Consider the following 72,089-nt stretch of genomic DNA (forward strand, 5'->3'; position numbering starts at 1 on the left):
CTGGCGAGACGAGTGTCCCTATTTGCAGGATGATAACTCCCAAACACCTGATTTAACTCCACAGACGCAGAATGAAAGACCAAGAAAGACCCAACCACAGGTAAAAACGATTCAGTTGCCCCGAGCACCAAAGCAAGTATTTAAGGGAAAATCCACGCAGGGTGATGACGTAGAAGTCTGGGGAAGCAATGAGAACAGAAATACAGCAACTTCGCAGTATTTGTTGAGCGACACCTTTTTCTGTGATGACCAGTACTGACGGGGCCTGAGAGGGGAGGACGAGGAGTGCGTACTTGGCGCCTCCTTGCCGGTAGACCAGTCAGGGCCATACATTGAAGGAAAGGTTGACGGAAATGATGTCACTTTTCTGTTGGACACTGGCGCTACCCATTCTACTGTGAGAACAGTGGACGTTCCAAACCTACCCCTCTCGGGAGAAGCAATCCAAGTAGTGGGAGTATCTAATCAATTGATTAGTACACCTGTTACCGAGCCCATGGCGATCTCAATTGGAAACTTTAAAGAAATGCATAGATTTGTCGTTTGTGACACCAGTCCAGTGAACTTACTGGGACGTGATTTGCTGTGCAAAATGAACTGTACCATCTTTTGCACACCAAAGGGTGTTGAAATTCAGACCCCAGATGAAGATGGCATTTATAAATTAATGTTAATCAGACCTGACTCAGAAATTAAACGAATGACTTTGCAGGATTTGCCCAAAGAACTCCAAGAAACAGTGAAGCCAGAGGTATGGGACTTTACCGGAAAAGATGTAGGATTAATGAAAAACGTAGACCCCATACAGATAGCCATCGAGGACAATGCAGTATACCCTAATACTAAACCCTACAGAATGAATGCAGAAGTGAGAGCAGGTGTTGCCCTGGAAATACAAAAATTGCTAGAAGGAAACATCATACAGGAAGTAATGAGTAGCCCATGCAACTCACCGATTATGGGCATCAAAAAGCCTAGTGGCAAGTACAGAGTAGTGCAGGACCTAAGAAAGGTAAACAAAATAGTGGTTCCTTGTTGTCCTATTGTGCCGAACCCAGCCGTGATTCTGTATCAGATTCCCTGGGATGTTGAGTGGTTCACTGTGATAGACCTATGTCATGCATTCTTTTCCATTCCCTTGCATCCAGACAGCAAATTTCTTTTCTCATTTGCTTTCAACAGTCACGTGTATGTCTGGAACAGGGTCCCCCAGGGGTACACAGAGAGCCCCTCTATCTTTAATCAGATCTTGAAAAAATGCTTGGAAACTTTGGTCTTACCTGGAAATTCTGTCTTGGTGCAATACATTGACGACCTCTTGGTGGCGTCCAAAAGTCATAAGGACTGTGTGATTGACACCATTGCCCTACTAAATCACCTGAGTGAGAAGGGACATAAAGTGGCCCCTGAAAAATTACAGTTCTGTGCAAAATCAGTGAAATATCTGGGGCACCAGATAGAGAAAGGCATCCGGAAAGTAACATCAGAAAGAGTGAGAATAATTCAAAAGATGCTGTTACCCCGTACTCAGAAAGAAGTCAGAATGTTCCTCGGAGTAATAGGATACTGCAGGCAATGGATTGTGGGATTTGCAGTCCTAGCTAGGCCCTTGATAAAAATGACCAAGAGAGGAACACCGGATATTGTAGAATGGGATGATGAAAGCTTAACAGCCTTCACAAAATTGCGAGATTGTCTGTGTACAGCCCCTGCGTTGGGAATGCCAGACTATTCCAAGGAATTTGCCCTGTTCTGTGACACTCGCGATAATTGCGCGTTGTCAGTCCTAACCCAAGAACATGGCACAACCAGAAGGCCAGTGGCATATTTCTCTGCCACCCTGGATCCAGTGGCTGCTGGATTACCAGGATGTCTGAAAGCAGTAGCTGCTACTTGCACAAGTTTAGAGCAGAGTGAATCCATTGTCATGGGACATCCTGTAACTGTGTATGTTCCACATGGAGTGGTGATTTTGCTAACGAGAACGAAAACTCAGTATCTCACCCCTAGTCGGCTGACTAAATACGAGAGGATTCTCGTGGGTGCAGCAAATATAACAATTGTCAGGTGCAACATTCTGAACCCCGCCACTCTGCTTCCCAACTCAATGGATATGGAAGATGGGGAGGAAGATGAGCATAACTGCATTGATTTAACAGAATTTTGCACAAAGCCACGCCCAGACATTAAAGAAACACCTTTGCCTAAACATGACATGGAATTGTTTGTGGATGGTTCATGCCTAAGACATGAACAAGGAGGCCTGAGTGCTGCCTATGCAGTAGTCTCCTTAACCAAAATTGTAGAAGCAGGTTATTTATTTAAAATAAAGTCTGCACAAGTAGCCGAATTGATCGCTATGATAAAAGCTTGCAAATTGGGGAAAAACGTACGCCTAACAGTGTATACTGACGGTCAGTACTGTTTTGGAGTTGTGCATGACTTTGGCCAATTATGGCTACAGAGGGAGTTCCTGACTTCATCAGGTAGCCCTATTCGAAATGGAAAAGTTGTTCAAGACCTTTTAGAGGCAATCCAATTACCAAAGGAATTGGCAGTGGTCAAGTGTGTTGCCCATAAGAAGGACTTTGACCCTGTATCTTTGGGAAATGATTTTGCTGATCGAGTGGCACAATTATGCGCCAGGGATCGATTGATCATAAATCCAAAACGGGGGGGGGGCCGGAAACAGCTGCCAACTTCGAGTGTTTGAAGAAGTGCCTACATGGGATGAAGTGAGAGAATGGCAGCAGGCGGCACCCTGGCAAGAGAGAGAGAAGTGGAAGGAAGAAGGGTGTAGACCAAGACGTTAGGATGGTGTCATCTTGGGCCCAAATGGTATGCCTGTGTTACCCAGACACTTGCTTGGCACAATGGCGAGATTGATACATGAGGGATCACACATTGGTAGGGACGCCATGATTCTGGTATTCCAACAGACTTGGTACAGCAAAAAGTTCAGGAAAGTAGCAGAGTCCCTCTGCCAGAGGTGCCTGTCATGTCAACAGATGAATCCAGGCAAGAGAACAATGGTGGAACTGGGGAAAATTGGGAGGTCAGGGGGTCCCTTTGTGAGAATACAGGTTGATTTCATCACCATGCCACGTTGTGAGGGGAAACGATATGTCCTTGTCATTGTCTGCCTATTTTCAAAGTGGGTGGAAGCTTACCCTACTCCCCAAAGTGACGCACTGACAGTAGCAAAGTGTTTACTGAAAGAACTGATACCTAGATTCGGGGTTCCAGTCACTATTGAATCAGATAGAGGCCGACATTTTCAGAATGATGTGATCGACCAACTCTGTAAGGCATTTGGGATCTCGCAAAAACCCCACTGTGCATATCATCCAGAGGCATCTGGAGTAGTGGAACAAATAAACGGGACAATCAAAACAAGACTAGCGAAATTGTGTGATGCATCTGGCATGACCTGGGTAAAGGCCCTGCCTCTGGTTCTGATGGGACTCCGAAGTATTCCAGACCGGAAGACAGGCCTGAGCCCTCATGAAATCCTGATGGGAAGAGTGATGAGACAAGCATGGGTACCAGGAAGCAAATTGTTGAGTATTACTGATGATTTGGTGCTTGAATACTGCAAGAGATTAGGTGACCAAGTGCGTTATATCTCTCGCCAGATCGGAGAAGACGCCGTCGCCAATCCAACGACTCCTCTCCACAAACTGGTTCCCGGGAACTGGGTCAAAATCAAGAAGCATACTCGGTCGAGCTGCCTGGCACCAAGGTGGGGACAGAAGCGCCAAATAATCCTGGTAACAACCACAGCAGTGAAGTGTGCAGGTGTTCCCCATTGGATCCACGCCAGCCACACCCAGAAGGTATTACCAGACGAAGAGCCTGGAGAAGGAGGCCGTCCAGTAGAGGGGCCTGCAGAAGCAAGACCAGAAGTAGCTGACGATGTACAGCCCAGTACCAGTCGAGCTGAGGGGTCCGCAGACGTTGGTCCAGGGGTAGCTGATGACGAGCTACCAAGAGTCAAGCCTGCGGAAGGGTTCCCAGAAGTTGGTCCAGAAGTAGCTGATGACGAGCTGCCAAGCATATGGACAGATGAGTGGATACCCTTGATTGACCTCACCGAAGACCCAATCAGAACAAGAGAGCGAATTTGGGAAGGTAGAGAGTGGAATAGAGAGGAAAAGCAAGGCACAGGCGAAGAACCTCAGACTATTGAGATTCACGTCAAAACTGAGGAAGGAGAAGGTCAGACAGGGACTGAGCAAATAATTGATACACCTCCACTGACTCCTGAAGTCGAAAAGGGACAGACTAGACATAGTGTAATAATTCGAGCAGAAGAAAATCAAGGGATCGAAGTGCTCGAACAGGATCAGATAGGGATAGAAGAACGTGTTCAGGACACAGAAACAGAGACATTTGAAAAGCAAAAACAAAACTCTCCTGAACAAGGCCAGATTAGTAACCAGGCAGAAGAAATAGATGCAAGTCCTGGAACTAGTGAGATAGGAAGGGAAGAAGAAGAAGCAGAATTGCCACAAACGAATGAAATTAAAAGGGCAAGAGAAGAGAACGAAGCCCCAGTGCCAACTAAAAGACTTAAGAAAAGAAAGCATATTGAACCTGGATTCATAAAGAAATTGAGACTGAGGATAAAAACGGTAGAAGAAAAACGTGCAGAAGAAAGGAGAAGTTCTCGCATAGCAGAGCAACCAGAAGACACTTCCAAAAGAAGGAGCGATCGAATAAAAAGACAAAACAAAAAGTACAAGTCTCCTGAATGGACGCTCGTTTTGGAAGAATTTGAAGATCTTGATATAACTGACGAAAGCGACGGAGAACCAGTCGCTGAGTACTCTGCAGAAGAAGAAGACGAGCCACCGTGAAATTGCACAAAGTAAGCTCCTCGTGTAAAGAGACAAAGAGGGGTTGAGAAACTTCTTCTGAGCCAAAATGTCTGATTCAAACGTGAGTGGTAGACCTAGTCGCAGTTGTTGCAAAACATGCTGCAAGGTATGTGTATGTAGTATAATTATAGTGATATTAGTTTGGATAGGACTAACAGTTTTCATTCCTTTTGCGGTGAGCAAAAATACTAATATTGACCCTACTGAGATTGTAAATACTGACATTGAAGAACTGACCACACAGAGTGTAGCAAGACATGAGAGAGCACTCAAACAAACAAAACGAGACCTAGAAGCATCAGATGAGGGAGGACTACATTATCATGGAGTTAAGAATAAGACACATTTAAATGTTTTCGCAAACTTGTTAATACATTATGTAGAGACTATGGAAATTGAGGATTGCTATGTCTGCATGAAGCTACCTACCTCTGTAGCTGAAGGCGTGACATACCATCACCTGCCCCTGACATATTGAATATCCTGTAGCATCTTAGCAAGCTTATTTTACAAAAGAGGACCTTTACAGTACTATTACTCTAACAATGACGTGATCTTTTCTGAACTTCCTATACGTGGGAACCTGAATCCTGTACATACCAAAAGTGACGTTACTCGCTACATGGGCGAATACTTTCTGACTATAGGTAATATAGACATAGGTGACGCACACAGAGATAACTTGACCTGCTCTTTGCGTGAACAGGAAAAGATGTTCCTGAACATGGCGGAGAAGAGGAGAATAAAAATACAAAGAAAGGCAGATGACGAAAGACAGAAAACGCCAAAATGGGCTGAGAACATGGAAGGCACCTCAAATGGTGGGGCGGGACCTGCTCTGTTGCTGGATTTTGAAAGGAAGGGAAAGCTATGTCTTCACCGCGAGAAGACTAGCTACTATAATAACATTTTCATTGGTTCCAGTGAATGTGAACATAATTACAAGGTAATTGGAGGATGGGGTTTCAAAAATGGCTCAGAGCCTGTGTTTCCTGGAATTTATTATATATGTGGAGACAAGGCTTATTTCAAATTGCCGGATCACTGGTATGGAAGCTGCTATTTTGGCATTGTCTTCCCGAAAATATACCACGTGAATGAAGTTGCTGGAAGCAGTGAAAATACTAATGGCTTAGTGCGTAGTAAAAGAGAAAGCGTAGGTGAAATAATGGGTAGTATTTTCAGTGCACTGATACCTGGAGTGGGAGTGGTTCTGAACACTCACAGAATTTGCAAATTGTCCACTATAGTGGATGTGTTGTCTACGGACACAGCTCATGGATTTCTGCTGGTCAATACCGAAATGGTTGCGATCAGATCAATGGTTTTGCAGAACACACTTGCTCTTGACACCTTATTAGCAAAAGAGGGCGGAGTCTGCCGGATGTTGAAGGCGCAACATTGTTGCACTTATATTCCGGACAAAAGTGTGCAGCTCAAAAGATATGTGAAAAAACATTACTAATTTGGAAAAGGAACTCAAACCACTCGAGGTTGACAGTGCCTGGAAGAGACTGGTAGATGGTCTCTCAAATGTAGGTCATTGGTTTGCTAGCTTAGGTAAAAGCTTATTGTTTAAGGTACTGATGCCAATTGGAATTATAGGTCTTATCCTATTTTTCATATTTGTCTGTTGCAAATGCCGTAAGCACACCAGAAAGCATCAAGTGAATGCCAGAGGAGTGAAACGAAGTGTGGATGAACTTGAATTAGAGGAAATGAATAATCAGATATACAAAAAGGTGAAAAATTCTCACCCTACCCAAAATGAGAAAGAGAAGCTGAATCGCTTGTTGGAAGAGATAGAGTTGTATAAGGTGTGAGAAGTTGGCATCTGGTTCCATATATTTTGTGATGATAGTAAATATCATCAAAGAGGGGATTGATAGAGCAAGCTTCGCATCGCGACTTGCTCGAGTCATGAACCTCGCCCGTGTGTAATCAATTAATAAAATTTGTACGTCTTACTAATCTTTTATTTTTATATTCGAACGAGGTAGAGGAAGCTTGCGTACGTGTATTTCTAATACAACTAATCCGTGTTCCTAAACATGGCCGCCGATTGAAAAATTGCTTCTGCGCATGCGTCAGTCACACTCACGTGACCTGACGTAGTTATAAGTTTGGTGGGAAAGGGTGCGCATGCGTAATACGCAGCTTGGCAATAACGTGGTACTGCTCGTGCAGTTGCTCTTGTGGCAGTGTATATTTTGCTAATTACTAATTGCATAGTATATTTTTATAGTGATAAGAATAAAGTACAAGATTATGACATGTAATGCATTCATTTATTTCTATGTATTAATTTGTTCTCGCTTACTTTTCATGTACTGCGGGGAATGGGGGCCCGAACCGGTTGGGAGCCATATTGAAGGTCCCTTCTGCGCATACTCGTGGTGCACTGAAAGGTGGCAACATTGAACAGTGGAACTCAGCCAGCTGGCAGCCACAGTCGGGATGCTCATGAGAAAGCCACCTCTGCCCTACGAGAATGGAGAAAGTTGCTCCTTATATGATACATTGTGTGTTGTGATATTGTTTGCTGTACAGCTTCCCATGGGAACCCCAATCTCGCTAGGCGGTACCCAGAGATGCAAAGTAGGCCTCCAAATAGTCTATTCTGATTGGTGTGTTACCCAGACCCTACCTTAGGACCAATCCAAATTGAGGGATTCTGACACTTTGCAACATTGGGGGGTGGTACACCGTCCCAAAACAGTATATCTACCCTGGGTTCACCTAGGGAAATTGTCCGACTTGTCTGGTTTAGCCACTGACCCAACGCACTCAATAGGTGACTGAAGATACAGAGAGCTGCGGAGCACTCTGTCCGAAATTTGACCATAGACTAAGGTTTTACTAAACCTTAAAGTGCTGGCGGAGCACTTTGCTGGGAGTTTGCTGACCCAATCGGGGTCTTGATCGATAGCTGCAGAGAGGGTGGAGCGCAGGCGTTGCTTCCGAACTGCGGGTGCTGGTCCTGCCCTGAGGGTCCTGTCCGAGAGGTCCTGTCCTGATTCCTAATCTGAGGGTTTCCTGTCCTGTCCTGGGTGTCCATTCTGCACCTGCTGTCCATTGAGGGGTATCCTTCCTTGAGGGTTTCCTGTCCTTAACTGACCCGTGGCCAGGGTTTGGTTTCCACACCAGTCTAGGTAAATATCACTCTGAAAACTCTGAACCTTGCACCTTTCTGAATTTCTGTCTTTTGCTTTAATAAAGACATACCTTTTGCATATGTTAATTTTCCATGCTTTTTTCGCAACCATTGAATCATAAAGTCATTTGCATTGGTTTCGTAACGTGTTCCTATGTTATCCTACCTGTTAGAAATTATATTTTGCATTGCAGTTTGTCATTTCCTCATATGGTCTAGAACCTCCTTACTTAAACTGTCTAAAGAACTTTTGCCTTAAAGCATAGCGTGTCTCTCTTCATAGACTCTCTTATAGATATAAATGTCCCGAACTCCTGTCTCATTTATCTCTGAGATAATTCTAGAATACTAGTCCTAATCGAAGCCTATCCCATCTTTAGTGATTCATCTTAAAACGTTCTAATTCCTGATCCTCCCATTTTAAGAGTGTCCTGGTTCCATTAGTTTATAAATGGTTGCACTGACTTATTTGCTATTCAGCTATGTACTTTCTGTTATTCTGATTATCGATTGCTTAATTACTGTGAATTTAATACTCTCTGAATTTTACTAAATTAGATAAAGACTTTAAACTTCCAGTTGTCCGTGGTCATTTACAAGGAGAATTTGAATGTTATTTGTTGGGTTTGTATTTTGCTGCCTTTCCTTTTACAGCTAGCTCCCTGATCCATTGTGGTCATAGGTACCCGCATCGGTGGATGGTAAGTCGGGTACGCTGAAGAATAACGAAAGGAACTCACAAATTATTGATAGCAGACCGTGAGGTCATCCGATCAATGTATATGGTGATTTGAAATATATGGGCCCGAAGCTGGAAGTGGCGAAATTATTGGTCGGGTGACCCACGCGCTCTATCAAAACAATAGATGGCAGTCACACAAAAATCAAAAACACAATAGGATTCGGACCGTACAGGCACATATTACATATTTACAACATTGTAAGAACTTCCTTGAGGAGCATGAAAAGGGATGCGTTGATTCTGAAGTGCCTTTGGAAGGGAAGAGATTTAAGGTCAGCTTTGAAAGTCTGAGTAGAGGTGGTGGTACGAAGTAGTGGAAGAAGCGAGGTCCAGATTCTAACCACATTGACTGAGTAGGATTGAGCCAGCATTCTTTCCCTTTTGAAGTTGGGGGGCTCAAGCAGTCCTTTTTCTGCATTACGTGAAGGTCAAGGGCCTCCTGAGATTTAACATTTATTTGCCAGGTATTGTGGGGAGGAAGTGTGCATGGTGATACAGGCAAGCCTGTAGATTGATCTTGCTTCAATGGGAAGCCATCGAAGAGAAAAAAGCATGGGTGTGATGTGGTCACTTCAGTTGGCCCAATAACAAAACGAGCCGCTTAATGGAGTATCGATTTGAAAGGGGAAAGGTGAGATTTGGGGAGGCCGCCAGCAGAGAATTTCAATAGTTCAATCTAGAGAGAACCAGAGAAGGGACCAAGGTTTTTAGATCTTGCACTGGTGGGAAACGTCAAATCCCCAAGAGAAGGCGCAGTTCGTAATGTGCATTCTTTGCAATGGGATTGATGTGCGAGTGTAAATTGTGCTTTTTGTCAAGAATGACACCAAGGGATTTAGTGCTGTTGACAGCGATAGGTTTGTTGTACAGTAAGTTTGGGTTATTCATCCAATATTGAACAGGAGGAGGAGATAGTGAGGTAGAGAGGAGGAGGAATTCAGTTTGGAAGGATTCAGACTGAGTTGATGAGGTAACATTCAGTTTTTAAAAGAGTTGAGAGTAGAGTTTAGGATTGAGATTTTGTGTGAGGAAGACACCTTAAGGTAGATTTGGTTGTCCTCAGCATAGAGGTGATAAAGTATCCCAGATTTCCTTAAGAGATTACCCAATGGTTCCAAGTAAAGATTGAAAAGAGTGGGTGCGAGTATAGATCATTGAAGGACGCCTTAACCTACCACCATTGAAGACGAAAGACTGTTTGCTATTTTAGTCACTTGAGTTTGGTCCGAGTGGAATGTAACAAACCATTTAAGTACTGTGCCTTCCAAGCCCATTCTCTATTTTAAAGTGAGTTTTATGATTAACAGTGTCAAAGGCTGCAGAAAGGTCAAGAAGAATTAGTAGACAAGACTCCCCCGAGTCCAGTACACACAGGGCATCATCGCTCACTTGCAGCAGGGCGGTTTCAGTGTTGCAGTCTGGCATGAAACCAGATTGAACTTCGTCGAGAAGGTTGTTGTCCTTAATATGTAGGGGTAGTTGTTTCGCTACACATCTTTCTGTGATTTTCGCAAGAAAAGGGAGGTTGGTGATGGGGCAGACATTGTTATGGTTGATTGCATAAGGGAAGGGGTTTTTTTAGCAGTGGGGTAACCTGTCTTGTTTTAAAGGCAACAGGAAGGGAGCCTTGGCTGAGGAAGATGTTAATCAAACTGGTCCAATAGGAAAGAGTACAGGTGTAGAAGTCAATGGCGATGTCACTTGGCATGGCGTTGGAAGAATGATTAGAGGGTTTTGTTTCAAGAATGAATTTGAGGAGGGCATCTTCAAAGATGACGTCAAAGTGCTGCCAAGTGACTAAGGATTTGCGCGCCTCCAGGGGGGTAGGATGAATGACTTGATCCACGAGTGATTTCACTTTTTAATCAAAGAATATAGCGAATTCTGCTGCTTTCTTTGGATGATCACCAGGCTGGAGGTTTGAGGGAGAGAATTTTTGATGAGGTCAAATAGTTTTTGGGTCTGTTTTTGGCTGAGTCGAGGTGGTTTCTGAAGTGTGACACTTTTTCCTGGAAGATGTGTGGTGGATGGTGATTGTCTTCATTGTTTCTCCAGGAGTCTCAGGTTCTTCCTTTCTGCATAAAGAGGTTTATTGAATCATGGAGCAGACAGATTAGGCCTTTTCTTTTTGCTGTGAAGTGTAGCAACATTATCAATTTTGACTGCAAGGCTGGGGAGGCATTGGGAGGTAAGAACGTTGACATCCAAATTAGGGTCTAATGGCGGAAGCGATAGCATGGCAGAAACGCAAAGAATGTCGAGGTCAATATTTTTGGTGTTACTGACCTAGGTAGTAGTCCTTCCAGGTTGGCCAAGAGTTACAGAGAGATAAAGGTGAAGAGAGAAGAGGATGAGGAAGTGTTCGAACCAGTCTACTGGAATAGGGACAGAAATAGTTAGATATCTGCTTTGGATATAACAAGGTTAATAATTGAGCCCTTCGAGTGTGTTAGTTCCGTGCAATGTTGGATAAGATCATTAGCTGAGAGAAAAGTGGCAAGCCTATTGTCAGCTGAGTATTCCACGGAGTCCCAGTGGAGACAAAAGTCTCCCAGAAAAATCTGTCTGTCACTTTGAGAGTATTGGTCGCTAGCCATGTCGGTGAGTTCCTCTAAGAAAGAGGAGCAGTCACCGGGCAGGTGATAAATGGCATGAGATTTGAAAGGGGAGCAGTGTTGCACTTGAAGCTTCAAAGAAAGGCATTTGAATGTATGGAAGGAGCTGTTGGGAAAAACCTTGAATTGAAGGAAGTTTCTGAAGTCAGTGGGAAGTAGAAGATCAAAAATAGTATGAGAGATGCCGGTACACCTGGTCTTAGTGAGGAAAAGAATGTCAACATTGTGGAAAGTGATGGAGTCAGAAATTTCGAGCTTGTGTTTAACTGCAGATCTGTAGTTGAGTAGCAAGCAGTGCAACTCTGACAGGACTGTTTTGGTGAAGGGGTGATTGGGTTTATAGGAGTGAAAGGGATAAGGTTCCTGTATGAGGGTGCCAGAATAGAATCAAGCTGATGTTTAGTTCTGGCAGAGGAGATGGTCGGGATAGTGCACAGAGTAGATGAAGCTGGAGAGGAGAGAGGACGGGGGATGGCGTTAGAAGTCTTTTAACTAGCCAATAAAGTAGCGATGTCTGCAGATGACAGATTATGTGTGGGTTTTTTGGGGTGTGAAAGCAAGGTATTCCTCAGGAGTTTGGGGAAGTGGGTGTTTGTCAGGGGACAAAGGTTGTTGGGAAAGGGCTGGCACTGAAGAGCCGGGTCCGACTGTATCGGCAGCCATGTCGGGCCGCTGTGGTAACTGGTGGCCTGCCACCTTCATATTCACACCTGGGCCACTTTAATCCACTCAAAGGCAAGCTATTCATAGGCGACCTAGGTAGCTACAAGGCCTCCAAGATATCCATGGTCACGAACAGCCTCACTACATTATCTGCACCCCAGGAAGTGTGCAAACGGATTTAGGCGATATAGATGATGATGACTGGGCAGAAGCCTTGGCAACCCCCGTGGGGCGACAATATCTATCTGTTTATGGTTAATCCAGTTTAAATAGCTCCAAAGAGAGTACTGTACAAGGTGCCGGTTGCGGTCTGCATAGTACTGGGGGCAGAGGCGGCAACAGATATAAGATATAAGTGCCACTTATTACTCCTCAGCCTCACTCTAGCCAAAAGAGCACTGCACAACAATGGAAGGCTGCTGAACTGCCACATCTAAGTGTTTGGAAACAGGGATGGACTTTTGCATGGGACTTGATGTTGTGGTATTTCAGGTGAGGGGTTGTCCCCAAATACATCCTAAGATCTGGCAGAGGTGTGCAGATTACTGGGGTTTATTTCTGGAGCCCAGGCACACTGTTGGGCTGCGGTTAAAGCCGGAATTAGACACTATCGTCAGGTAGTTCATGAGGTTGCTGAGAATACACAGACCACAATTGTTTTGAGCCTTTAGGCACTGCATTGTGGGAGGTGGGGGGAAGCTGGGGGTGTACTCTGCATGTGTTTATGTTTTCTATGTTTTTTTCAAGTCTTGTTTTCGGAAATAAGATACACGTTTCATCAAGTAGCACAAAATATATGTACTTAGCCCTACTGGGTCACAATGTTGGAAAAAAAACAATAACATTTACTGTGGAAATCATAACTGGTCATTGCTTAGCGACATGACATCACAGGACATAAGTGCAAGAGTGCTACAGTACAAACGCTTAAATATTTTTCCTATTCATTACTTCAGTAACTCGAAGACTGCACAAAAGTAGTATGACTTGATGAACCTAGAAATTAAACTAATTCAGACATATATGCAACATTAATTTAAACAGTGATGAAATGAAAAGAAGTTTCCTAAATTTCGACCTTGAGAAAAAAAATTATTAATGGAAATCATGGAAGCGCAAAGTGCATATAAACAGGCAATTGATCTAAACATTACTGAACAACAGAATAAAAAATGAATTAATAGATTGTACCAATTTTCTGCAATTCATGTAGCCAAATATTTCCATAAATCCAATGCTCTAAGTCAACTAATATTATAATCAAACATTACTTAACAGCGAGGCGTGGGAAAAGCATTTACAAAACATGTGCAAACAAGCCAAAGTGCAAACTGTTGAAAGATATTCCCTATTGAACCCTTGTATAACAAAACGCTCAGGAGGCACATACAGCCTGATTCATGAAAAACGGGATTTGCGAGTCTCAAATAGCGATAAAATGCGAATCGCTATTGAGAACTCGCAAATCAGAATTCATGTACATTACCGAAAAAAAAAAGCGACTCGCACGCGGGCGCTAAATCCGTTAGCGACTAACGATAATCGCAGAATAATCGCTATTTCCGGCTACCAGCGTCGGGAATGCGAGTCGCAATCTCGTGCGATCGGGAATGCGAGTCGCAATCTCGTGCGATCGGGAATGCGAGTCGCAATCTCGCGCGATCGGGAAAACGGGAAGTCGCTTTTCGAGCACAGTGATGACATCACAACCAGGAAGCAGGCAGTTCCCACCCCCAAACACCACAGTGAGGCAAACCTCGAGGGAGCAAGTTGGAAAGCAGCAGCTAATCTGGTGATTGCGAAATTACTACTAAACTGCTGCCATGTCTGAGGAACCTGTTCCTGGCCCCAGCAACAGCACAGGGCGGAAGAGGAAGCTAAAGTTCTCAGAGCAGGAGCTCGAGAATTTGATAGAAGGGGTGGTGGCCAACCACGACAGACTCTTTGGGATAAACTCCAGGAAGGTCCCAGAGCAAGACAAAAGGAGGATCTAGCTGGGAATAGCCTCCAGTGTGAACTCCGTGGGTGTGGCCGATAGGTCATTGGAGGAGCTCAAGAAGCGATGGTATGACCTCCGAGGTCGTGCCAAGGAGAGGGTGGCGGAGCGCCTTGGAGAGGCATCGGGCACTGGAGGTGGCGGACCTACAGTCCCTCCCAACACACCCTTGGAGGACCGGGTGGAGAACACCCTTGAGAGGGAGGCGTGCGTTGGCATCACACCTCTGGACTCCTCCCGCCCCACCCAAGACACCCAAGGTAAGTGGCATGCGACTGCGACCCTGTCCCCTATGACCGTCCCTGACCAAATAGGCTCACATAATGTCCCTTAGTCATGCCTTTGTTGCGCATCAGGAAATGCCCTGAAGCATTGTGGGAGATGTAGTATGTCCACAATGTAGTAGTACCACAATGCAGCCAGACAGGTTCCAAAGTACGCAAATCCACAGCCATCCAGGGAATGTCACCCAGCATGCATGTAACATCAGCACGTCTGACAGTCACATGCAAATAATGAGTATCCACTTACCCTCACAGGTGGCGCAGAAAGCAGCGACAGTGAGAGGCTGCAAATAGATGAGGAGGCCCAGGAGGAGGATTTTCAACCGGAAACCCAGGCACCAGCCCCTGCCACTGCAACGACACCAGCAGCCAGGCCCCCCACCGTTGTGGCCCCTGCATCTGCCGTTCCACCCACAGCCAAAGCCAGGCCCCCCACCGTTGTGGCCCCTGCATCTGCCGTTCCACCCACAGCCAAAGCCAGGCCCCCCACCGTTGTGGCCCCTGCATCTGCCGTTCCACCCACAGCCAAGGCCAGGCCCCCCACCATTGTGGCCCCTGCATCTGCCGTTCCACCCACAGCCAGAGCCAGGCACCCCACTAATGTGCCTCCAGTCCCTGCCGCACCAGCAACGCCTGCTGTGACACCACCTGCAGCTGGTGCTACGACATCTGGGCCTGCGACAGCGCCAACACAGCGGCCAGCCACTGTGACAGGCCAGCAGAGCAGGCGTGGGAGTTCTCGCCATCACACCACAGCTCCAATCAGCAGGAGGGGCAATGGACAGAGACATGCCTGTTTGAGCGTAGAAAGACGCATGTTGAGGATCCATCAGCGCCAGTCACAGCAGCAAGGTGCCATTCAGCTCCAGCTACACAAAATTGGGCGCAATGTGGCCGGAGTGGGAGACCGCATGGACCGCATGACGGCGGCCATGGGCCGCATGACTGCAGCCATGGAGGCCAACACTGCTGCGATAACTAAGCAGCGCAGTGCAGCACGCCGGCGCCACCACCAGCTCATGAGCCGGCTGGCCTCCTACAGCAGGTCTAATTATGTGGCTGCAAATGCCACCTCACAGTTGTCGCGGCGGTCACTCACACAGCAGCACCAACTAGTACAGTGCTGTGAGGACATCACCAGGGTCCTGGAGCACCTCACCACGGCGGTAACGGCACTACACCCTCCTGCTCTACCTGCCACTGTAGGGGGTGACGATGGCAGTGAGGGGGCTTCCAGCGTCAGCAGCCAATCTGCCACACTAGTCCCGCCACTTAGGCGCAGCACCAGGGCAACGCCAGGTACAGGTGCCCCGGAAGAGGAAGAGCCTCAGAGGCGCTTGGGCATTACGCGCAGGAGGCGCAATTGACTCTTTCAGAAAAACACTGGCACAGGCTGACTATAAGCCTGCCATGTCCTTTCACACTGCAGTATGAAGGAATACTGTTAGTTGTAAATAGTTGTACTGATTACCTTTTTTTTGTGAATGAAACAAATATATTTATTTTGCAGCACACATTAGCGTTGTGTAATCATTACATTTTGCATGCAATTGTGATTTGTGGGGTGAGGGAAGAGGGTGGGCTAGAAATTGTTCTCTGTGATGTGGTTGCGACGTCTGTGGCCTTCATCTGGGTTCTCCCCGCGTGCATGGTGCGCATGTGCTGGTGGCCGGTCGTCCCCTTCTGATTCACTGCCTGAGATGTCAACAGGTATCCGGCGCTTGGTTGCAATGTTATGAAGCATTGCACAGACAGCCACAATGCGGCAGCACACAGCAGGACTGTAATACATGGCCCCACCTGTCTTGTGCAGTATACGGAACCTGCTCTTGAGCAGCCCAAATGTCCTTTCTATACAGTTCCTTGTCCGGATGTGCGCAACATTGTAGCGCCATTGCTGAGGTGTGGCAGGGTTGAGGTAAGGGGTCAGGAGGTATTCCCGTAGGGCGTAGCCACTGTCACCTGAATGAGAGGAGCAGATGTTGATTGCCTGTGCAGCGCAGTGACTTCATAGCAATGTGACATTGTCGACAAAGTGTACTTACCAAGTAGGTGTCCTTCCCCAAACTCTCCCCTGAGCAGTCGTGTGTGGAGTCCGCTGTGCCTGAAGATAAAGGAGTCATGGGTACTCCCTGGGTACTGGGCGACAATGTCAGTGATGATGGTCTTGGCATTGCAGACCATCTGTATGTTGAGGGAGTGGTAGGACTTCCTGTTGCGGTACATATACTCCGTGGCAGCTGGTGGGCAGATGGCGACGTGGGTACAGTCTATGCAGCCGAGGACATGGGGAAAATGGGCTACATTGTAAAATTGTAGTTTTGTCAGGTCCAATTCCTGTTGGCTCGTGGGAAATGTGATGTGGCGGTGGAGCTGGGTGAGCATGGCGTCAACGAAAGTGTGGAGGCAGCGTGACATGGTGGGCTGGGATATCCCCCCAGCAGCCGCTACTATGCCCTGGAAACTCCCGGAGGCCAGGAGGTGCAGGCTACACAATACCTGCACATGTGTAGGCACCGAATTGTTTCGCCTTGTTGGGTGCTGCATGAGGGGGTCAAGTTCATGTATCAGCCAGATGATCATTTCCCCATTCAGCCTGTATTTAGCATATATCTGTTCTCTGGTTTGGCCCAGCAAGGTGACCCGCTGCCGGTAAATCCTTTCCTGCCTCATGCGTCTCCTCCGTGCTGCTCGCTGTAGCCTTCGCCGCCTCACCACCATGTACATTCCTGGCATTGTGGAACGCCTAATGCTGCTGCTGAATGTCCTTATGTGTGATTGGTCAGGCCTGGACCTGTTGGTGATTGGCCAACGGTTTTTCAAATTTTACTTAATCATGGCTTTTATGGTTACCACCTGCTTTAAGTTGTCCTTAATTTGCGCCGCGCAAACTGCGAATTTGGGGTTTTTCGCGATTGTATATTTTTCATGAATGCCGATAGAGAATATATTGCGTTTCGCTATTTATTTCGCAGATTCCGTGGTTGGTCGCTATTTCCGTATCGCTAATGCTCGACTACCGGGAATCTGCGACTATTATAGCGTAATCGCTATTATATTCGCTATTATGTGTTTGCGAATTCGCTATTTTGTTCTTGAATGCCAATTCCGTAATTTGCACCCGCAATTGCATTTTCGCTGCGATTGCGTGCGCTATTTCGCTTCATGAATCAGGCTGTATGTGACTTAAAGAGCCTAGGAAACGATTGATTCAGTGAATAGGCTATCAGCAAATAGACAGAAATGTTCTCTATTAAAAAGCAAATTAATTTGAAGCAGGCAATACTTTTTTGCCCTTAGCCAAAAACGTAACGTACCAGCATATAAGTGGAATAGAATTGCCTGATAAACCTAAAATAGGGGCTTGTCAGCACGTTCTTACCCCAGCTTTTGAAAAGAAAGATCTTAGCAAAATTTGATGGAAATTTACTCAACTTGGAGAACTACATATTATATGCAATAGCATTTACTCTGTGTAGCAACACCACCTAGGAGAGGTGTGGCGCCGCGGCCAGGGCGACTGACGCTGGAATCTGGGGACCACGGTTCTATCCCCGGCTCCGGCGGCAGGTTAGCCCAGCACCATGTGACTCTGGGCAATAGCTCGCTTAATCTTCCCGACGGCCCCCAGCGCCTAGAGACCCTTACGGGTGATTGTGCGCTTAACAAATGTGGACTTTACTTTATTTCACCTACATTTATTATTTGGCCAATCATATAATCATTTTGGAGTCCCGTCTCAAGTTGGATAGGCGCTAAGTATTAACCTCAGAAATGAATCTCACCTTCGTGGAGAGAAATGTGTGGTCAAGTTAGTCTGAATGCCCAAAGTTTCATAAGTTTCAGAGTTGATGATTACCTACCAGCACATGGTGGCAGTAGAGCCAGGTGTCAATGAAGCTAAGGAAGACAAATATTTCAGAAATGCTGCTTGTCACGCTAAGGCTTACCTTTGAAGGCCAAACTCAATCGAATTTGAGCCTGGCCAATATGTATAGGAATCTTAAAACAGATTGTACTGCCTTGATCTGTAAGAGATCTAATAGCTTGGCTTCTTATCTACGAAAAATAGATGAACCATATGTTAAAGCTGGAATTAATTTTGCAGTCATAATATTCACAAGGCGGACATAAGATACAACATGCCAATTTATCACAAAGATTCTTAAAGGTAATGTTATGTTATGGGGATTTATAAAGCGTACACCTGCCCTAAGAACCGGGTTTCCCAGCGATAAATGTCGTTGATTGATAAGCTATAGCTATTGGCCTATGAAAGAAAAAAAAAGACAGGCAATTAGGTGGGGAAAAGAAATTACTATTTCCTAAAGTGCAGATAGTTCTCTGTGTTCCTGATGTAAAAAGGTAGCAAATTCCAAGAACAGGAGCCTTGGCAAGAAAGGAGGGGCCTCCAGCTCTGGCTCTCCTGACCAGGGTCGGACTGGCTACCGGGCAGTTGTGTGTGCTGCCGAGCTAGGGGCTAATTTCTCTGTGGTGGGGCTTATTTCGTTGATGGGGACCTGCGTGCGATTTGAAATAAAAAAAAGCAAAACGAACTTCGTTTTGCACATGCAGGTCCCCATCAAAGAAATTAGCCCCCAGCACGGCAGCACACACAACTGCCTGGTAGCCAGTCCGGCCCAGCTCCTAACTCAAGGGCCCTTCCCCTCCTCTTTCCATGTGGTGTCCTTCACCCTCCCCTCCTCTTTTCCGCCTTCATTACCTGTCAACTTCCTCAGCTCTTTCCCACTCCCCTGAATCTTTCCCCTTGCCTGCTTTCCCCCTTACGTATGTGTGCTTATTGTTTACCTTGACCTTACAAGTAACTATGTTGCCTTGCTCTAATAACTGTAACGATGTAACCTGCAACTATGATCTGATGCTCATGTAAAGCGCAATGATACCTCCAGGTCTAGCCAGCGTTATATAAAACCTTTAAAATAAATAAAATAAAATAAAGGTAAACATGTTAGTAGCAGCTTTAGCTCTGTGTAAGTAAAAAAGTCTGAAGGAATTTTTTTTGTCGAATAAAATGCCAAGTACTAATAGCCTTTAACAGTACAATTAGTTTCCCTCTTGAATACCAGGACCGAGATTTGAATGGAGATGCACCAATTGACATGATCTTAGTTCTTTTAAATGGTAAGCTCAAGTTGTGTGGCTAATACATATTCGTCAAATGAGTTGGTTAAATGCTACAGACATATGTGTTTGACTAAGTTAACATTATCATCAGCATACGGAAGGAATTGTAGTGGAATGTTTGACAACCTAGAAGGGTGGGAGTTCGTTTTTTCCAAATGTTGTTTAAGGTTTGCCATAAAGAGATTGAATAAACAGGAAGTGAGAAAACACCCCTGTTTTGGGTCATTTGAGGTTTCAGTTCCCCGGGTAAGAGATGTACCATTGCCCCAACTTGATCTCCACCCAGGTGCCCATATAAAGCCTTATAATGATGTCCAGAAGTTTCTTTGGGCCACCGCATGCGGCTAACGAGAAGAACCCAGGAACAGTGTCAAAGGCTGCCTGTAAATCAATGAAACAAATGTAAAGTTAGTGCTACATTGATATGGTAGTCTCAGCCAGAAGCATCAGGGCATGCAGACTGGTATCAGTCAACACGCCCTTACGAAATTCAGTCTGATTCAATGGGATGAGCTGGACTTTTCCTGCTCGAGCTTTCATCTCCTCTAATACATCAATCAAATAGCATTTGTAAAGCACACCTCTCACCCCTAGAAGTATCTAGGCGCTGTATCATTGTTGAAGAGTCAGGTCTTGAGTCTCCTTCTGAAGTATGCCAGCGTAGGGGCTGTACGGGCCTGGAGTCCCCTTCCAGGTTTTGGCAGTGATGAAGGAGAAGGAGAGGCCACAGCTGCGGCTGCGATGGTTGAGGGGGTGCGTTTTCTAGGGCGACTGAAAAGGAGTGCACATGTCAAGAGGGTTGGTGGAAGTTCAGTCAATAGTTTAAGTAGGCAGGTCCTAGGTCATGGATGGCTTTGTGGCATGTCTCAGTATCTTGAACTAGCATCATTTCTGGATGGGGAGCCAGTGGAGGTCTCTAAGGTGGTAGGTGATGTGCGTTAGTTTGGGTAGGTCCAGGATGAGTCTTGCTGCAGCATTCTGTATGGTCTGGAGTCTTCTGAGGAACTTGGTAAAGATGGCGGCATAGAGGGTGTTTCTGTAGTGGAGGTGGCTGGTGATGAAGGCCTGACTGACAGTCTTCCTGCTATTGGTTGGGATCTTTCACAAAAACGTTTGCGTCTACGACTGTTAAAGCAAATTAGAGATAATTTATGGGTCATTCCGGAGGGCCACTCTAATATATAGGTTGAATGAGGCTTCCTTGTCATCACTCTGGAGTAGTCTGTCAAAAGGACTTCATTGCATAGTGGAGTGAACACCAATGGCTACAGATTGAAGTCAGCCATAAAGATGGTGTTTGATAGGCTGTTTGGACCTGGTACCCCATTACTCATAATCCGTTTGAGGAGTGCTATTTTTTTTGCTTTTTTATGCAACTCCACTGAAGATGATGTAGAGCCCCTACAAACTACCATGAACAAGATTTTAGGATTTTCAATTTTCACAAGTGATTCTTGAGCCAATTAGTAAAAATGGGGGCCAACACCAATTCTCCATGTAGATACTCTTACTGGGACTTTGTTTACTAATACATGACTGAAAGGCTGAGGTTATAATTTTAAAGTACAGCATTTTGGCCGGTATGGGCAGAAGGCCAATAGTACCTCGCAATAGCATAGTGGGCTGCTGGAATGATTTGAGAGTGGGGATACCCTGCCCTTCCCTTATGAAGGGAGATGATGAATTAATGTTAATGGATAGCTTAAAGAAACATCCTTCCTGATTTTGATACCCCACTTTACAACTGCACTCTGTAATTAAAAACTCTGGGGCATATCATCGAGGAAGAGAGGTAAACATCGCTAAGCACACTTAGCACGATTCTGTTTATCGCCGTCTAACGCTGAATTACATCGTTGTGTAAGCAGCGTATTATCAACGCTTTGTGTACTGGTCACAAAACTTGTATTAAAGTTGCACCACCTCAATATGTAATTGCAAAAATGTGCATAGGTATAAAAAGTTCATCCAATTAATGCAATTCCTTCTTTCAGGGTGTGTGTTCTTCTCTTTATTTAAACAGTCACAGCCAACGCGTTTCGTTCTGAATCCAGAACTTCTTCAGGGCGTCTGATAACGTGTTATACTGGTTTAATCATGGAATCCAATTCATTCCTTCTCCTAAATTCACAATAAATCCTGTATCGAGAGCAATTCCCATATCATATGGTGAGTCCTGACATAAACCTGTAGTTTGTTCCAAAATTCAAAATTCAAATCGAGGTAAGAGTCCTCCTCCTTGGTTTCCAACGCAATATGTCTCACCAATCACTCCCGTGCCCCATAGTAGCGTGGCTCTTTTTTTGTTTGAATATATTTTATTGTTTTCACAAAAACATTAACCTTGCATCTTTCATTGACTTATGCCATAACAGTACATGGTATCTCTACGAGTCTATTCATAACATACATTGTTACATCATATTCAGGACATCATCAGAGTCATACCTCATGTAGGCTGGGTGTAGTGGTACATGAGTGGTCACAATGCTCTTGTAGTGTGCGAAGCTCCGTGGTCCCTGCTCTCAGTGACTGCCGCCAGATGGCATCTACTGGGGGAACCCATCCTGTGATGTGTGACTCGACCCTGGCGCCGTGGCATAGTGTGTCAGCGCAGCGGTAGCTGCGGGGCCAGGCGGCGGGACTGATGTACCGTCCTCGTGTCTCGTGGTGGGTAGGGAGGCCCGTTGCCACCATATCCTGGCATTATACCCGGTTGCCCAGTGTGCCCAATGACATGTCAGATGTGTTGGCGTGTATCTCCCCCACTTAGGTAATCTAATGTGTGCACATCTTTGTGCGGTCACGGTCGAGCGAGACGGTCGCGGCATGGGTACGTGTGCTGAAGCCTGATTATCAGGCTGGCGCGCCTATTGGCGTGCCAGTGGGTCCGTCTCAGCACTCGGGACCTAAAGCAAGCTGTTCAGTCAGGAAGTCAGCGGGGAAATAAGAGGGAAATTCGTGACCATAGTAGGAGAAAAGGAGGAGGTGTAAGGATCAAAAAGAAAAGAGTAATTAAGAATAAAAATTGGAGAAAAGTAAAACGGGAGGGGGGAGGAAGGGAGAGGGGGAGCAATCAACTTGGAGATGTATAGTGTGTGGTATGGCGAGAACAGATCAGTGCTATGGGAGCGAAGAATGGCCGACTCATGCTGCCCATGTCTGCGTGTCTGTCCATGGGCAGTCATGGTTGCGGCCGGTGGACGGGTCGTGGTGTTGGTGGGGGGTCGTTGTCGTGCGGGTTAGATATGTGTGAAGTAGGCAGGTCGAGTGTGCCTTAACCCGGTAGTTCATGTGTGCTTCCAAAGGTCTTTACGTGTCTATGGCATTTGGCATCTGTGTTGTGTGTTGCGTCGCGTTCGTGTCAGGAGGGGCATTGTCCGAGGGAATTCCCCGGTCTTGGCATTCCCGGTGGAAGGAGCTTAACATTTCATCCCAAAGGGTCACTATTGGAAATTTCCGGAGTCCTGCCGTCTCCTCGTTGCGGAGAGCGATGCTCTCTGCCCTTGCCCAGTTGTCTAGGGAGGTACGCCAATGCGCAGTGAGTGGTGGCTCTTTGCGTTTCCAGTGTTTAGTGAGGAGTCTCTTAGCTGTGAGCAGGCCCAGGTCCCAGAAGCGGGAGGGAACTTTGTTATGTTTTGTCCTCCTGTAGAGGCCTAGTAGACAAGCCTCCCATGTGTGTGGTATTTGCATGGCCGTGCTTTTCTCGAGTAACGGCAGTACCGCCTGCCAGTATGCTTGAATCCTCGGGCAAAGCGACAACATGTGTAGGAGGTCCGCTCCCATTAGCATGCATCTCGGACATCCCGCTGAGGTACCCGGGAAATACTGATTGATTTTGTCTGGCGAGAGGTATGCTCTGTGCAGTATGTAAAACTGTATCAGTTTGAAGCGTGCATTACGGGAAATGTTTCTGGGACCTGCAATTACCATCGCCCATTCTTTATCTGTCCATTCCCTCCCTCTATCCATCGCCCACTTATCGCGCAGTGGTTGCAGAGTATGTTGAGTGTGCGATAGTAGTGCCTGCGTCAACCAATGGACCACGTGTGTGCCATTTCCCATGACGTGTAGGTATTGTATTAGCAGGTGCGTAGGAGGTTCCTCCGCAACGTTTCCCCATCGTTGCGTGTATGCCCTTACTATGGAGGCATGTTGTAAGAATTGCCCAGCTGGTAGTCCCGTGTCTTCAGCAAGTGTCGCAAATGGGATCAGGGCGCCATTGGCATATAGGTCTGCCATGGTGTCCACCCCCAATCGCGTCCATTGCTCCATCGCTGCCTCGGTCACCACGCCTGCAGTCCTAGGGGCGCCTAAGAGCGGGAGTGCCGGGGCATATGGTTTCAGTGTTTTTGTGAGTCGGAGACTCCGGGCATAGCATTTAGTGGCTACCGCCATGTGTAGCTTTATCTGGTGTGGTATCTTTGTTAGAGGGTGGAACAGCGTGTGGGCTTGTAGAGGGGACATCATGTCTACGTCAGTGGCTGTGTCGTCTATGTTCCTGCCACCGAGCCAGGCCGTTACCCACTGCAGCTGAGCAGCCAGGTAATAGAGCTGCAGATTGGGCACTGCGAGGCCTCCGGCATCGGCAGGGGCATATAGTTTACTCAGTGCCACTCTGGGTCTCCCAGCGTTCCAGATGAGATCTATGACCATGGTTTCCAGCTCCCTGAACACACGGGTCGGGACATAGATTGGGACATTGGCAAAGTAATATAGCAGCCTAGGCAGCACAATCATCTTCACCAGTGTCACTCTGCTCGGCACGTTGAGCGGGAGGGTCTTCCAAAAGGAGATCTGCGTTCGTACGGATGTGATGGCTCGTGTCAGGTTGCCATCTAAAATGTCCGGAGAGGTTCTATATATGTGCACTCCCAAATATTTAAATGTGGTGGGGTACCAGGTTAGTCGTTCGCCATTTATCCTGATCTCGGGCTCCGGAGTGTCAGGGTTGAACGAATACACCCCTGACTTGGCCCAATTCACCGTAAGGCCTGACATCGCCTCGAAAGTGCGGAAGATGTCCGACAGCCCCGGCGGCAGGAGGGTTAAGTCTCTGATGTATAGGAGCAAGTCATCCACGTACAGCGAGACCGCGTGAGTACCATCCGCCAATGGGATTCCCCATGTTGTGCCTCCACTTCGCAGTAGTTCGGCAAGGGGCTCCATCGCCAATGAGAAAAGCAAAGGAGACAACGGGCACCCTTGTCTGGTGCCACGTCTGACTTTAATGGCAGCGGACTTGCACTTCGGGGCTTCGGTACAGCAGGCCGACCATCTCAATGTATTCATCGCCCAGGTTAAATTTACGGAATACCGCCAGTAAATAGGGCCACTCAACCGAGTCGAATGCTTTCTCCAGGTCTAAAACCAAGAATCCTGACCGCGGCCACTGTCGCATGGCGTATTCCTGTACTCAGAACAACCTCCTTATGTTTTGGGAGGTGCACCTGGTGGGCACAAAGCCATTCTGGTCTCTGTGTACTAAGGTAGGCACCAAGGGCGCTAATCGTCGGGCTAGGGTCGATGCCAATATCTTGTAGTCCGTGTTTAAGAGTGCTAGGGGTCGCTACGAGCCGAGGTGTGTGCTGTACCTGCCTGGTTTAAGGAGAGACACCAAGGTCGCCTCGTTCATCGACAGGGGCAAAGACGAGTCCTCCAGTGCTGCGGCATATGTCCAGGGAAGACATGGCTTGGGTGCCTTGCTCACTTTGCCACTGGATTCAAGCAAGCCTGGCTGAAGATGGCTGTAATGCCAGAAACCGGTCCTAGGAAGCTTGAATCTGGTCCAGGGAAGGCATGGCTTGTCAGTTCGGGCTGGACTGTTCCCATGAGGCACAGGGTCAGACTGATTTGCATATAGCCATGTCTGAACTGGGGTGGCAGAGTGGGCTAAAGAATGGTGATGGATTAAACCCAGATCTTTTGACTGGGTGTGAGTGTTTGATTGATTCAGATGCTCCGTCCATCACCACCCCCTTTTGTACCGCAGATTCTAAACGTGTCAGGGTGTTTTCTATCTGACGCCGGGAGCTAACCTGTGTGCCCATGCAGTGCCCCCTAATGACCACTTTGAAAGCATCCCATTCCAGCTGTGGGGTGGACGCTGTGCCCGTATTTTCCTCGAAGTATTGCGCTGTTTGTGTGCATAAGGAGTGTCTGAAAGGACCATCCAGGAGCAGATCCGGTTGTAGTTTCCAGGTAGGCACCGGAGGGTGTGCGACCCATGTAATAGACGTCTGTGACATGCGGAAGTATCTCGCTGCTGACCATATACTTGTCTAAGCGTACGTGTAGCTTGTGTGCTCCCGAAAAGTATGAATATACCTTGGTATGGGGGTTACGGCTGCGCCATGCGTCTCGTAAATCCAAGGACCAAGCTAGCAAGGCTTTTGTGGCGTTCTGTGTCAGCGAGCCTGGCGGCGGGGGATGTGACCGGTCCAGTGTGAGATTGAGGACACAGTTGTAGTCTCCACCCAACACCCATGGGATTCCGTGCCAGGGAGCTAGTGTGGCTGACAGCTGCACAAAGAAGTCCGCCTGATCAGTGTTAGGCGCATATAACGAGGCCAAGACTATTGCCCTCCCATCTAGTCTGCCAGTTACCACAACGAACCTCCCACCGGGGTCTATGTGTGTGTCAGTTACTGTGAAAGGGGTGCCCGGTCGTACCCACACCAAGGTCCCTCTAGCGTAGGAGGAGTAATGCGTGGCATATAGTTGCCCTCGCCACCTACGGCGTAAGACACGGGTTTCCGTCTCATTGAGGTGTGTCTCCTGCAAGAGTGCTATCTGAATGTGGTGGCGTTTGACGTATGAGTAAATCTGATAGCGACGGGACGGTGTGTGCATGCCCCTCACATTCCACGTACAGATCGTAACAGTAGACATTGCATATCAGTAACATACCACCCACCCCATACCCTCCACCACCTCCCGGGCATCTGCAAAGCTCTCGATATATAAGCGCCACCATTAGTACATTTCGAGTCTGTATCCACATCCACAAATCACATCATTAGAGTAAAGGGGGGGAGAAAGAACATTTCAGGCAAAACGGTAAACCATGGAATGCTATAAACATGTATAATACCAAAAGGTCGGTTGCCAAACGTGCCCCCGTCCATACTCTCAAGGAGAGAAACAAAGTCTAAAGCGAAGGGGGTTGCTGTGCAATTAGCACTGTAACTGTGTTCGAGTAATGAAGTCTGTTGTGTGAGGGCCCCCTCCCTCCCGGGATGTGCGTGCCAGTCTGGGCCCATATCTGAAAGGCAGGTAAAGGATTGCTCATGCATTCAACATCATACATTACGTGTCCCAATCAATTCGCAGCCAGGCGGGTCAGTGTGAGCCCCGCGCATCGGTCATGCACGGTCTGCTGCTCCAGCTCCGCATCATGACCCTCAGTGGTCAGGTACCTGGTGTGGCCATGTCTCTCCGTTCGTTGGTGGGCCTGAGGGATCCCAGTCACGACAAGCGACCCAGATGGTCGCAGTGTTACATACTGACCAGTTCCGGGTCCGGTCCCCCCGGGAACACTCCCCAGCAGACGTTCCTAAGGTGATATGCTTCAACGTTCAGTCAGTTTATGAAATCTGCCGTCTGTGGCGTGACGTCAGGTCGCTCCCCCGAGGACTGGGAGTCCGATATTCCGTAGATGGCTTCGTCGTCACTAGGAAGATTCCGAGGGCTGCCTTCCGCTACAACACTCAGCGCTGGGGATTGGCTAAGTTCCATCACTAGGCGAAGGGCGTCTTGTTTCTCCTGGTGTGTGGTTTCAGCTGGGGGAGTCATATCCGCCATCTCCCCGCACCATCCACTGGCTTCTGCCTGGGTCTGCGCCTCCGCCGGGCTCCCCCGGTGCGTTTTCGGGTAGTGACGTCGGCGGCTCTTCTAGGGGCCGTGTCCGTGCCGCTGTCGAGCCATGCTTCCACCTCTTCCGGGTTGGTAACGAAGTGTGTTTTCTCGTGTGCCACTACCCTCAGTTTTGCAGGAAACAAAAGAGAGTATTGTAGGCCGAACTGTCTCAGACGCCTCTTCACCGCCAGGAAGGAGTGTCTTTGTCGTTGTACCTGCACCGTGTAGTCTGGAAAGAACATCACTACCATGTTCTCAATCCTTATTTCTTGAAGTTTGCGTGTTTCGCGCAGAATGGAGTCTCTGTCTCTATAGTTCAGTATGCGGAGCAGCATAGGTCTGGGGTTGGAGCCCGTTTGTAAAGGTCTTGTCGGGACTCGGTGCGCACGCTCCACTACAAAGTGCGGGGAGAGTCACCCCTCCGGGAGGATATCTCTTATCCACTTCTCCATGTGTTCCTCTGGGTTCCTTCCTTCCCATTTTTCCGGCACACCTACCAGTCGCACGTTGTTTCTCCGCGCTCTCCCCTCCGCATCCTCGGCGCGTTCTTCTAGGAAGTCCACCCTGTCCAGGAGGTCCTGTGTTTGCACATGTGTCTGGCTGACTTGCGGTCGGAGTTCTTTCATGTCGCCTTCCAGGGATATGGTGCGATCCACAAGTTTTTTATGGTCAGCTCTTAGGTGGGTGAGGTCGATCACGACACTATCGATTTTGGTCGCTAGGGAGGTGCGGGTAAGCTGGATGGATTCCTCCAGTCTCTCCATGGCGGCCAGCATGGTGTCGAGCTTGGCCGTCGTTTGATCCCGTTCGGCATTCATTCCGGTCTTGTCCATTTTGCCTCTATGGTGCGTGTTCCCGGTCCCAGTGCGCGCTCTGGTCCCACCAGACATCAGCTCCCCGGTGTGCACTCGGTGTCCTTAGCGGGGGTGGTAACAGCGCAACCACTGTTCAATGGGTCGGTGTGAATGTCTGCAAAGTCGTTGGTCCAAGTGTGGGGATGTTGTTTCGTCGCTTTGGCAGTGCTCAGTGGCACCACCGGTGCGCTCCCTGGCGATCACGCCGTTCTCAGGGGCATCCCGGCATCAGCGTCTGCCGACCAGGTCTCAGTATCGCGGACGGGCACGATCGCAGCGCCGGCTCCAGCAAGTCTTCGCGTGCCCCAAGGGTGATACCCTGTTGTGCGTTCTAGCCGGTAATTGGGACGCTACGTGCCCTCTTCTGCTCAGGTCTTAGCGTGTGTGGGACCCAAATGCCTCTTGAGTTGTGAGCCCGTGTGCCACCTACTTTAGTGGCAAGCGCTCACGGCTCCCTCTGCCGTCCCCGCGCGTGCCTGCGCGCCGTGGTCTGTCGCGCCTCTAGTACCTCAGGCTACAGCCGCTAGCGCCTCCGTGTCTACGGCTTTCCGCCGCCTCAGCCGTGATGTGCCCTGGTTTGGGCGGCGCTGTCTGGGTGTCGATTCAGAGCCTCAAGAAGTGTCGGTTCCGGGCCTCGGGCGCGGCGCTGTCGTTAGGCCGTTCGCCGCATCCGTCCTCAGTGTACCGGTAGCGCGCTGTGGCTCTGCGTGGCTGCCCTCCGCTTTCATTCACCCCTCATGTGTGCAGTAGGGTGTGGGCGTCGGTGTGTTCCGTATCGCAGTGCCAGCCTCCGTGGGTATCGCGGGTGTGTGTCTGGCTGGCTCCGCCAATCCCAGTGGGCCCGGGTGTAGGCCGCACTTCTGGGCCTACCTTTCCCACCGAAGCCACGGTCTTTCCTGTAGTCTCGCCGGGTCCGCCTCCGACCCGTCCGGCCTCTGCCCCACGAAAACCTCGGCGTTATTTGTCGTCTCCGATTTTCACAAAAATCGGCTGGATGCACGATCTCGATGTCCTGCAGTGGCGCCCGTTGTTTTCGGCCAGCTGTGGATAAGATTTCCGCGGATAATCTCGCCGGGAAGGGGAGCTCGGAGCGGAGCTCTACCCTAAGGCGTCCATCACAGTCGCGTGCTTAGCCACGCCCCCCACAGTAGCGTGGCTCTTGCAGCATTTCCTCTTGTCTACCATGGGCGCTTATCCTATTCGGATTGACCGCCAAATTCGCAGTCCAACGGTGCACTTTGCGTACTGGTGATGTAATTCCAGCGATAGACTGCGAGAAACAGAAACATTGCCTGAAATCCAGCGATGATAATGGAGATGCTTGCTGATAGGGGAGTGTGGTCGTAACCTGGCGATCCACCTCTCATTATCAGCATAGCTAAGTAGAAGAAAAAAGCAGACAAAAAATTCATGCGATAATCGCGGTTAGCACGGTTTTTTACATCGCTGGGGCCACAATGTAAATAGTGCAAAGGTCAGTCTGCCACCTAAATCATGCAGACATTGGGTGGAACGCCCATTTTGCATGTCAATAGCGATAATAATCGCTGACATGCACAATGGAGTGAAAACGGCGAATGCATCAAGGAAACACGCGTTAGCGTGTCCTTGAAAACAGAGAGATGTTTCTTTTGTCACTTTTCGGCCAAAATCGGCCGCTAAAGCGGCGAAAATAGGCTTGTAAATATGTTCCCTTATTTGCTAGCACCTGGGTTGAGCATGTAACTAAGGTAATTTCCAATGAACAGCAGGAAGGATCTAGATTATACTGAATTACCTAAATGTCTTTAGACTTAACACCAAATAAGGTTGGAATTGTTACTAAATGTTTTAAAATGGCACTATGATTTAGAATATCAAGCAGGCCTCTGGATTGATATTTAGGAATACAAATTAACCTACATTCATTAAGGGGAGAGTTAGACAGTGAGGATCCTGCTCGTAACAATTAAAATCTTTACAATATTTGTGGAGAGAAAGAAGTCTTTACAACAGGTAGTCTAGTCAAAACAGGTGCATTGAAATAAATAATTTTAAGTATCATAAGGGACATATTAAAAATGCGATAAGAAAGTACCTTGAATCATGTCTTATCTCACAAACATGCTTGTGAGGATGTAAGATGCTTAAAGAGCACCTTAAAAGTTGCCATGAGGGTAACAATAAATGCTCTAGATAGAGGCCTGAAATATATAGTAGCAAACATATACAGTGCTCAACAGTAACTAGAATATCCATAAAGATGCAACATAAGCCTTCGCACAGAAATGTAAAATGCCTAGTGGTGGCTAAAATTCTTATAAAATACCGCTATCTGGTCGAGTTCTAAGGATGAAAAAGTTCACAAAAAAGTTTGCGTCTACGACTGTTAACATATAAAAATATTCCTTAATAGACCATTACTACAAAGCAATGGAACAACCAAAGTGAATGATACGTAAATATTGCACAGGCTCAGAGAGGGGCCACCAGAAGATGCTTATCAAATACCGCTATCTGGTTGAGTGCTAAAGATTAAAAGGTTCATTAGAAAATAAGGCTGTTAGAAATGGGGGTCTCTAGTTTGCAACGTTTTGCACCTTTGACCAAATAGGGGCCCTTCTTCCTAGTCAGGGTAGGGGGATACATTTCTAAAATAACCCCTGCTCACCCTCTTGGTATCTCAGAGGCAGCATGTAAAACATTTGTGAATACATACAGTAATACAGTGAAAACACTACAAATGGACACCACACCAGTTTAGAAAAATAAGTATTTTTTATCTAAACCACAAGACCATAGCTGTCAGCTTAGATCAGTGTCATGGGTGAGTGTTGCTGGAGCTTTGCGTAGGTGGTCCCTGCGAGCGGTCGATACTGGAGCACAAAGAGTCAGGATGACAAAGTTTCGCACTGGATCGCGGTGCAAGCGGTAAGGTCTTGTTACGAATGGGCCATAAGCTATAAATCTGGTTAAATGTCATGCAAGTGTTCTTTGTAATATTGAGATAGGATGCAATCCAGAGAAGTATAAAGAGTAAAAATTCTCCGCTTTTCCTTCATAGCCCAGAGTTATTGCCACTCCGGTGCCATCTGCCTGTCACCCAATCTCCCAAAAGAGGTTAAAGCCACCCGTTACTCAACCACCGCCTGGGGCTCCTGCCTGAATATCCAGGAGGACTTTATCCAAGCGCCAAAATTTGAAAACTGTTTTTATGTTTATATGAAGCAAGCCCCTGTGACAGTCCAAACGGCATTACAGTGGCTAAGAGATTACTCAGAGATTTTATCCCTCAGTATGGAGTACTGTACTGGAACGCAAGTGTCTTAGGGACAAAGGGGCATATTACCTAGCAATAGCGATATTTATCGCTAAGCAGGGTTAGCAGGAATAATTTTATTGCCGCGCTACGACGATTTTTATCGCTGAGATACCTTGCTATCATCAAGGTTTATCTCAGAAACGATAAAAATCATTCGAAATGCGTGAATATCGCTGGAAGTACAGCGATATTCACACATTATCGTGACAATGCTCTTAGCCATGTTATCCACCTCCCATTGGATAACATGGCTAAGAACAGCTCTCCAAAAGCAGGTGTTAGCTTTTGGAGATATTCGGGCTTAGCGCGAATATTTCCAAAACTACGCCTTTGTAGGTAATAGGAGATAGCGATGTTAGCGACTGTTTTCAGTCGCTAACATCTTGGCACGCCCACTTTGCATGTCATTAGTGATAATTATCGCTGACATGCAAAGTGTGCCCCTAAATGCCCGATACCGCCTACAAGCTGTCGCTAACTGGTGTTAGCGACAGCTTGGTAATAGGGCGATAAAATTATCGCCGCATTAGCGGGATAAAGTCCCGCTAAAGCGGCAATAATAGCCCTTGGTAATATGCCCCACCCTTCGTGTCAGCATTAGTAGAAACATTGTGCAAGGTTATAGAAGTTGACCAGCATTTCCATTGTGCATATCACCCAAACTCAGCAAGCTCTCTCGAAAGAAGTAAAGGTACCCTCATGAACAAGATTGCAGAGATATGCTGGGAAATACAGTTGAAATAGCCCAATGCCCTGCCATTACCGCTATAGTCACACAAACCGATTCCTTCCCACAAGACAAAATTGAGACCCTACGAAATAATCATGGCCTGACCCATGATGCTACCTTCAAATCCACTAGTCCACACTGCCAAATATGATTTGCAATTGACTGATGATGCAGTCCTACAATATTTCAGAAAGCTTTTACAATATCTAAAGAGTTTCTGTTCTCAAGTGCAAGCAACCTTACCAGAGTGTCCAACTGAGGTGTGTCACTCACTCCAGCTCTGCAAGTGTGTTTATGTCTGAGTACACCAGAGTAAAACCTCACTGCAGGTCGGCTATATGGACCCTATCAGTTCCTGCACATCACAACTCAGCTGTCAATTATCGTGGTCTGATGACATGGATCCATTCATCTCACCGTACACAAACTGCTCCTCTTAGGCACACTGGGGCTGTGGACCTGTGCCTGGCTCCAGAACCCCTGCAGAACTGTGTCTACTGAGGACCCGTGATCTGCCAATGGACCAAGTTGTTGTGTCTGCCTTCTTTGCCAGCTTCACCATCACCACGTGATGTTGCTCCTCCAACTAATCATCATTACCACCTTTGTCAGAGATAAGCAGCCTTCTCCTATTGGATATATTTGCATAGTGGGACCCATGTGGTCCTAGAAGGACTTCGCAGTAATGAGGTATGCATTGGGGTGTGTCTCAGTGTGGTTAAATAAAGCTAGTGGTATTGTATGTCAGTTAACTTTTGCACTCTGAAGAACAAATAGTTGCACTACAGAGCACCTTGTGTGGCGTTTTCATTTGCATGCTATGTGGCTGGGGAAGACGCTACAGATACAAGGTCCTTCTGTGGATTGTGCCTGGTATAATTGGCACTGCAGTGAGCGTGTTGCTGGTGGTGGTATACATACTTGATGAAGAATGGGGACTTATTCTAGCACAGAACTGTACTAAACCTTCCATTGCGCAAAGGCACCGCTCTGCCTTTCGGAGTACCTTCTACATGTTGACGTTTGGAGAGTACAGACAATTAGTTCTACCTCTTTACCTACACATGCCTGTTACTGTAAGGGGTATCTTTCCTTTGATCGCAGTACCAATTCGTTACATTGATACTTGCCTTCTTCTATTATATCATGGGCACCAACTGCCAGAGTGTGCCGGCATCCCCCCACTTCCTACCCATTTGAATTAAACATTTTACCAATTCTTTGAAACAGAACATGCCAGATGGGACTTATCTCGCAGTGACTGAGCAAGGATTTATTTGTGAGCACCGAAAAGGAAATATCTGTAGTATTTCTATTAGACATATTAAATGTGCTTTAATAATACAGAAAACTTCTTTTGAATTGCCTCCTATTGAGTATCATCTTCCTCATGGACTGCTGTTTCCTAAGCATCACCAGCATGGAGGTCCTCCCTATTTACAACAACAACAACAAAGATAGCTTTATTCGGTATTTTGACAAAAAACCATAAAAGCACAAAAAATGCAAAATACATAACATAGATGACAATCATTTGCTTTACATTTAAAAATCCTATTACAGATTACGTGTTAATAAAAAACAGTGCATATGAGAAACAGTTCTTAAAATACATATAATGCGGACAATTCATAAAAATCATACGATTCCTAAGTATTCGAGCGCCACATATGGTCATTGAAGCGAGTAAGTACTATTTGATGTAGTTATGCACAAAATAATACATTTTACAATCTTGCTCAGTAATCATTATCATTAGACCAATGTCCCTCTACATTTTACAGCAAATGTCAAAAATGTAATCGCTGCAGCGATGGTGGGTTCATCTTGCAGCATATACAGTCTAATCAATGCAGGTTTACATTTTCTCAGACCCCAGAGCTTTAAAATTGGTATCAAGTGTCTTTTTCTACCCCACTGATAGTAGTTGCAAAAAAAGATGCAGTGTATATTTAACTGGGTAGACATATCATCACACGGACATTTTATCAGTTTTGCAGACCAATCATTAGGAACAGGGAATGATATTAACCTATAAAAACAATCAGTCCTCATTCGTGTTAGAAGCATTCTATGATAGCAAGAAAAAGCTGGTGCCAGATGAAGGTGAAGGCCTGGGCCATGGAGAATTCGGCGGTGAGCTACAATTGTAGACTTATTCCCATCTAAGTACCACCGCCTCTCCTCCAGTAAGTTAAGGCATGCTACTTTTAGAGCTCTCTTGGTCATTCGTATACATAAAGGAGGAGTTATATAAAACTCTGGATGACCAATAGAGTTCAGAAATTTTTTAACATAGGCTAACCATGCAAACTTGCTGGGATCTGATTGGTTTAAGCAGTCTTGTATTACTTCCCTACTAAATATTGTATCATCACATGTCCAAATCTTATACCACAGCATGACTGGAGCTATCTTTATTAGATCAGTAATGTGAGCTCTGTCTAGTTCTTTATGGCATATGGTCGTCGAAGTGGATCTTGGGACTGATAGCAGGTACCTAAGGAATGCATTTTCAACTGTTTGTATTTGGGTGCAATCTGCCATCCCCCAAATACCGGCCCCGTATATTGCAGTGGAGACACATTTGGCTGCATACATTTTAAGCAATATGTCAACAGGTTTCCCACCCAATCTCTTGGCAAATTGTTTAACTGCGCCTATGGTGCGAGAAAAAGTCAAGTTACGAGTAGTAATTGCTGTTGTCCATGTGCCCCTATTGTTAAAAATGATACCTAAGTAAGAAAATGTTTTAGTCGTAGCTATCTTTGTGTGGTTTACGAAGGTCTTGCAGTCTATCTTAGAGTTAATTCTAGAGGTACAACACATTGTAAAAGTTTTTCCGACATTAATTTTTAGTCCTCTAGTACTCATGAAAGTTGAAAATCCCGTTAAGGCCCTCTGAAGGCCCAACTGCGTACGAGCCATAATCACAGCATCGTCGGCGTATAATAGTAGTGGGACCGAGAGGCCATTTACTTTGGGATAATCCACTTCTAGATCGGTTAAAAAATCTGCTAGCTCGTTGATATATAAATTAAAAAGGAATGGGGCAAGGATGCAGCCCTGACGAACACCCTTTTCTATGGGAAATTTTCTGGTTCGCTCTCCATTTTTGCCATATCTAACTGTGGCACCTGCATCTCTATAAAGCTCCTGTATAAAAGATAAAATATGTAGATCTATCCCCATGTTGATCAAGGTTTTCCATAACACTCTATGATCCAAACAATCAAAGGCCGAGGTTAGATCGACGAATGTAAGGAACAAGTTCCCTTTTTTTACTCCAATGTATTTGCTCGTTATTAGGGTCAGGTTTAATCCCTGCTCTACGGTACCCAGGCCGCTCTTAAAGCCATATTGGAATTTAGAAAGAATCCCATTATTTTTGGTCCAGGCTTGCAGTTTAGTTAGCAGCACTCTGCCTGCTACTTTCATCAGAGTGTCTAGCAAAGAGATGGGACGGTAGCATTTTGGGTCCTGCCTGTCCCCTTTTTTGAATATTGGGATTACTATGGCTTCATGCCATGTCTCTGGGAAGCCTATTTTGCTATAGGCATTTATTACATTTGCCAGCAGTGGGGCCCATAGATCGACGTTTTCTTTAAATAGGTCAATAGGGACTCCGTCTGGTCCTGGGGACTTTAAGTTAGCACTCTGCCAAATAGCTTGCTCAACCTCTAATGGGGTGGTAAGTATGTTGAGTGGGAAACTGTCTTGGATTGGTAGAGAATCCAGCTGCCCAAGAATAACGTCACCTTGTGGTGCCATACAAGGATTTGGCATTACCAGTGAGTCACTCTTATACAAAGACGTAAAATAACTAACCCATGCGTCTTCCGTTATGGCCACCTCCATAGAGTCTGCCTTGCTATCAGAGAAAAAAGGGGCGTTAATTTCTCTCCAGAAGGAAATATTGTCCCGCAGGGCGCTTGCCTTTATCAAAGCTTCCCAGGCATGTTTTTTCAGTTCTTCCTGCTTGCCTCGAAGGGTCTGCTTATACGCTCGCCTGGCAGCCTTGACTAGGCTAATATCTTTTGGCACACTCTTTAGAGCCTGTAAGAGAGCTTTATGAGCTTTAGTACAGGCAGAGTTAAACCAACCAAATGATCTTCTTTCCTCACCAGCTTTTTGTTTCTTGGTTAGTTTCTCATTTATAGTGGCCACTATCTTACCGTAGGCCGCTGAAATCAGATGGGGATTAGGACATTGTTCCAAGCAAGTGGAAAAATGTTCCAATTCTTTATGGATTAAATCCTCCAAGAATTTTTTTGAGTCGATCTTAGCCCATTTGATAGCATAACCATTTTTCCTGGCCAAAGAGACGGAATGACAATAAAGTCTGTCGGATATACTTGTTATATTGCTCCCACAATTTCCTACAGAGATACTGGCGCTAATTGGGAAGTGGTCACTCATTGCCAATTCTTCAGTATTGAACCCCTGCATACAACCCTGATTATTATTAGACACTAGGATAAAATCAATTACAGTGCCTGCCCCTCGTCCATGAAAGGTTGGTTGAAATGCTACCGTTGGTTCACAGAGTTCATTTGCGAAACCTAAATCCCAATCGTGCATAAGTTGATTTAACATATTACCAAAGGTGGAATGTTCAAAATGTGTACTGGGGTCCCCTTTTAGATTAAGTATGCCACAAATATTTGTGTCACTGTGGGGGCATAGATGGCAGTTAAAATCTCCAGCTATGAGGATGCAATCTGCCTCCCCCGCACCTCTCTCTAAGATAAAAATCAGCTCATCTACTAAAGCTTTAAGCTCTTCTTTTGGGACATTGTTATATATATTGATCAAGAGAAGGCTCCGCCCTTTCCCTTTGATCACAAGTCCCTGTAGTGATTTGCACACTCCTATTTTGAGTCCTGCCCCCTCATGTATAATCCCCTTCAGATTGCACAAGTTAGAAACAAAAATACACAGACCACCAGAGCCTCTGCCTCGATTACCCTGTGTAGACGGAGTATAGAAAGTGCTAAAGCCCTCTATGTGGGTCGCCTCCTGGTCCCAGCACTCCTGAAGACACATTATATCCAAATTTTCCATAAAGGTTAAGAGTGTCTGGTCCCTTGCTTTTTTTGCTAAACCTGCAATATTCCAGGATGTTATTTTTAGGCTGGTTTTGCCCTCGTTTTGTACACAGCCTTTAACCTGTGGGATTAAAGTCTCATTACTATCTACACTGTATCCTGTATCTTTTTGAGTTTGTGTGATCTCTAACAATCCTAAGGGTGTACTCAAACTCTCAATTTTTTTAGAGGCAGGGAATCCTTCCGATGTTAAACCCATAACTGATTGATGTGATAAGTGCTGGTGCAGAGGCACTGTCTCCCCGATGGTGGCGTCAGCTGTATTCCATAGGGGCGGACTAGTATAGCAAGGGATCTGTGGATTGTTGTGCGACTGAGCTGGGCAATCTAAAACCAGATGTACGGGACGGAGACTTGCTAGCTGTTGGGCCCCTTGTTTCCCTAATGCAGGCAATGTTGGTCAGTCGACCATATCTAAACAGTCAAACCTATTCCTTGTGGGGAAACCCCTCCACCATTCGGGATTTAACTCTTCTCTTCTTGGTAACTAAGGGCGGGCATCCCATTCTCTCGACCAATGGCTATTTCTGGTTCTATTTCTATTTCTATTCCCGTACCCCACCTGAGTCCAAGGCCATTCCTGACCTTCATCCCAGCTGGAGGATTCACCATAATTAAGAGTATTTATTGGTGGATAGAAGAAGGAGAGACGGTGTACATCAATCCCTCCCCTTTTCTCTAGCGCTGGCCAGGAACAAATATAGTCAACTGTGGAGGGGTCATCACAGTTGACTATAACACAATCACCCTGTATACTTTTTTTGGTTTCACCAATCCAGAACACTCTTCTTATTGAGGTGATTCTGCTAGAGTTTGTAGATTGGAGGGGTCTATTTTGACTCAACCACTGCAATACCTTATTTCGCAGTGACCATGGGGGTTCTTCGGCATTGTCTGCCAGCTCGGGCACCCCAGTAAGAATGGCAGTATATGGGGTCGCCTCAGGTGGCAGATGTGCTGAACGCCTATACCTTTGACCTTTCCTACCGTCGGCCTGAGATTGTAAGAGCTGGCCTTTATGTGCTATGGGTGGAATGTCCTTCGGCTTAACTAGCTGGGTTTTGCCTACTGAGGGACCCATAGTTACTTGGGAAGTATCTGCAGTGCTATTTAATTTTCCCTTCCCATCTGTTGGTGTAGATCTTGGGGTATTTTGTGTGGCCTTCTGGACAAGTTGTATGTTTACAGCTCTTTCGGGTGGTACAGGCTGTGGTCGGGTAACTGGTAGAGACGATTGAGGCAGTTTACTTGCCTCTTTGGGTTTCCCCTCCCTTATGTTAATTGAGCCCAATGTTTTTTGTGTAAATACTGGGGTGTTTAATTTTGCTAATTGTTTTTCAATGTTCATCAAGCTCTTTTCCATAGGTTGTAGATGACGTTTTAGCAACTCCCCCATACTATTTATAAGCAGTTGGTGTAGTGTTGCGCATGAGGTGCATGAGTCATGTATACCACCCACTGCTCCCGTGGTGTTAGGAATCTCCCGCGGGTCTATGTTCTGAGTTGCAGGGATGTTAATGACGTTTGTGGAGATAGGAGTGAGCTGATCTAACACAATTGTGTGAGTATTTGTGTTAGAAGATGGTTTGGATTTATGTAAATCTAAAGTATTCTCATGTGTATTTATCTCCCTATTCGTCCTTTTGGCTATTGCACCCTCCCGCCTATCCATGGGGTTCACCTCTAATGTATCAACATAGGTGTGAGAAAGTTGTAAATCAGGTGTTTTTTCAAGGTCCTCACTATAGTGTGAACCTAGTGACAATTGGGTAGCAGATAGATCCACGGAGTTTGGGACAGTGTGTATCAAGGCATTAGTATTTTCGGCTGGGTTAAGCAGAGAAGTAATCGGTCCCTGGTGGATCGGAGTTTGGGCAGAAGCTAGAGGACCCATAGAGGATCTTCTCGCGACTTCCAGTTTGGGGGATACCCGACGCTCCAACATGTGTATACTCTGCTCAATCACTTCATTAGTCTTAGTTATGAATAGATCTATCGGGCCTGTTATCTGGGCTGTTTTAAGGGCCGTTTTACTTCTAGTGCCCTTATTCATGACTACGCAGTAAAAATGATAGAATACGGGTAATGACAGTCAACAGTATGCGACAACCACGTGTGTCAACACAATATATAGCAAGAAGGAAAATTAAAATACCGTGGCCCAGTCCAGTCTTAGCCAGTCTTGAACGGGCTTAAACGGGCCCGCCCTTGGCCCGGGCTTCGCCCCGTGCTCCGTCCCTCGCGCGTCCTGCGTCGCGGAGAAGAGCCCGTCACTTATAACCGTGAAGGCGGTGGGCGTGGCCGCCGGGGGAAGAGGCACCAGTTGCGCTAGTTTAGGATTGCTGGTCCTCGCAGTCCCCCGGACGGTGTAGTTCTAGTTTTTAGCCCCTCAAGCCTCTACCCACAGCGCTCTCAGCTGGGAGCAGTGAGTACTTCTGCCGATTGCAGAAGGCGCTCCCACCAGCGAGTGCGGGCAAGTGGGGAGGCGTGCTGTTCCACGGAGCGACGGGGAAGAGATCTAGCAGCAAATCCTCGGGTCAGTCGTCAGAAATCAAGTGTGAGCGGCACCCGCGGAGCGGGTGTCGCGAAAGGTAAAGGGCTGGAAACGGTGGGCGTGGCCGCCGGGGGAAGAGGCACCAGCTGCGCTAGTTTAGGATTGCTGGTCCTCGCAGTCCCCCGGACGGTGTAGTTCTAGTTTTTAGCCCCTCAAGCCTCTACCCACAGCGCTCTCAGCTGGGAGCAGTGAGTACTTCTGCCGATTGCAGAAGGTGTTCCCACCAGCGAGTGCGGGCAAGTGGGGAGGCGTGCTGTTCCACGGAGCGACGGGGAAGAGATCTAGCAGCAAATCCTCAGGTCAGTCGTCAGAAATCAAGTGTGAGCGGCACCCGCGGAGCGGGTGTCGCGAAAGGTAAAGGGCTGGAAGCGGTGGGCGTGGCCGCCGGGGGAAGAGGCACCAGCTGCGCTAGTTTAGGATTGCTGGTCCTCGCAGTCCCCCGGACGGTGTAGTTCTAGTTTTTAGCCCCTCAAGCCTCTACCCACAGCGCTCTCAGCTGGGAGCAGTGAGTACTTCTGCCGATTGCAGAAGGCGCTCCCACCAGCGAGTGCGGGCAAGTGGGGAGGCGTGCTGTTCCACGGAGCGACGGGGAAGAGATCTAGCAGCAAATCCTCGGGTCAGTCGTCAGAAATCAAGTGTGAGCGGCACCCGCGGAGCGGGTGTCGCGAAAGGTAAAGGGCTGGAAGCGGTGGGCGTGGCCGCCGGGGGAAGAGGCACCAGCTGCGCTAGTTTAGGATTGCTGGTCCTCGCAGTCCCCCGGACGGTGTAGTTCTAGTTTTTAGCCCCTCAAGCCTCTACCCACAGCGCTCTCAGCTGGGAGCAGTGAGTACTTCTGCCGATTGCAGAAGGCGCTCCCACCAGCGAGTGCGGGCACGTGGGGAGGCGTGCTGTTCCACAGAGCGACGGGGAAGAGATCTAGCAGCAAATCCTCGGGTCAGTCGTCAGAAATCAAGTGTGAGCGGCACCCGCGGAGCGGGTGTCGCGAAAGGTAAAGGGCTGGAAGCGGTGGGCGTGGCCGTCGGGGGAAGAGGCACCAGCTGCGCTAGTTTAGGATTGCTGGTCCTCGCAGTCCCCCGGACGGTGTAGTTCTAGTTTTTAGCCCCTCAAGCCTCTACCCACAGCGCTCTCAGCTGGGAGCAGTGAGTACTTCTGCCGATTGCAGAAGGCGCTCCCACCAGCGAGTGCGGGCAAGTGGGGAGGCGTGCTGTTCCACGGAGCGACGGGGAAGAGATCTAGCAGCAAATCCTCGGGTCAGTCGTCAGAAATCAAGTGTGAGCGGCACCCGCGGAGCGGGTGTCGCGAAAGGTAAAGGGCTGGAAGCGGTGGGCGTGGCCGCCGGGGGAAGAGGCACCAGCTGCGCTAGTTTAGGATTGCTGGTCCTCGCAGTCCCCCGGACGGTGTAGTTCTAGTTTTTAGCCCCTCAAGCCTCTACCCACAGCGCTCTCAGCTGGGAGCAGTGAGTACTTCTGCCGATTGCAGAAGGCGCTCCCACCAGCGAGTGCGGGCAAGTGGGGAGGCGTGCTGTTCCACGGAGCGACGGGGAAGAGATCTAGCAGCAAATCCTCGGGTCAGTCGTCAGAAATCAAGTGTGAGCGGCACCCGCGGAGCGGGTGTCGCGAAAGGTAAAGGGCTGGAAGCGGTGGGCGTGGCCGCCGGGGGAAGAGGCACCAGCTGCGCTAGTTTAGGATTGCTGGTCCTCGCAGTCCCCCGGACGGTGTAGTTCTAGTTTTTAGCCCCTCAAGCCTCTACCCACAGCGCTCTCAGCTGGGAGCAGTGAGTACTTCTGCCGATTGCAGAAGGCGCTCCCACCAGCGAGTGCGGGCAAGTGGGGAGGCGTGCTGTTCCACGGAGCGACGGGGAAGAGATCTAGCAGCAAATCCTCGGGTCAGTCGTCAGAAATCAAGTGTGAGCAGCACCCGCGGAGCGGGTGTCGCGAAAGGTAAAGGGCTGGAAGCGGTGGGCGTGGCCGCCGGGGGAAGAGGCACCAGCTGCGCTAGTTTAGGATTGCTGGTCCTCGCAGTCCCCCGGACGGTGTAGTTCTAGTTTTTAGCCCCTCAAGCCTCTACCCACAGCGCTCTCAGCTGGGAGCAGTGAGTACTTCTGCCGATTGCAGAAGGCGCTCCCACCAGCGAGTGCGGGCAAGTGGGGAGGCGTGCTGTTCCACGGAGCGACGGGGAAGAGATCTAGCAGCAAATCCTCGGGTCAGTCGTCAGAAATCAAGTGTGAGCGGCACCCTTGGAGCGGGTTTCGAGAAAGGTAAAGGGCTGGAAGCGGTGGGCGTGGCCGCCGGGGGAAGAGGCACCAGCTGCGCTAGTTTAGGATTGCTGGTCCTCGCAGTCCCCCGGACGGTGTAGTTCTAGTTTTTAGCCCCTCAAGCCTCTACCCACAGCGCTCTCAGCTGGGAGCAGTGAGTACTTCTGCCGATTGCAAAAGGCGCTCCCACCAGCGAGTGCGGGCAAGTGGGGAGGGGTGCTGTTCCACGGAGCGACGGGGAAGAGATCTAGCAGCAAATCCTCGGGTCAGTCGTCAGAAATCAAGTGTGAGCGGCCTCCCTATTTAATTTGTGGATCACAGGACAATGCTTGCCTCTCTTTAGATTCAACAGGGGCTTGGTATCCAGAATGCAGTGTTCCCGCTACGAGATACTTTGATAATCATCAGATATTTTGTTTGAGAAAGCGGATACATTTGCAGCATTTCTCTTGAGAAGGTTAGATTGGCTCTGTAATGGGTGACTTGAACTCCTCTTTTTTAAATGTAAAAATGATTTACAAGTATTCAAGGAGTGAGATAATTCATCCTGTCTGGAGGATGCTTCTGATGTCTTTTTTGAGAGGTTTACTAGCCTTTTTTGGTCCCCAAATTTTATCTTGTTGCAAAAATATTGTTGGAAACTAATATTGTGTAAAAATATTGTGATGTCAAGAACATCATGCAACAGCATATCCTGGTTTAGAATATTGGGGCATATTATCAAGGGATTTTTCTCCGCTTTTTTGGCTTTAAAAGCCAAGAAAGCGGAGATAAAATTATCTCCCTATTACCTAGCTGTCGCTAACACCAGTTAGCGACAGCTAGTAGGAGATAGCGACCATCTTGGGCCCGCTTTGCATGTCAGAGAAATTTATCACTAATGACATGCAAAGTGGGCGGGCCAAGATGTAAGCGACTGGAAACAGTCGCTAACATCGCTATCTCCTATTACCAACTTTTGGAGATATTCGCGCTAAGCGCGAATATCTCCAAAAGCTAACACCTGCCTGAGCAGTTCTTAGCCATGTTATCCAATGGGAGGTGGATAACATGGCTAAGAGCATTCGCTCGGTAATGCATGAATATCGCTGACTTTACAGCGATATTCATGCATTTCGGCCGATTTTTATCGTTTCAGAGATAAACCTTGCTAATAGCAAGGTTTATCTGCGATAAAAATCGTCGCAGCTCGGCGATAAATTTTTCTCGCTAACCAAGCAATAGCAATAATTATCGCTATTGCTTGGTAATATGCCCCATTGTTTTTTTAAATGTTTAATATTGTTTGGTAGTATAGTTACATATAATACCATTATTCAATTATTTAGTACTGTTTTAATTCTTTTTGTGATATTAGTTATTATTATTATTATTATGAGTAATTATATTTTGTATAATTTAATTTATTTTTGATTTGCTAATACATTTATAGTCTTATTTGATTTAATCTCATTGTATTAATTTACTGGTTAGTTGCCAGGTTTCTAGGGGTGTATAGTAGGAATGTGTTCATATATATTTTACAATTGTGATGCATAATTTATTTGATACATTATACTGTGTTAATGTGGTTATTAATATTGTACATTATTTTATTTATGAACTATTGTTTTATTTAAGAAACGTGGAAATTTATTGTTCAACTATTAATTGGTTAATTAGTTAGATTAATTAGTGTTTAAATTATTTAAAACATTTTTTAACTATGTTTTAAATTGATAACATGTATAATGTATTGCATGTAATAATTATAGTATCTAAAAAAATGTTGTGAAAGATAATTTTTTCTAGAATCATTGTTATTTATTTTAGTGCCTGTAGTGAATTTATGGAGGTACGATAGGAAATGTATTAAATATATGTATATATTTTAATGCTGATAAATATTTTTTAATATTATTTAATTTTTCTGCTTAATTTGTAATGCAATTTTATTTTGTTATTAATTATATCAATTATTTAATGTTACAAATATTATACATTTTTATATATTTGTTGAACTATATCTTATGTTTGTTTGTACCCTTTTTAGATTTTGTTAACATTTATATTAACTTTTTTAATTAGGCTTGAAATAGTACATATGACCTTTCCTATGTCTAACACTTTCCCTACAGTTCCTGACATTTCTGTTCGAATAGTAAATCGGGCCCCTTCATAGTCCAAGCCTTTCCTTACAGTTGCTTAGTTTGTAGCAGAAATCATGAATGTCACAGTTTCAAAATCCAATACGTTTTTTAAAATTTGTTTTATTTAATTATACTTAATTATACAAGTTACTTCATTTTTTTAAAAATGCGTATATGTTTGAATTTGTTGTCCAGTATATGTTTTCAATGTTGTAATATTCTAGGACCCCACCCAAGGCAAGCAACGCCGGTACGCCCTACCAAGACACCGGGTCACTACAGGTCAACAGGGTACACAAAAAGCCCCAGCATCATGCCCAACAAAATAATAGAGACTGGAATTGCTTCCTGGCTAAATTCTGATCCCTACTCAAACATTCGATAAACATCTGGGATCTGTTATCCTCCACTCTTCCCCATATCGGGTTCCTGACTTAAACATGGACCAAGCCCCACTCCAACCCCGATATCGCCTTTGCACTTCCGTAGGGCTACCAAATTCAGAGACAAGACAGACCCCTAAAAGCAGAAGGAGAATTAGCAATTATATACAAAGACCCTATAAAAATCTCCATCATTGAACAACTATGCAGTGACACCATGGAGATACTAATTTTCAGAGCTGAACTACATCCCCAACTGTGTTGGAAGGGTGCCCTAGTATATCGACCCCCAGGACCCCTTTCCGATTCTACCTCTCAACTAATGGCGCTGAACTCACCCCAAGTGATTTCAACTAAGAATTTACTATTATTGGGAAACTTTAATGTGCATGGTGAAAATCCTGAAAACAAAGAAGCTGCAACACTATTGACAGACCTTACCACACTTGATCTAACTAAAGTAAATAATGACCCTACCCATCAGACCAGACTTTTGTTAGACCTCATCCTAACCAACTCTACTAATATAATCTACAAAGCCACCAGCCATTTGGAATGGTCAGATCATTCTATGATCGACTTCCTTATCAGCGGCCAACAATGCATATAGGCCCTAAAACAAAAACTACTAGGAAGTACAGACAATGGCATAAAATTACACCTACAAACTACCAAGAAGCCTTCACCCCTACCCACAATTCGGAATCCGACAGCACAGAGAAACGACTTTTATTTTTTGACTACTAGTTTGCTGTCCGCCATAGATCACTTAGCCCCACTGAAACCTCAATCGAACTCCAACAAACGCATACACACCCCATGGAACTCCCTCATCCTAAGAACCCAAAAAAGCCATTGTAAAAAATGAGAACGTCTATGACGCCTTACCAAAACCCACTAGATAAAAATCAATTCAAAAGTGCATTAGCTGCTTACCACAAAAACCTGAAATCTGCTCGCAAATCACACATTGCACTCCAGATCGATAAAGCAGAAAATTCTCCTCGCACACTGTTCCAGATATTAAAATCATTTACCAACCCAAAAGTATACAACACCGTAGAAGCCCCTTCTCAAATCCTCTGTGACAACATCGCGAACCATCTCTCTCTAAAAATAGAAAATATATACCAAAACATTACCTCCGCCTTTGCTCACTATTCTGATCTTCACATAGATGTTCCTGCCACCGTACCTGACACCTCTACCCTTGAAACCTTCCCAGCTCTTACAATTACAGAAGTAGACACTCTCCTAAGAATAGTCAAATCTAGGGCACCACTGGACCCCCTACCTGCTAAGACCTCTGCCATCTTATCCAAAACACTTGCGGTGCCAATCTGCTCAATCCAACAGCTTCATGGAGGTAGGTATCCTTCCTACTGAGTGGAACGCAGCACAGGTTATCCCCATTAGGAAAAACCCAAAAGCCCCACCAGAATATGTCACAAACTACTGTCCCATCTCTCCAATTCCCCTATACAGCAAACTTCTAGAAAAGCACATAAACAAGTTAGCCGAATCCGCTAATCGCCTTGACCAATCACAATCCGAGTTTCGCCGAAGGCACAGCACAGAGTCGGACTAGTGGAAGTCACTGATTTGAATGATAGCAGAAAGCAGTCGGGCAGTACTACTGGTGCTGCTTGACCTGTCTACTGCCTTCGATAGAATATCCCACCAGGTCCTGCTCAAACATCTTAAGGATATAGGCATCTGGGGTAAAGCCTTGAACTGGCTGACCAACTTCTTAACTGACAGAACACAAACCATGAACCTCTTCCGCTCCCAGACCACCACAGTTACCAAGGGGGTTCTGCAGGGCTCTTGTTTGAGGCCCACAATATTCATTATCTATGTCACCCCCTTGGCAAAGCTATTGAGGAAACTAGGCTACATTCCCATCTCCTACGCGGATGACACACAACTTCTCCTTTCCTTTGATAAATCAGACCCTCACATTCAAGACACCTTCTAAGAAGGGATGAAAGGCATCGCACAGTGTAGGAGGGAGAACTTCCTTCAACTGAACACTGAAAAATCCAAAAGCATGTTGTACGGAGAAGCAAAATTGAGATGGTCCCTCAGCTGGTGGCTAGGGGCTAGGGGCATTAGGATCAGCTCCTTCCCCAAAGCAAACTTCTGCTCTCCCACTATTCCACAATCTGATGTCACAAGTATCATTATTACAGCTGCCCTCATTATTACAGCGGCCTGCACAGCTGTCTGGCCTCTCTGGTCCCACGGCCTGAGACCCCGTAGCAACCCCCTGCTCTCCCACTATTACACAATCTGATGTCACAATAGTGGGAGAGGAGAGGGTTGCTACGGGACCTCAGGCAGTGGGACCACAGTGGCCAGAGAGCTGTGCAGGCCGCTGTAATAATTAGACTTGTGATATCAGATTGTGTAATAGTGGGAGAGCAGGGGGTTGCTACCGGACCTCAGGCAGTGGGACCATAGGGGCCAAACAGCTGTGCACGCTACTGTAATAATGAGACTTGTGACATCAGATTGCGTAATGGGAGAGCAGAGGGTTGCTACGGGACCTCAGGCAGTAGGACCACAGGGGCCTGTGAGCTGTGCAGGCTGCTGTAATAATGAGACTTGTGACATCAGATTGTGTAATAGTGGGAGAGCATTGGTTGCTGAGGGACCTTAGGCAGTGGGACCACAGGGGCCAGACAGCTGTGCAGGCCGCTGTATTAATGAGACTTGTGACATCAGATTGTGTAATAGTGGGAGAGCAGAGGGTTGCTAAGGGACCTCAGGGGCCAGAGAGATGTGCAGGCCGCTGGCCGCAGGCCGCTGTAATAATGAGACTTGTGACATCAGATTGTGTAATAGTGGGAGAGGAGAGGGTTGCTATGGGACCCCAGGCCGTGGTACCACTGGGGCCAGAGAGCTGTGCAGGCCGCTGTAATAATGAGACTTGTGACATCAGATTGTGTAATAGTGGGAGAGCAGAGGGTTGTTACGGGACCTCAGGCAGTAGGACCACAGGGGCCTGTGAGCTGTGCAGGCCGCTGTATTAATGAGACTTGTGACATCAGATTGTGTACTAGTGGGAGAGCAGGGGATTGCTACGGGGTCTCAGGCCGTGGGACCAGAGAGGCCTGACAGCTGTGCAGGCCGCTGTAATAATGAGACTTGTGACATCAGATTGTGTAATGGGAGAGCAGAGAGATGCTTAGGGACCTCAGGCCGTGGGACCAGAGGGGCCAGGCAGCTGTGCAGGCCGCTGTAATAATGAGACTTGTGACATCAGATTGTGTAATAGTGGGATAGCAGAGGGTTGCTACGGGACCTCAGGCAGTAGGACCACTGGGGCCTGTGAGCTGTGCAGGCCGCTGTATTAATGAGACTTGTGACATCAGAATGTGTAATAGTGGGAGAGCAGAGGGTTGCTATGGGGTCTCAGGCCGTAGGACCAGAGAGGCCAGACAGCTGTGCAGGCCGCTGTAATAATGAGACTTTTGACATCAGATTGTGTAATGGGAGAGCAGAGAGATGCTAAGAGACCTCAGGCCGTGGGACCAGAGGGGCCAGACAGCTGTGCAGGCCGCTGAAATAATGAGACTTGTGACATCAGATTCCGTAATGGGAGAGCAGAGAGATGCTAAGGGACCTCAGACGGTGGGACCAGAGGGGCCAGACAGCTGTGCAGGCCGCTGTAATAATGAGACTTGCGACATCAGATTGTGTAATAGTGGGAGAGCAGAGGGTTGCTACGGGACCTCAGGCAGTAGGACCAAAGGGGCCTGTGAGCTGTGCAGGCTGCTGTAATAATGAGACTTGTGACATCAGATTGTGTAATAGTGGGAGAGCAAGGGTTGCTGAGGGACCTTAGGCAGTGGGACCACAGGGGCCAGACAGCTGTGCAGGCCGCTGTATTAATCAGACTTGTGACATCAGATTGTGTAATAGTGGGAGAGCAGAGGGTTGCTAAGGGACCTCAGGCCCTGGGACCACAGGTGCCAGAGAGATGTGCAGGCCGCTGTAATAATGAGACTTGTGATATCAGATTGTGTAATAGTGGGAGAGCAGGTGGTTGCTACCGGACCTCAGGCAGTGGGACCATAGGGGCCAAACAGCTGTGCAGGCCGCTGTATTAATGAGACTTGTGACATCAGATTGTGTAATAGTGGGAGAGCAGAGGGTTGTTACGGGACCTCAATCAGAGGGACCACTGGGGCCAGACAGCTGTGTAGGCTGCTGTAATAAGGAGACTTGTGACATCAGATTGTGTAATAGTAGGAGAGCAGAGGGTTGCTACGGGACCTCAGGCCGTGGGACCAGAGGGGCCAGACAGCTGTGCAGGCCGCTGTAATAATGAGACCTGTGACATCAGATTGTGTAATGGGAGAGCAGAGAGATGCTTAGGGACCTCAGGCCGTGGGACCAGAGGGGCGAGGCAGCTGTACAGGCCGCTGTAATAATGAGTCTAGTGACATCAGATAATGTAATAGTGGGAGAGCAGAGGGTTGCTACGGGACCTCAGGCAGTAGGACCACAGGGGCCTGTGAGCTGTGCAGGCCGCTGTATTAATGAGACTTGTGACATCAGAATGTGTAATAGTGGGAGAGCAGAGGGTTGCTATGGGGTCTCAGGCCGTGGGACCAGAGAGGCCAGACAGCTGTGCACGCTACTGTAATAATGAGACTTGTGACGTCAGATTGTGTAATAGTGGGAGTGATAGAGATCGGGGGTCACCTGACCAATAATTTCACCATATAGTTTTCGGGCCCATAAATTTCAATTCACCATATACATTAATCAGGCGACCTCACAATCTACCATCAGCACCCTGATTCCTTCCTGTTGTATTCTAGTGTACCCGACTTACCATCCACCGTTACGGGTACCCATGACCACAATGGATCAGGGAGCTAGCTGTGAAGAAAGGCAGGCAAAATACAAACCCAACTTCATAAACTTTGATTTTCATAAAATGACCACGGACAACTGAGAAGTTTTAAAAGTTTATCTAGAAATCAGTATCTGCGAGTATTAGGCTTACAGTTTAAAGGCAATCAATAATCAAGATAACAAAAAACACGTACCCATACAAGAAAAGTGTAAGGGCAATCATTTAAGTTTGTAAATAGAGTGACAGGGAACACGCTAAGTAGACTTAAACTGAAACTTAAGAATGGACACCTATAAGTGAGCAAAACTTATTGTATGTACTAGAATTATACTATGGGACGTACTTCATGATCAATGAGTGGAAATTTAGGAATCCTATACATCTATCCAAAGGGGTAAAAGTGAAACACGCTAATATTCTAATATGATTATTTCAAGAATAGAATTCAGGAGAAAATATAAATCACATCTAAATTCATAAACAGTATGGGAAAGAATTGTGCTCTAAAAGGTAAGGTAACATAGAAACATACTATGAGAAAAATGCAATAGGTTTTCATATGGTAGACTGCGGAAAGCATGGAAAATATAACATGTGCAAAGGTATGTCTTTATTGAAGCAAAGACAGAAAATAGTAAGGTGCAGTATAGAGTTCTCAACCTTATCTATATATTTACCTATAATGGTGTGAAAACCAACCCTGGCCACGGTTCAGTCAAGGACAGGAAATATCCCAAGGAATGGCAGTCATCAATGGGACAGCAGGTGCAGAACGGACACCCCAGGACAGGACAGGAAACCCGGATTAGGATCAGGACAGGACCACCAAGGCACGACCAGCACCCGCAGTTCGGAAGCAACGCCTGCGCTCCACCCTCTCTGCAGCTATCAGTCAAAACCCCGATTGGGTTAGCGAACTCCTCAGCAAAGTGCTCCGCCAGCACTTAAGGTTTAGTAAAACCTTTAAAGTCTATGGTCAATTTCGGACAGAGTGCTCCGCAGCTCTCTGTGAATTCAGTCACCTATTGAGTGCGTTGGGTCAGTGACAGGTCAGCTATTCAGACAAGTCGGACAAATTCTATAGCTAAACCTAGGCTAGATATACTGTTTTTGGGTCAGTGTACCACCCCCCAATGTTGCAAAGTGTCAGAATCCACAATTTCGATTGGTCCCAAAGTAGGCTAGGTTAACACACCAATCAGAATTTACTTCTACAAGCTCACATTTGCATTCTTGAGTACCGCCTAGCAAGATTGGGGTTCTCATGAGACAAGTCAGTGGAATACAATGGATTATTAACAAATGTGTCAATTTGGGCACAGACAACTCCGTCCTGCTGGGTCGCAGGTCAGTTTCTCAGGAGCATCTTGTCCGTCTCTGCCAGCTGGCGGAGTTCCACTGTTCAAGGACACTTTTCTCTGGCTGCGCGACATGCGCAGAAGGACCTTCCAAACGGTTCTCGGCTCATTCAGACCCCCCTGTTATCACGGTACATGAAAAGTAAGCGAAAACAAATTAAAACATAGAAATAAATGAATAAACTACATAACATGATTGTGTACTTATGAATTATCACTATAAAAAATATACTATACAATTATTTATTAGTGCAATGCACAATAACACGAGAGCATCTGCACAAGCTTCACCATATTATTACGCAAGCAGCCATCTTGTAGCTATTACGCATGCGCCCCCTTTCCCTCCAAAATCACAACTACGTCACATCACGTGAGTGTGACTAACGCATGCGCAGAAGCAATATTCTAAACGGCGGCCATGTTAAAGACACAAATTAATCGTATTAGTAAAACACATAGGCAAGCGTCGCTAGGATACATGTACATAGTAAAATAAAGGAAATTAGTGAGACGTACAATTTTGATTACAGAGTTATACATGAATCGAGGTTCTTGACTTCAGCAAGTCGCGTAATTTGCGAAATCTTGCTTCATCAATCCCCTCTTTGATGATATTTACTATCATCACAAATACAAATGGAAACAGATGCCAACTTTTCATACTTTATGCATCTCAATCTCTTCCAACTAGCGATTCAATTTCTCTTTAACATCTTTATCAGGGTGAGAATTTTTCACCTTTTTGTAAATCTGATTATTCATTTCTTCCAATTCAAGCTCATCCACACTCCGTTTCACACCCCTTCTATCCACCGTGTACCTCTCTGTGTGTTTGCGACATTTATTTATTTATTTTACTTATTTAACGATTTGTAGAGCGCCTGGTGACCCGGAGGCACCCCCGCGCTTTGAAACAGACAAATATGAGGAAAACGATGAGACCTATCACTCCAATTGGCATCAGCACCTTAAACAATAAACTTCTACCTAAATTTGCAAACCAATGACCTACATTGGAGAGACCATCGACAAGTCTCTTCCAGGCACTGTCAACCTCCAGTGGTTTGAGTTCCTTTTCCAAATTAGTAATGTTTTTCACATATCTTTTGATCTGTACACTTTTGTCCGGTATGTAAGTGCAACAATGTTGCGCCTTCAGCATCCGGCAGACTCCACCCTCTTTTGTAAATAAGGTGTCTAGCGCAAGTCTGTTCTGCAAAACCATTGATCTGATCGCTACCATTTCGGTATTGACCAGCAGGAATCCATGAGCTGTGTCAGTAGACAACACATCCACTATTGTGGATAATTTGCAAATTCTGTGAGTGTTCAGAACCACTCCCACTCCAGGTATCAGTGCACTAAAAATACTACCCATTATTTCGCCTACGCTTTCTCTTCTACTACGCACTAAGCCATTAGTGTTTTCATTGCTTCCAGCAATTTCTTTCACATGGTATATTTTCGGGAAAACAATGCCAAAGTAGCAGCTTCCATACCAGTGATCCGGCAATTTTAAATAAGCCTTGTTTCCACATATATAATAAATTCCGGGAAACACAGGTTCGGACCCATTTTTGAAACCCCAACCTCCAATTACCTTGTAATTGTGTTCACATTGACTGGAACCAATGAAAATGTTATTATAATAACTAGTCTTCTCGCGATGAAGACAAAGTTTCCCTTTCCTTTCGAAATCCAGCAACAAAGCAGGACCACTCCCACCATTTGAGGTGCCTTCCATAGTTTCAGCCCATTTAGGAGTTTTCTGTCTCTTGTCATTTGCCTTTCTTTGGAAACTCTCCCTTCTTTTTTCTGCCATGTTCACAAATATTTTTTCTTTTTCATGTAAAGAACAGGTCAAGTTGTCTCTGTGTGCTTCATTTAAGTCTATAGTACCTATAGTCAGAAAGTATTCTCCCATATAACGTGTAACGTCACTTTTGGTATGTACAGGATTCAGATTTCCACGTATAGGAAGTTCAGAAAATATCACGTCTGAATTAGAATAGTAATACTGTAATGGTCCTCTTTTGTAAAATAAACTAGCTAAAATGCTACAAGAAATTCCATAAGTCAAAGGTAGGTGATGATAAGTCACGCCTTCAGCTACAGAAGTAGGTAGCTTCATGCAGAAATAGCAGTCTTCTATTTCCATAGTTTCTACATAGTGCACTAAAAGATTAGCGAAAACATTTAACTGTGTCTGGTTTCTAACCCCATGATAATGTAGTCCTTCCTCATCTGATGCTTCTAAGTCTCGTTTTGTTTGTCTGAGTGCTTTTTCACGTCTTTCTACACTTCGTGTAGTCAGTTCTTCAGTGTCAGTGGTCACAGTCTGAGTAGGGTAAATATTAGTATTTTTGCTTACCATAAAAGGTATGTAAATGTAAATGTAGTTGAGCTTATATAGCGCACAGCTACCCGCAGTGGGTTTCCCGGCGCTTGCTTAGGGAACCCTTCCTGGTATTCCCCTGTGAGATAGCAGGGTATCCACAAGGTGAAAGTCAGGCATCCCGCCACGAGGGGCCATTGTGGAGATTAAGCAAGCTATTGCCCAGAGTCGCAGAGTGTGAACCCGTGAGTCGAGGAGGCACCGGGGTGAGAATTATCGAGTCCGTGGAATTTTTAGCCCAAGACCCCGCCGAGGCGGGGAATTGAACCCTGGTCCAGGACCGATCTCAGCTTCTGGGTCTGCTGCCTCTAACCCCTGAGCCACACTTCTCCAATCAATGAAAACTGTTAGTCCTATCCAAATTATTATCACTATAGCTATACTACATATACATACTTTGCAGCATGTTTTGCAATAACTGCGTCTAGGCCTTCCATTCACGTTTGAATCAGACATTTTCGTTCAGTAGAAGATTTTTCAACCCCTCTCTGTAACTTTGCACAGTTAGCTTACTTTGTGCAACTTCAGGTTAATTCGTCTTCCTCTTCTGTGGACTGATCAGCAATCGGTTCTCCATCACTTTCGTCAGTTAAATCAAGATCCTCAAAATCTTCCAAAATTAAAAATGTCCATTCAGGATCTTGGTATTTCTCGTTCAGTCTTTTTATTCGATCACTCCTTCTTTTGGAGCTTTCTCCAGCTTGTTCTACAATTCGAGGACTTTTTCTTCTTTCTGCAAGTGTTTCTTCTACTGTTTTTATTCTCAGTCTCAGTTTCTTAATAAATCCCGGTTCAATATTTTTCTTTTTCTTGAGTCTTTTAGCTGGCACTGTGATTTGGCTTTCTTCTAATACTCTTTTATTTTCGTTTGTTTGTGGCACTTCTGTCTCTTCCCTTCCTATCTGACTAATCCCAGGTCTTGTATCTATTTCTTCTGCCTGGTTACTAAGCTGGCCTGGTTCAGGTGAATTTTGATTTTGGCTTTTGAATGTCTCTGTTTCTGTGTCCTGAACACGTTCTTCTAATTCTATCTGATCCTGTTCAAGCACTTCGATCTCTTAATTTTCTTCTGCTCGAACTTTTGTACTAGTTCTAGTTTGTCCCTTTTCAATTTCAGGAGTCAGTGGAGGAGTATCGATCACTTGTTCTGTCCCTGTCTGACCTCCCTCTTCGTCCTCAGATTTGATGTGAATCTCAATGATCTGAGGGTCTTCGCCTGTGCCTATCTCTTCCTCTCTATTCCACTCTCTATCTTCTTGGTTCCGTTCTCCTGTTCTGATTGGGTCCTCCGTTAGGTCGATTATGGGTATCCAATCATCTTGGCTGGGGCTCGGTTGTTCGTCATCAGCTACTTCAGGACCGGTGTCTGCAGACCCCTCAGCTGGACAACCTTCAGCTCCAGGTTCCTTGTCCGGAACTACTTTCTGTGTATGGCTGGCATGGATCCACTTAGGAATGCCTGCACACTTCACTGCTGTCGTGGTCACCAGTATTATCTGGCGTTTTTCTCCCCACCTCGGTTCCAGGCAACTCGAACGAGTATGCTTCTTGATTCTAACCCAGTCACCAGGAACCAATTTGTGAACTGGAGTTGTCGGGTTGGCGACGGCGTCTTCCCCAATCTGGCGAGAGATAGAACGCACTTGGTCACCCAGTTGCATGCAGTATTCAAGTACCAAATCATCAGTAATGCTTAACAGTTTGTATCCTGGTACCCATGCTTGTCTCATCACTCTTCCCATTAGGATTTCATGGGGGCTCAGGCCTGTTTTCCGATCTGGAATACTTCTGAGTCCCATCAGAACAAGAGGCAAGGCAGTAATCCAATTCATGCCAGTAGAGTCACACATTTTTGCTAATCTTGATTTTATAGTGCCATTTATTTGCTCTACTACTCCAGAAGCCTCTGGACGATGTGCACAGTGCAGCTTTTGTGTGATTCCAAATGCTTTACAGAGCTGAGCCAATATCCCATTCTGAAAATGTCCACCTCTATCTGATTCAATCATGACGGGAACCCCGAACCTAGGTATCAATTCTTTCAGTAACAGTTTGGCTACGGTTATAGCATCATTCTGTGTGGCAGGATAAGCCTCCACCCATTTTGAAAACAGGCAGACAATGACAAGGACATATCTTTTTCCCTCACAACGAGGCATGGTGATGAAGTCAATCTGAATTCTTACAAAGGGACCCCCTGATCTTCCAATTTTCCCCAGTTCAACTACTGTTCTTTTACCAGCATTGAACTGCTGACATGTTAAGCACCTCTGGCAGAGTGATTCTGCTACTTTCCTGAACTTCGGGTTATACCAGGTCTGCTGAAACACCAGAACCATGGCATCCCTGCCAGTGTGTGAACTGCCATGTATCAATCTTGCCATAGAGGAGAGCAGGTGTCTAGGTAACACAGGCATACCTTTTGGGCCCACAATGACACCATCCTCACTCCTTGGTCGACAACCAAGTTCCTTCCACTTCTCTTTCTCTTCCCAAGGCACAGCATGCTGCCATTCTCTCACTTCATCCCAGGTAGGCACTTCTTCAAACACCATAAGTTGGCAGCTGTTACCAGTCCCTCCCAGTTTGATATTTATTGACATGCGATCCATAGCACATTGTTTTGCCACTCGATCAGCAAAATCATTTCCCATAGATACAGCGTCAAGGCCTCTTTTATGGGCAACACATTTGACTACTGCCAATTCTTTTGGTAATTGGATTGCCTCCAGTAAATTTTGTACAATCCTTCCCTTCCGAACGGGGGTACCTGATGAAGTCAGGAATTCTCTTTGTAGCCATAATTGGCCAAAGTCATGCACAACCCCATAACAGTACTGACTGTCAGTATACACTGTTATCTTTTTGTCTTTTCCCAATTTGCAAGCTCTTATCAAGGCTATCAATTCGGCTACTTGTGCAGACTTTACTCCAAATAAACATGATGCTTCTTTAATGCTGTTTAAAGAGACTACAGCATAAGCAGCACTCAGGCCCACCAGTTCGTGTCTCATACATGAGCCATCCACAAACCATTGCTCATCATGTACAGGCAAAGGGGTTTCTTTAATGTCTGGGCGGGGTTTAGTACTGAATTCTGTCAGGTCAATGCAGTCATGCTCGTTCTCTCCCTGGTTTTCTACAACCATTGAGTCAGGGAGTAGGGTGGCTGGGTTCAGTATATTACACCGAGTAATAACTACATTTGCAGCACCCACGAGAATCCTCTCGTATTTAGTCAGCCGACTAGGGGTGAGATACTGGGTCTTTGTTCGGGTCAGTAAAATTACAACTGCATGTGGAACATATACAGTTACAGGATGTCCCATTACAATGGATTCACTCTGCTCTAAGCTTGTGCAAGTGGCAGCTACTGCTTTCAGACATCCAGATAATCCAGCAGCCACTGGATCTAAAGTGGCAGAAAAATATGCCACTGGGCGTCTAATCAACCCATGCTCCTGGGTTAAGACTCCAAGGTCTTCAAAACTCCTTTGTGGCCGGCCAAGGGCTGATCATGAAACCTTCGTATGGTCTCCTCTTGTAGTTCCTTTCCGGGGACAAACATCTTTTCTTGAAAATAAGGTTTCCCATCTTCCACAGAACGATCTGGACCCTCATTCTCCCAGTTTGAGTAATCTTTCTTTTTGAATTCCAAGACAATCTTTTCTTCCAACTCATCCACTACTGTGACTGCCACAATCTTTTCTGTGGGAATGAGAAATTCTTCAGTCTTAGTCTCAGGATTTTCCCCCACATTTAATCGAGAGAGGGCGTCTGCTTTTCCATTGGTTACTCCAGGTTTATACGTGAGAACAAAATCATAATCTGCAAAAAATAATGACCACCTGAGCTGTCGCGGAGTCAAAGTTCGTGCGGACTTTAGGAATTGCAAATTCCTATGGTCTGTAAACACGGTTACCACATGTCTGGCTCCCAGCAAATAATGACGCCATTCGAGGAACGCTACTTTGACTGCCAACAATTCCTTGTCTGCAATGGCATAGTTTATTTCTGCTGGGGTAAGCTTTCTAGAATAAAAAGCAACGGGATGAAGTTGTCCTGTCTTCTTATGGCGTTGGGACAAAACTCCCCCAATAGCAAGGTTGGAAGCGTCTGCCTCTACGAAAAAAGGTTCCAACGGATCCGGGTGTTGCAAAATGGGAGCTGTGACAAAAGATTCTTTGAGGAATTGAAAAGCGTCTTCTGCCTCGGTGCCCCATACAAACTTTTCGTTCTTCCGCAACAATCGAGTAATGGGGCTCACCTTTCCTGAAAAATTCTGAATGAATCGCCGATAAAAATTGGCGAAACCTAAAAAACTTTGGATTTCTTTTACAGAGGAAGGAGCTGGCCAATCTCGGATTGCCTTGAGCTTAGATTCGTCCATAGAAACTCCCTTGGGGGAAAGTATGAACCCCAAAAACTCTACCTTGGCAGCATGAAATACACATTTCTCCAATTTCACAAAAAGTTGATTCTTCAAAAGACATTCCAAAATGGTACGAACATGCAAGATATGCTCCTCTGTATTTTTGGAAAAAATAAGAATATCGTCAATATAGACTACTGCGAATCGATCCAGAAATTCACGAAGTATGTAATTTACAAAGTGTTGAAATGCCGCAGGAGCGTTGCACAACCCAAAGGGCATGACCTGATATTCAAAATGACCATAACGTGTTCGAAAAGCCGTTTTCCACTCATCTCCTTCAGCCATCCGAACCAAGTGGTAAGCCCCCCCTTAGATCCAATTTGGTATAGATCTGAGCCTCCTTAACCTGATCCAAAAGTTCAGAGATAAGTGGCAACGGGTAACGGTTCTTTCTGGTCACCAAATTCAAGGCCCTGTAGTCAATGCAAGTCCTCAGGCTTTTGTCTTTCTTCGGAATAAAAAAAAGAGGGGAAGAAACTGGGGACTGAGAAGGCCTGATGAATCCATTAGCCAAATTCTTGTCACGGTATTCCTTTAAATACAAATTTTCAGATTCCGAAAGAGCATAAATACGACTACAAGGCAGCGAGGCCCCTGGTTCCAATTCTATAGTGCAATCATATTCCCGATGGGGAGGAATTTTTTTTCGCCTCTTGCTCATCAAAAACGGATTTCAAATCTTGATACTGCGCAGGAATTTCTGGGAGTTCCACCAAGCAAATTACTTGCGGTTGATTTGCCAAACAGTACTTCTCGCTTGACTCTGTTTTCAATGATTGAGGATGAAAACAGTGTTCCAAACAATATTCGGAGGTCAAGTCTACAGTTCTCTTTGCCCAATCTATCTTTGGGTTATGTTCAGTTAACCAAGGCAGGCCCAAAATGAGTTGAAATTGAGGAGCATCAATTAAACTGAATCGAAGGTAACTATAATGTTCTCCAGGTCCTATCACCGAAATTGTCTCTGTATCAAAGGCTATCGGACCGGAAGATAAAGGGGTTCCATCGACTGCTCGCACTGGCTCAGGTTTGTCCTTCCTCACAAAGTGTATTCCCAATCTTTTTGCAAACAAAATATCGCAAAAGTTTCCTGTGGCTCCAGAGTCAATCATAATGGCTACATTAGCACTTTGATCTTTTCCAAAAATAATTTGACAAGAAAGTATGAGGTGAGGAGCCGAAAACTGCATGGTGTTAGACAAGGACTGGATTAAAGGAGTTGACTTAGATTCGGCTTCCACCAGAGCAACCCCGTCTACTGGTGGAGCTTGTCTTTTACCCATGACGATGTCTTGGGTCTACGTGAACACTCCTTGACAAAATGTCCAGAACCTCCACAGTACATACACAATTTGCCTTGTCTTCTCTTTTCTCGTTCTTCTGTACTAAGTGGTCCCCGGACTGTACCAATTTGCATTGGTTCTTCTACCGTGGCTTCTTCCTTGGGCTTAACACTCTCTGAACGCATACGGTCAAATCTTGGAGGAATAGAGCGAGTTTCCTTTCGCCGCTCCTGACGCCTCTCCGATTGTCTCTGATCAATTTGAAGAACCAGGTCGATAAGTTCGGAAACATCTGTGGGTCTCTTGGGAATCTGAGAAAGACCATCCTTCAATTCGTCTCGAAGACCTCTGTAAAAAATTGCTGCTCTCTTTTCTGTTGGCCAATTAGTCTCAACTATAAGCTTGTTGTACTGAGCTAAATATGCCACCAACTCTAGATTTCCTTGTTTTAAATCTAAAAGCTCATTGTCGGTGGTTTGAGAGATTGCTCTCCTATCAAAAATTCGTAAAAATTCTGTCTTGAACTCCTGAAAGTTGTACAGCACAGGGTCATTGGTAGACACCAAAGGCAATGACCAAGACGCGGCATCTCCACTCAGGTACGACAGCATGAACGCCACTTTGGATTGATCCTCCTTGAAAATTATTGGTTTACAAAGAAAATGTAAAGAACACTGAGTGACAAAAACCTGAGCCTTATTTGGATCACCCTGAAATCTTTCGGGAGGGGCAAGAGGAATGGTGGGAGACATGGCATGCACTACATGGGTGGAAAACTCACTGGTGGATGGAGAAGGATTAAAAGTTTGGGACTTCTGACCCCCGAAATCGGGACTTGGGCTAGTCGTGAGTACATTGATCTTCTGACGAAGAAAGCTAGTCTCTTGATTAGATTTCCTAACCTTCTCTCTGGTTTCTATCAATTGCTTTTGTAAATCTTCCAGAATGGACCCCAGGGCTTTTAAATCTAATCCTTCGGCCATGATACCCAAGCGGATAGCAACAGCTGTCACTTCAATCTGTCAGAAAGTACCTGAAGTCTCTAGGCTCCGCGGGGATATCAAACCGAAGGTGAAGCTAGCTCCCAATTCCCCTTCACCACTGCGCCGGATTTCTCTTGCTACAGTGAAGTCGGGGAAAGGGGAAGTGGATAAGACAAACAGAGAGACTGCTCACACAGATATCTTCTCCCGCTCTAGGAATTGTGAAGAGTTATTCTGCAAAACATAATAACAACATTACTAAGTACTGGCCTTCTACGTGCTTGCTTCCTCAACCTATCTCTCAAAACCTTTTTTCCCAATTACCTGTGTATGTGTGAGTATTAGCTGCTCTCTAGTAGGTCTCAAAATATCAGCGGTGTAGATTGACTATGGAGCTGAGCTGACAAAGTACTGTGAATGCTGAGTAGGTGGTACACAAGAATATATATATATATTTTTATCTACTTGTAGTTTCAGGTTTTGAGGTTTGATGCCTGTAGCTCCAGAACCCTACACCAACAGCTGTCTGCCAAAATGTTCAGTCCCAAGGTAGTAGCGTTTCAAGTCTTATGCAGGCTAAGAATTATATTCTAGGAATGTCATTAAGACTGCCGTCTTACATTTGTGGCTGAGCAACAGTTCAAAACAATTTCCAGAATACAGAAGACTGGTTCGAGCTCACCCGCTAGTTGCTGCACTGCCGCTGAGTGAAGAGATGTCTGTGAGACGAGCCGCAGTCAACCTTCTGCAACACGCTAGGAGGAGCCAATGCCGGGATGTCGAGGAATGCCGCTCAAGCCGACCAAGTTCTGTGGAGCGGGTATTCTCGCGTATGAAGAGAACGGTGATTGGAAAGCTAGATCACAAACCCGCTGGAAAGCCTCGCTGCATCAGTCCGTGAGGCTTGCGAGTCTGTGAGGGGTTACAGACGCGGCTGGAGAATGCCGCCAGAGCCTTATGGAAATGCTCAAAATGAACAGGGACAGAACTAGGATACTAAACCTGACTGACTACAACGAAATTAGTCAAAAATAGCTAACTATGAAAGAGCGCGAATGAAACGTTCGCCTCTCGGTAAATCTTCAGTTGAAGTGCGACGTTTGAAAACCGCTCGCGCTCCAAGTACACAAAGACCGCGTTCTAAGTATACACTAGAACGCTAACTGACTAGCTTACTGTGGCAACAGGGAAATGCCTGCTCAGTGCGGAGCGATAATTAGCCACTAGCTGAGTCCAGTTTGTGGAAGGGGGTGTAGACTGAAACCAAAAGGGAGACTTAGTAGTAGAGGAAACCCGCAAAGAGCAGTCTACAATGGGTTCAATCCTGACAGATCCACTGACAAATTTCGGGTCTTAAACCGTTTACAAACCTGTAAATGAAGTGGGTCATGTCCTTCATCTCGATGTTATCTATACCACTGTATGTTTTAAACACCTGTAACAGTCTTTCATAAAAGGAGTGCACAGTCTCGTCCCTTTCCTGCGTGGTTCTATCTATTTTTGTCCAATCAGTTTCCTTTGCGGGCACTTTTAGCTTCAAATGTTGAATCACTTGATCATATTTTCTCATCACTTCTTTAGAGGGTTCTCCTGTTCTAGAGTCCCTCGGGTATTCCTCACTAGGCCATGCTATGGCTATTTTACACTCGGTCCATAAGTCTACCGGAACTACGATATCGAAGAACCCATCCAAATCTTTCCACAGGCATTTTTGCACCTTTACAAACCTTTCCACCTGCCTGTACCAGTCCACAGGCTTCTCTCGTAATTTTGGGAAATCATTTGTAAAGGACACAATATCCTGTCTGGACCATGGAACATGTACGTATTTTCCACCTGGCACTTCACGCATAGGACATAACTGTTCTGGTTTATCAGCTTCTTTCAGAACGAACCGAGGAGTCACTTGTTTGGATCTAGCCTCATCTTTCTTTTTGGCCCACCTGGCTTTCCATCTGTCCACATTTCCCCATTTCTGCAATACTGTCAATAACTCCTTGACCTGTGCCTTCTTCCCTGACATGTTCAGGTTTTCCAGATCCTTGTCTGAGAAATCTGCTCTGTACGGCTTTTGCAAAGGCTTTGACTTCGAGATATCTATTCCCATACTAGCTGCAGTGTCAGTTAGATTTTCATGGAGTACCCTGGCATTTCGAGTAAGGCTCTTGCAGATAAACAACAGCTCTTCTTCCGTGTAGGTATTTAATCGATCTAATCCTACATTTCCTGCCATGAGTTCTTCTACTTCTACTCTCAGTTTGTAGAGATCTAGAGGTTTTGACTGAAGAGTCTGTTTTTCTAATTCTCGACTCTATCTTTCAATTTCTTCAGGAGTTACTACCGTGACACTCTTAGTACCCGAAGTTGATTCCATTTGAATCTCCCTCACATTAAAAGAATTATGTCTTTTCTGCATCCTTTTCCCTGGTTCCCTACTGGGCAGATCCATTAGTGAAACTTCAGACTCACACTCACTTGTTAAGTCGTCTACAATTAAGGGCTCTGATCTCGGTTGGGCTACAACTGGGGTAATGACTGGAGTTCTCGGACTTCCCTGTCGGTCCCCATACAATGGAACCACTGGTCCAATAGTAACCGGAATTGTTAAAGACTCAGGACTTGCATTTAACTGAGAAATCCTCTGAACTATCTCAGCTCTCTGCTTAGCTAGTGCTTCTCGTTCTCTGTCCTCCAATATCCTTTCAACGGAATTGTCATGTAATATTTGTGGGGTTAAAGTCGGAGTACAACTCGGGGCAGTGGGAGGTGTCTCTCTGGGTCTTTCACCATAACTAGGTCTAGGGTGCAAAGTACCTGTGCCTAGGGATCTTGGTTCTTCCTCATGGAGGGTTTAGGAACGGTATTCCTGAACCGGATGGTCTTGCCTCACCTTCATAGGGGGATCTAGGGCAAAAGTCTCTTTCCCGGGAGTATCTTGCGTCCCCACTAGCTGGCATTCTTGGATAAATATCCCTTGCATCTACGGGACCTAAACTCTCAGTATAGGGAGGCATGAAACAACCCCCTCCCACACTGGCAGATCTGGCCTCTTCCTGGGGCTGAGGTCTTCGAGAATTATCCCCTTCACTAGAAGGTCGGTGTCCTTCATTATAAGGAGGTGGACTTCTTAAAAACAGGTCATCTAACAATTCATCATCTGATTCTCCAATAGGCACCCAATGTTTACACTTTTCTGTCTTCTTTTCCCCTGCAGGAGGACCACCCACTGGCATCATTGGAAACTGTCCTTCTACAATCATATTCTGTCTCCACTGTTTCATCTTTTTGTCACGGGTCTCTTGTTTCAGTTTCGGATAAAATTTAGTTAACCCTTTATCCATTCGTGGCTTATCCCTTTCAAAAGCTTCAATCTCCCACAATTCTAGTGCTTCATACTGCGTTAATCTAGGTCTGGGATGTAAGTCATTCATTCGGGTTCTCAAATTAAATAAAATTCTGCCATTAAATGTACCATCTAACGGTAAAAGCCAATACTCCGTCATCCTTGGTGTACTCCACCCAATTTTCCAACCATACGCAGGTATGGTACCCTTTGTCAAACAGCATGAAAGATGCGGGAGTATTTGGTGGCGGAATGACAACACCTTCTCTGGTTCTAATCGGTTTGTCCTTTTTGAAGTAATTCTTTACTTTCTTTACAAGGGACACTTTTCTTTTGTTTCCGTACATAATGTCGTTTTTAACACCTTTCCACTGATCGTCCTCAAATCCCATATACCGAGGATCAGGTCGAGTATGCGGTCTATACGAATGCCACATACGACTTCTGCGAGCGGCTTTGTTTACAAGTCGCTCCCAATCCTAGTGCGTTACTTATTTTCGTGCGACCAATAAAATGCACGAATTCAAATAATTTCGACAAATGGGTGCGCGGCCTTTCGCGAGACAGGTTCTTACGCTACGGCACTCACCCCTCCTTTACAATTCCAGCTACGCTACGCACCCGCTACGTCTACCAATCCCAGCGCGGCACGGAGTGATGTCAGAGCAGCTTCGCGACTGACTCCCTCCTTTACAAGGTAACGGAAACTTTATTTCTTTCTAAAGTGCTAGTGCTTGGTTATTTAACAACGAATACACATTCGCCACTGTACTCGAGTGTCTAGACAGGAAAGATTTGTTTCACTGCAAGTAAACTACTTCCATTTACTTTTCACACACTACGGATAGATCTCTTCTGCCTACCCTTCACACCAGCATTGGAGAACCTGCTACTTCCCTAGACTCATCCACTATTCCGGGATATATTCTAAGTCTAAAGTTTCACCAGCGAGCCCCTTTGCTTTCACCCGAGCTCCGATGAACCTGCTACTTTTCCGGTGTGACCCTCACTAGGTTATGCCACAATAGGAATTTTGCCAATGAACCTCGTTGCTAACATTTATTCAATCATATATTCAGAAAACCCTAGTTAGTGCTTCCAGTTCTACCTAACCTGCACTAACCTTCCTGGAGTAAGTGACCTCAAAGCAAGTGGATTCTCTTCACCACTCGCTATTCAATTCCTCGGGGATTCCCAACAACATTGAAGACGTTTTACGAACGAATGGATAAATACATATAACAGTATAATAACAAGAATAACAATTTTAAAACATTTCATAATTTTTCAAAGCAAACATTTCAAGTGAGCGATCAAATCACCCGAACTGCCTACCCTCTTAGCAGCAACAAGGTTTGTTACTTAGCAGCATCTAACTTATCTAACTTATCTAGTCCTACCTAACTTTAACTAGTCCCTAACCATTACCTCTGCTATCAGAAATACTGATAGAGATCGGGGGTCACCTGACCAATAATTTCACCATATAGTTTTCGGGCCCATAAATTTCAATTCACCATATACATTAATCAGGCGACCTCACAATCTACCATCAGCACCCTGATTCCTTCCTGTTGTATTCTAGTGTACCCGACATACCATCCACCGTTACGGGTACCCATGACCACAATGGATCAGGGAGCTAGCTGTGAAGAAAGGCAGGCAAAATACAAACCCAACTTCATAAACTTTGATTTTCATAAAATAACCACGGACAACTGAGAAGTTTTAAAAGTTTATCTAGAAATCAGTATCTGCGAGTATTAAGCTTACAGTTAAAAGGCAATCAATAATCAAGATAACAAAAAGCACGTAACCATACAAGAAAAGTGTAAGGGCAATCATTTAAGTTTGTAAATAGAGTGACAGGGAACACGCTAAGTAGACTTAAACTGAAACTTAAGAATGGACACCTATAAGTGAGAAAAACTTATTGTATGTACTAGAATTATACTATGGGACGTACTTCATGATCAATGAGTGGAAATTTAGGAATCCTATACATCTATCAAAAGGGGTAAAAGTGAAACACGCTAATATTCTAATATGATTATTTCAAGAATAGAATTCAGGAGAAAATATAAATCACATCTAAATTCATAAACAGTATGGGGAAGAATTGTGCTCTAAAAGGTAAGGTAACATAGAAACATACTATGAGAAAAATACAATAGGTTTTCATATGGTAGACTGCGGAAAGCATGGAAAATATAACATGTGCAAAGGTATGTCTTTATTGAAGCAAAGACAGAAAATAGAAAGGTGCAGTATAGAGTTCTCAACCCTATCTATATATTTACCTATAATGGTGTGAAAACCAACCCTGGCCACGGATCAGTCAAGGACAGGAAATACCCCAAGGAATAGCAGTCATCAATGGGACAGCAGGTGCAGAATGGACACCCCAGGACAGGACAGGAAACCCGGATTAGGATCAGGACAGGACCACCAAGGCACGACCAGCACCCGCAGTTCGGAAGCAACGCCTGCGCTCCACCCTCTCTGCAGCTATCAGTCAAAACCCCGATTGGGTTAGCGAACTCCTCAGCAAAGTGCTCCGCCAGCACTTAAGGTTTAGTAAAACCTTTAAAGTCTATGGTCAATTTCGGACAGAGTGCTCCGCAGCTCTCTGTGAATTCAGTCACCTATTGAGTGCGTTGGGTCAGTGACAGGTCAGCTATTCAGACAAGTCGGACAAATTCTATAGCTAAACCTAGGCTAGATATACTGTTTTCGGGTCAGTGTACCACCCCCCAATGTTGCAAAGTGTCAGAATACACAATTTTGATTGGTCCCAAAGTAGGCTAGTTTAACACACCAATCAGAATTTACTTCTACAAGCTCACATTTGCATTCTTGGGTACCGCCTAGCAAGATTGGGGTTCTCATGAGACAAGTCAGTGGAATACAATGGATTATTAACAAATGTGTCAATTTGGGCACAGACAACTCCGTCCTGCTGGGTCGCAGGTCAGTTTCTCAGGAGCATCTTGTCCGTCTCTGCCAGCTGGCTGAGTTCCACTGTTCAAGGACACTTTTCTCTGGCTGCGCGACATGCGCAGAAGGACCTTCCAAACGGTTCTCGGCTCACTCAGACCCCCCAGTTATCACGGTACATGAAAAGTAAGCAAAAACAAATTAAAACATAGAAATAAATGAATAAACTACATAACATGATTGTGTACTTATGAATTATCACTATAAAAAATATACTATGCAATTATTTATTAGTGCAATACACAATAACACAAGAGCATCTGCACAAGCTTCACCATATTATTACGCAAGCAGCCATCTTGTAGCTATTACGCATGCGCCCCCTTTCCCTCTAAAATCACAACTACGTCATGTCACGTGAGTGTGACTAACGCATGCGCAGAAGCAATATTCTGCACGGCGGCCATGTTAAAGACACAAATTAATCGTATTAGTAAAACACATAGGCAAGCGTCGCTAGGATACATGTACATAGTAAAATAAAGGAAATTAGTAAGACGTACAATTTTGATTACAGAGTTATACATGAATCGAGGTTCTTGACTACAGCAAGTCGCGTAATGTGCGAAATCTTGCTTCATCAGGAGAGCAGAGGGTTGTTACGGGACCTCAATCAGAGGGACCACAGGGGCCTGTGAGCTGTGCAGTCCGCTGTATTAATGAGACTTGTGACATCAGATTGTGTACTAGTGGGAGAGCAGGGGGTTGCTACGGGGTCTCAGGCCGTGGGACCAGAGAGGCCAGACAGCTGTGCAGGCCGCTGTAATAATGAGACTTGTGACATCAGATTGTGTAATGGGAGAGCAGAGAGATGCTTATGGACCTCAGGCCGTGGGACCAGAGGGGCGAGGCAGCTGTGCAGGCCGCTGTAATAATGAGACTTGTGACATCAGATTGTGTAATAGTGGGAGAGCAGAGGGTTGCTACGGGACCTCAGGCAGTAGGACCACAGGGGCCTGTGAGCTGTGCAGGCCACTGTATTAATGAGACTTGTGACATCAGAATGTGTAATAGTGGGAGAGCAGAGGGTTGCTATGGGGTCTCAGGCCGTGGGACCAGAGAGGCCAGACAGCTGTGCAGGCCGCTGTAATAATGAGACTTGTGACATCAGATTGTGTAATGGGAGAGCAGAGAGATGCTAAGGGACCTCAGGCCGTGGGACCAGAGGGGCCAGACAGCTGTGCAGGCCGCTGTAATAATGAGACTTGTGACATCAGATTGCGTAATGGGAGAGCAGAGGGTTGCTACGGGACCTCAGGCAGTAGGACCACAGGGGCCTGTGAGCTGTGCAGGCTGCTGTAATAATGAGACTTGTGACATCAGATTGTGTAATAGTGGGAGAGCAAGGGTTGCTGAGGGACCGTAGGCAGTGGGACCACAGGGGCCAGACAGCTGTGCAGGCCGCTGCATTAATGAGACTTGTGACATCAGATTGTGTAATAGTGGGAGAGCAGAGGGTTGCTAAGGGACCTCGGGCCCTGGGACCACAGGGGCCAGAGAGATGTAATAATGAGACTTGTGACATCAGATTGTGTAATAGTGGGAGAGGAGAGGGTTGCTATGGGACCCCAGGCCGTGGTACCACTGAGGCCAGAGAGCTGTGCAGGCTGCTGTAATAATGAGACTTGTGACATCAGATTGTGTAATAGTGGGAGAGCAGAGGGTTGTTACGGGACCTCAATCAGAGGGACCACTGGGGCCAGACAGCTGTGTAGGCTGCTGTAATAAGGAGACTTGTGACATCAGATTGTGTAATAGTCAGAGAGCAGAGGGATGCTACGGGACCTCAGGCCGTGGGACCAGAGGGGCCAGACAGCTGTGCAGGCCGCTGTAATAATGAGACTTGTGACATCAGATTGTGTAATGGGAGAGCAGAGAGATGCTTAGGGACTTCAGGCCGTGGGGCCAGAGGGGCCAGGCAGCTGTGCATGCCGCTGTAATAATGAGACTTGTGACATCAGATTGTGTAATAGTGGGAGAGCAGAGGGCTGCTACGGGACCTCAGGCAGTAGGACCACAGGGGCTTGTGAGCTGTGCAGGCCGCTGTAATAATGAGACTTGTGACATCAGATTGTGTAATAGTGGGAGAGCAGCGGGTTGCTAAGGGACCTCAGGCCCTGGGACCACAGGGGCCAGAGAGATGTGCAGGCCGCTGTAATAATGAGACTTGTGACATCAGATTGTGTAATAGTGGGAGAGGAGAGGGTTGCTATGGGACCCCAGGCCGTGGTACCACTGGGGTCAGAGAGCTGTGCAGGCCGCTGTAATAATGAGACTAGTGACAACAGATTGTGTAATAGTGGGAGAGGAGAGGGTTGCTACGGTACCTCAGGCAGTGGTACCACAGTGGCTAGAGAGCTGTGCAGGCCGCTGTAATAATGAGACTTGTGATATCAGATTGTGTAATAGTGGGAGAGCAGGTGGTTGCTACCGGACCTCAGGTAGTGAGACCATAGGGGCCAAACAGCTGTGCACGCTACTTTAATATTGAGACTTGTGACATCAGATTGTGTAATAGTGGGAGAGCAGAGGGTAGTTACGGGACCTCAGGCATTAGGACCACAGGGGCCAGAGAGCTCTGCAGGCCGCTGTATTAATGAGACTTGTGACATCAGATTGTGTACTAGTGGGAGAGCAGTGGGGTTGCTACGGGGTCTCAGGCTGTGGGACCAGAGAGGCCAGACAGCTGTGCAGGCCGCTGTAATAATGAGACTTGTGACATCAGATTGTGTAATGGGAGAGCAGAGAAATGCTTAGGGACCTCAGGCCGTGGGACCAGAGGGGCCAGGCAGCTGTGCAGGCCGCTGTAATAATGAGACTTGTGACATCAGATTGTGTAATGGGAGAGCAGAGAGATGCTTAGGGACCTCAGGCCGTCGGACCAGAGGGGCCAGGCAGCTGTGCAGGCCGCTGTAATAATGAGACTTGTGACATCAGATTGTGTAATAGTGGGAGAGCAGAGGGTTGCTACGGGACCTCAGGCAGTAGGACCACAGGGGCCTGTGAGCTGTGCAGGCCGCTGTAATAAGGAGGCTATTGACATCAGATTGTGTAATAGTGGGAGAGGAGAGGGTTGCTACGGGACCTCAGGCAGTGGGACCACAGTTGCTAGAGAGCTGTGCAGGCCGCTGTAATAATGAGACTTGTGACATCAGATTGTGTACTAGTAGGAGAGCAGGGTCTTTGTTAGAACCTGGGATGTCAGGTCACCTAGGGTAGCCTGGCCTAGGGGTAAGACATACAATTCTAGAGGCACAGTGTGAAGGTTGCAGACCACCCAACAGTAAATCCACGCAATAGCACTTAAAAAGGACACTACACCAATTTGTTAGGAAAATATGAGCTGTTTTATAAAAATAAGATTCTCTTTGGTTTAGCTCTCAGTATTCGCACAGGAAAAATTTACACATAGATCAGGAGAAATTATACCACTTGTCTGTCTGTGGAAAGAGAATTACAACTCAATACATTCAACCTGTAAATGTTCCTAGTCTTTCACAGTTTTTAAATTGACATCTTATGCAGATTTCCTTTTAGAGATGAAAGCACAATACTTATTAGTCAGGAAATTAATACAGTCCCTGCCAAAGTGCTAGCTTTAAATCATCAACTTTACATTACTAGAGTTTCCAGCATTTAATTAGGCATAGTTACTATATAGTGCCCAAAACTTCCCAACTTCCACACTTATCCTCCCCAACAATAGATAGGCAGTTCTAGAGATGGTTTAGAAACTCAGTTTTCATATTAACACCCACTCAGTCAAGGAGGAACTGAGTCTTTTATTTGAGAAGTAGGCACCTTCAGCCCAAAGCTCACAGCTGGAGAAAAATGAGCATTAACAGCTACTGCTTGGCCAGTTCCGCTCTTCCCCCTTTCTTATCAGAGCCCTCAAGGACCCCTCTCCTTACTTGCATTCAAGGTGTAATCCGGTAATCCTCCTGTGCCAGAAGGAGGGGGAATAACGACAGTGAGGGGCTCGAGGAACCGAGGCTGAAGAGGCTCTCTCGCCTCAGTAGACTCCTCAGTGCCCCCCAGCTCAGGCCGACTCCTCAGTGCGGCCCTCACGCATGAAACCACAAGGGCAGACACCACGATGCCCCAGACCCCGACCGGGCCTTGTATCACTCCCTCCCTGCCCGGGCCAGCTCCTCAGTGTGGCGCCTGGGCAGGAGGAACAAGCCGATCACTCCGCGGACTGAAGAAGCCGCCGGCGCCTCTCCTCAGCGCTGGACGGCAAAGACACTCCTCCGGCGGACATGCACAGCAGCGCGCGTGCCGATGACTCCTCCCGTTGCTCCCGCTCCCAGGAAGGACACTACACCCCTGGGCCTGCTCGATCTTAGGCCCCTCCTGCGCCACGGACTCCTCAATTCTTGGGCATGCGCGCAGAAGCAGCGTCTCCACACTGGAGATCGCGCACTCGCGTCAGCGCCTCCCTGCTTCCTCCTCACCCCCTGGGACCAAGAAAACTACCTCAGGGCTGCTACTTCATCGCGCGACGGCCTTGCTTCCTCACACCATCAGCGATCACAGCGCTAATCCAGCGCTTCTCCGCAGAGGCTGAATTGGGGGTTAAACTGCACAGCCTTCCTCCGCTTTCGCCCTGGCCAGTAAGTGATGAGCCCTGGAGGAGGGGTGGGGGTGCTGTCACTAGAAAAGTCACGGCAGCCAGAAGCAGATGTCAGTTGTCCACTGTAGAAGGGGGGGGGGGGCCACAAGGATTAACCCTCTTCTGAACACTGCTCAAGAGGATCCTCTCTCTGCTGGGCAGAGGACTGCGCACCGCCGCACTACAGTCTCCTTCTCCTTTGACACCCTGCTATTCCTAAGCTAGGGGTAAGTCAGGCGCCCAGGGTCTCCAGTAACCCTCAACAGCGGGGTCAGGACAAGTAACCAAAAGGGGAGTAGTGTAGTGGATCAGTAAGGCAGCTTCCCAGTCCAGGAGGTCAACCCTATGTCTCACCTTTTCCCATCCTTAGCTACAGCCTGTCCTCCAGCTGACTCTCACAGGTAGACAAAATGGCTGCCCCGCATTCCGCCTTATATAGGCTGCCCCTCAGTGGTCCAGAATGGACCAGAAGGTTCTGGAATGCCCTATACTGGTCTATGGGTAAGTTCTGGACTTGGCAGTTAGGGCAGTTGGTAGCCACCATTTTGTGGTTCCAACTTTCCCTGTCAGAACAGGCCTCTGGGTCTGAGGTGAAAGATTATGAGGGGAGAAAGAACACCTATCCCCTTGACCAATACCTATAAAAAGTAGTAGACACAAAAATTATTAAGGGTATGAGGGGCAAAAAGGGGACAAAATAAATAATAATTGGGAGGGACTACGCAAAAAAATCCAGACAGGTCTAACACGCATCCCCCCCAGCTGAAAGTGGGGAGAACTACCCAACCCCTTGGGAGTCCTCATCACTAAGGCGGAAATACCTGGAGAGACCGTCTGCATTGGCGTGGTCCACTCCAGGCCGATGTTCCACCCGGAAGTCCATTCCCTGTAGGGAGATGGACCACCTCAACAGCTTGGGATTTTCCCCCTTCATTTGCATCAGCCAACGAAGGGGTCGGTGGTCAGTCTGAACCAGGAAGTGCGAGCCAAAGAGGTATGGCCGCAGCTTCTTCAGAGCCCACACCACCGCAAAAGCTTCCCTCTCAATTGCACTCCACTTCTGTTCCCGGGGAAGCAGTCTCCTGGATAAGAAGACTACAGGCTGATCCAGGCCCTCTTCATTTAGTTGCGATAACACTGCCCCAATGCCATGTTCTGATGC

The sequence above is a fragment of the Lissotriton helveticus genome, chromosome 3_2 (assembly GCF_964261635.1).
Source record: "Lissotriton helveticus chromosome 3_2, aLisHel1.1, whole genome shotgun sequence".
Lineage (NCBI taxonomy): Eukaryota > Metazoa > Chordata > Amphibia > Caudata > Salamandridae > Lissotriton > Lissotriton helveticus.